This window comes from Lemur catta, chromosome 17, assembly GCF_020740605.2.
Source record: "Lemur catta isolate mLemCat1 chromosome 17, mLemCat1.pri, whole genome shotgun sequence".
Classification (NCBI taxonomy): Eukaryota; Metazoa; Chordata; class Mammalia; order Primates; family Lemuridae; genus Lemur; species Lemur catta.
In genome coordinates this window covers 46,633,012-46,684,820 of record NC_059144.1, presented here as the reverse complement: position 1 = coordinate 46,684,820, position 51,809 = coordinate 46,633,012, and the positions used below count along the sequence as shown (strand labels likewise).

General features: G+C 60.0%; 1 protein-coding gene and 1 long non-coding RNA gene across 3 annotated transcripts; one reads left to right on the top strand and one right to left on the bottom strand.

The window, feature by feature from the left end:
* The first annotated feature begins 12,887 nt into the window (after positions 1-12,887).
* Positions 12,888-17,689, top strand: LOC123622146. The gene is made up of 2 exons (XR_006729424.1): positions 12,888-12,927; positions 17,273-17,689. It is a non-coding gene; the product is annotated as an uncharacterized LOC123622146 (long non-coding RNA).
* Positions 17,690-37,755: 20,066 nt separating this feature from the next.
* On the bottom strand, positions 37,756-50,554 carry RBM38 (RNA binding motif protein 38). Of its 2 annotated transcripts, XM_045528446.1 has the most exons (5): positions 50,136-50,492; positions 49,471-49,575; positions 49,179-49,302; positions 48,676-48,730; positions 37,756-39,276 (listed from the first exon to the last, which is right to left on the bottom strand). In XM_045528446.1, the coding sequence occupies exons 1-5, from the start codon at positions 50,373-50,375 to the stop codon at positions 38,973-38,975; spliced, it is 828 nt and encodes a 275-aa protein (XP_045384402.1). In that variant the 5' UTR covers positions 50,376-50,492; the 3' UTR covers positions 37,756-38,972. The 2 variants fall into 2 exon arrangements, with proteins under 2 accessions (XP_045384402.1, XP_045384401.1); XM_045528445.1 differs by lacking the exon at positions 49,471-49,575 and having other exon boundaries at positions 50,136-50,554.
* Between the last annotated feature and the right edge of the window lie 1,255 nt (positions 50,555-51,809).

The window sequence follows — 51,809 nt, the reverse complement described above, 5'->3', positions numbered from 1 at the left end:
AAGCAAAGGCAAGTTCAAATCAATGCCAGGGAGGCCAAGAGGATCCGGGGAACACCTGCCAGGGGCTGGGCTGGGGCACTGAGGGCGAATCCTGAGATGGTCTGAGGAGCGAGAGAAGGGGGGGGCTGGGAAAGTCCAGGAAGACTTTCAGGCGGTGGCGCTTCAGACAAAAGGCTCGGGAAGGAACGGCAGAGGCAGCGGGACCCAGGTGACCATGTTCCTTGTGTTTGCCCATCAGCAGCTGAAGTCCCTTCTCACTGGGACAAGGAGTGGCGAGTGGGCACAGTCACCCAGCACCTCCCCACGTGCCACACCCCGAGCAAGCCAAGAGGGACTTTCCGAACGCAATCCCGGCTGCAGCTGACACCGTGCACCACTTTGGAGGTGAGGACGTGAGCGTCTGAGGGTCCCACCTTGAGGGAGAGGGACACAGGCCAGGGTGGCCTGGATGCAGGAAACCAACCAAGTCAAAGATATGAAGCGGTGGATCTGGTGACAGGCGCAGGGGAGACAAGGAGCCAGTGGGGGTCGACCTTGGAAATCTCCGTTTTTAGAACCAGAAGGACCCACGCAGCTTCTGGCGGGCAGCGGGCGGGGTCCGGCTCTGCCAGGTCACTCTCTGGGTCGGGCTGCAGGTCCTTGCAGGAGAGGTGGTGCCCCCAAACTTCCCCACAGGTGGTCCCAGGCGGCGTCCCCTGTGGTGCAGCGAGTCGCCCAGGGCTGGCTGGTGAACACCCCTCTTACGATGCCTTCCCTGTGTCCGGAGGGCGGGTCGCACAGCGCCGGCGCATGGGGAGGCTGCCAGCCCATGGTGGCCATAGTGTCGGCATCATCTCGCCTGCTGCCCCAGCAGCCCCACCTGTCCGTGCCGTCAGTGTCCCCTCTTGCAGGTGAGTGCAGTGTGGCTGGAGCGGTGCTGTGACTTGCTCAAGGTGAGCGAGCGCTCAGTGGAGGGGACTCTGCCCAGCTCTGCTGCCCGCAGGACGCAGGACGAGTTCCTCGCCCGCCTCCTCCCCACCGGCCTCTCCCCTGAGGACACACTTTTAGCCAAATTCCCCTGAAGAGATGCTAAACTTTCCCTTGTACCCTCCGGTTTCTCCTGCCCGTGCGAATGGGAGACTGTCCCCAGGGAAGTCCCCAGGACACTTAGTTCCCAGGACAGCCCCTGAGTCCTGCCTCCCCTCACCTGTTCTGGGGTGGAGTCCCCTCCGCTGAGCACTCACTGTTCACCTTGAGCAGGTCACAGCACCGCTCCGAGCCCCACTCCGCTCACCTGCAAGAGGGGACACTGATGGCACGGACAGGCGGGGTTGCTGGGGCAGCAGGTGAGATGATGCCGAACAGGTTCGGGGGGAAGGGCAGGTGGGGGAGGCACGGCCTCCGGGAAGCCAGGAGGCTGGGGTTCATTGTTTGTGGTGAGGTCTGATTTCAGCAAGGAAATTGGTCAAGTCCGATTGCAGGATGCCAGAAATGTTTCCTCAAAAATCATGTAGCAAAAGAGGGGATAGGCTGTTACTGGCGGGGACATGGCCCCAAGGGAGGACTCAGGCAGAGCAGGAGGCCCGTGAGTGCAGGAAGACGTTGTCACTGTGCTGCCCACAGTCACCAAGAATTTGCACACAACCCAGCCTCAACTTTCCCACCTGTCAAATGGGTGCACGATCGTTTCTATCTCGGGGGGTGTCGTGAGGACTCGGTGAGACACCACATGAAGACAGGGCAGCCACACCCGGCTCAGGTCACTGATGTCAGCTGGAGAAAGGTCGACATGGAAGGCAAAGCTCTGAGATAGGTTTGAGGGCAGCTCTGGGAGGGGTTCTGAATCGGAATGAAAAGCCCCCGCTCAAAAGAATTAATAATTTTGAGACAGTGACAGCAGGGTGTTAAACCAAGCAGGGGGCTCTGTGTGACTGCCCAGGTCACATGCCTGTGAAGCCAGCCTAGCTCTGGGGTCTCTCTGCCTTCAGAGAGGGCAATCTGGACACACTGCCGACAGATGCCTTTACCCCAGCAGCCTGGCTCCTCCACCCTCCCCCAGAGATCCCCTTTGGTCAGAGTGCAAATCGATCTAGAGGTCAGAGTGGCCCACACCATTACCAAGAGGGGTAGTGGGAAGGGCTCTGGGAAAAGTCAAATTGTCAGCAGGCAGCCTCAGGAGATAAACCCATCAGTGGCTGGAAGCCAGCAAGCTGCCAGATACTCACCCTGAGCCCACAAATGGCACTTCTCTGTTCCCTGTGGTCCTGGAAGAAAATGAGCTCACAAGCAGGGGATGTCCGCTCCATTCTGGGCAGCGGGTGGGCACCATGTGCATTCTACACTCCCCAGCCACACTGTGAGGGAGCCCAGCACTGAAGGGCACTGTGGCTCGCGGAGCGTTCCCAGGACAGCCCGGGGACGCCTCTGGCCCACGGCAGCCGGGGACGCACACTGGGGAGGCTCCTGCCGGTGCCCATTGGAGTTCTTCAGATGGGGTACAGGGGCAGGGGAGGAGGCAGGCCCCTCAGCACAAAGCACAGGGACCCCAGCGTGGTGACACTGGGGAGGCAGCCAGGGGCTGTGGTAGGAGGCGCGTGGCACGAGGGGCGGGGGATGCAGGGCAAGGGATCAGCCCCTCACCTCACACCTGAGCCAGCCGAGGTGGCCGCTGACAAAGGCCAGGCCCCGTCATGGGGTGTCCAGACTTTGGGGCCACTGCAAGGGACAGCACCTCCCATCAAGTATCCCCATGACGTGCAGTTTCTCCTGAGGCTCACGGTGGCCAGCCACACACCCATCTGCTACGCCACGAGGCTCCCGAACCTGGCAGCAGATCTGGGACCTGCCACCTCCGACACCTGCGTTCCACAGAAGGGGCGCCCGAGGGTCACAGACGATCCGGGTTCACGCTCTGAAATGCAGCCTCTGGGCCCTGCATGTCCGCGTCCCCGGGCCGGGTGGCGGGACTGGGTGTCTTAGCGCAGCCCTGGAGGGCGGGGGCTAGAAGTGCCTGTGGTAGCCAGGACACCACGGGCTGGGCCGGAGGCATCACTTGACTCTCTTTTTCTAGGATAAATGACATTTGGTTGCCCTCGGGCCACGCTCAGAAGCTCTGTCTGTTTCAACGCTCTGCTGCTGTGACCTCGAAATTCTCCGCAGTTTTGGACCAGGGGCTCTGCACTACGGGCCGGCAGCCAGCCCTGCCCACTGCCCCCAGGTAACGGGGAGACCCAGGGCTGTCCCAGGGGGAACATTCTGGGTGCCGGCTGCTCTTCAGTTCACACTGGTCACCTTGAAGTGCTCGTTGTCAGAGGCTGGTGGCCCCTGGACAGGCCAGACCTGAGGCTGAGCTGGGGTCCCCAGCCTGGGGTCAGGGGTACCAGTACCTGGGGGCCCAGTCCCCTCCCCCTCCATTTCATTCCTGCTGCCCCCTCCCTCTGCCCACCCCCTGCAAAGGGGCTACTGAGTCCTCTCCACCCTGACCCCGGCCCCGCCAGCCCCACTGGCTTTAGAAGTTGCCCTCAGTCCCCTCCTGTCCCTGAGTGGGGTGGGGGTGTCTACCCCACTCCGCTTCATCACGCCAAATGGGGCAGATGACTGTAGCTTTTGCCACCCCTACCCTAGTGTGCCTTCCCATGTCTTCTGGAAACAGCAGAACTTTCTGAGGGGGCCCCTACCCCACTCAAACCCCTGTGGTTTGGGCGAGGAAGGCCCCCAACCTCTAAGCCCCAGGGTAGGCATGTGCCTCAGCCTGCCCAATCAGCTTCTTTCATCCCCCAGGCCTCAGGGACTGGCTCGGGGGTGGGAACGTGACCCGTATTGATCTAATCGGAGTTCATTCTGTGAAACTATTGGGAAGAAGGAGGCTGACTTTCCATTGGAAGGGGAGGTGGGCAGAGGTAAACCCTGAGCTGCCAGGGGCCGGCTGAAGCAGAAGGCAGAGCCAGAGATGGAAGGACACAAATCAAGTCCCAGTGATGCATTGGAGCCCCTGGATCAAGCTGTGCCTGAAGCCAGCAGAACCCAGACCACTTGAGTTACATGAAATGTAACTTAAACCAGTTGAGCTAGACTTTGTGTCACTCAAGATAGAAAGGACCTTTAGCAATACGCTGTCTCCCTCTGCTGTGAAGGTTCCAGCCATACAGGAGCAGAATCCACACTCGGTTACCAAACACAGTCCTCAGGACTTGGAGAAATTCCCAAAGCTGGCTGAAGGAAGGCTCTGGAAAGCGGCCCAGGCCTCTCACTAGTTCTTCTTTCTGACAAAGTGCACCTGGGAATCGTTCCCGAGAGAGCACAGTCTGGTTCGGGGGTCAGAGAGGACTCCCCGAAGAAATGGCATTTGAGGTGAGACCCACAGGAGGGAGCTGCAGACACTATCACATCTAAGACTCACAGCAGGTTGGCAGATGAGGAAACTGAGGCTCAGATTGGGGAAGTGGCCTGCCCAAGGTCACCCCCACAAGTAACCAGGAGCCCCAGGTCTGAACCCTGCTCGGGCCTGACTGCAGAGCTCCCGCCCAGCTGCTCTGCTGCACGGCTCCCGGCGAGGGTGTGCCGTCACCCCACTGCACAGGTGAGGGACAGCGACGAGTGAGACTCAGAGTGCAGGGACGTCCTGGCACTCAGCTCCCTTCCTCCCCCTGCCTGTGCTGGGATCCGCCTTGCCTCAGGGCCCTGGCACCTTCTGTTCCTTCTGCTTCTGCCTTTGCCACATTCATGCCTGTCCATCCTGTGGGTCTCACCTCAAATGCCGTTTCTTCGGGGAGGCCTCCCTGACCCCCGAGCTAGACTGTGCTCTCCTTTTAGACACTTACCGTATGTTTCCTATTTGCTATAACATGTGACCCCAAACGTAGTGGCCTGAAACACCACCCCTCTGCAAGGGAGTCCAGTGGCCTCAGCTGACTCTGTCCGGGGCCTCAGGGAGCCAAAGCCCAGGTGCCAGTGACGGTGCTCCTTCGCGGGAACTCTGGGGAGCCCCTGTCTCCCGCTCACTTGGGGTGTTGCCGGGATTCGGCTCCCTGGTCCTTCACTCTGCAGTTCTCTCTCCTACTTTGGAGGGTTCCTGTGACGACAGCGCTGGGTACCGGAACAATCCAGGGCAGTCTCCCCATCTCAAGGTCAGCCCATAGGCAGGTCCCCTCCCGCTTTGCCAGGTAGCCTGACATCCTCGCGGCTTCTAGGCTTGGGGGTGGACATCTTCGGGGGCCATTATTCTGCCCACCACGCTGACTGTTGTTATTTCCCATCACATGTACTTATCGAATTTGTCCCTATATAATCCTTTATGAGACTATTTGTTTTCTATCTGTCTGCCTCCCTCAACCATCACCTCCATGACTGGGGTGGGGGACACAGTGCCTGACCAGAGGAGGCACTGAGTATAAGTCCCCTGAACAGACAGCAGGGGTGGGGTTTGAACCTGTACCTCTGTGTTGTTATTTATCAACAAAGGGGGTTGGATGCTCAGTTTTCCCCCTGCCCCCGTCAAGGCTGCTGTGTCCAGTCACGCAGGTCGTCAACTGCACAACCCCAGGGCACCACGAACACCTTAGTCGCTGGGATCCTTGCAGTTGGGCGAGCTCCCGCCTTCAGGCCCATAGGCTGAAGTTCTGCTCCTGAGCCTGAGCCTGGGGTCTGAATCTGGAGTCTGTGTTCTCAACTTTGGCTGCCCTTAGAATCACCCAGAGGGCTTAAAAAACATCCTTGTGCCCAGATCATGCCCCAGACCAACTGCTCCAGGATCCACAGGGCGGTGCCCGGCACCCCCAAGTGACTCAGAGGTGCAGCTGTGGTGCGAGCCTCCCTCGGCAGAGGCTCTGATAGAGCATTACGTAACGGAGGGGGCGGGGGCCACCCGGCCAGCTCTGCAAGGCCCAGCAGCTGCTGGTGACACTCACACCTTCCTCCCCACCCAGCCCGATTGGCTGCGGCCAGGCTCTCTGATTTCCTGTGGCCGATAGGCCGGCCTGTGTCAGGCAGCACCCCTCGTGGACGTGGGGCTCGTTCACCGTGACGAGCCAACAGCTGGCTGGAGTGTGGTCACCCCTGGCGAGCGAGAGGGCCGGTCATCTCTCCGGGTGATGGACCGGCTGCAGGGGGCAGAAAGGAGGGCTTGGGGGCTGGGAGAGGGAGCAGGGAGCCATGTCACAGAGTCACTGCCCTGCGAGTCACTGGGGGCTGCTGGAGCCTAAGCTTTCCTTGGCTTTGGTCAGTTTGCTGGCACGTTAGTTGGGACTATTTGGCTCCGAGGGTCCTGAGCACAGCTGCTGGGTCTGGGGTCGCACTCCGGGGGCAGGTGAGGAAATGCGCTGGGGGCTGGACACAGCCCAGGGGAGGTGAGGCGGTGGCCGTCTGGGGCAACATGCTGCCAACGCAATGGGTGTCCAGGACGGACCCTGCCTGGGGGAGGAAGGAGGAGGTGGCACGGGCGGGCTGGTTGGGGCGTGCACACTTCACTGTGAGAAAGACTCGGGACCACTCCGTCGAACCCCGGCTGCAAGGTGTGAGCCTGTGGCCCCTTGGGCATGTCCCGTGACTGGGAAGCCCCAGAGTCCCTCACCTCTCGGCCTCTGCCCTCCCCAGGAGCTGTCAGCGGTCGAGGGGTTCAGGGGTCTGCCTGCAGCACAGCCCCTGTAACTGCAATTCTGGGACGTTATCACACCAGTGGCCAAGGCCCAGATGGGGACAATCTACGCCCCACCTTGTCCCAAGAAAGTGGTGTAGGGTGTGGACGGAAGACCCGTCTCACCGCGCAGTGATCACAGGAGCTAACGCCCGCTCAGCGCTCACAGGCCTGTTCTCAGCCTGGACGTGTCTGAGTTCATTTAGTCATCACAGCAGCCTTGTAAGCCAGGGAAATGTGCGTTGTACCCATTTTGCAGGTAGGAACACCAAGGCTGGCAGAGGTCAGATAACAGGCCCAGGCCACACAGCCTGTGGGGGCAGTGATGACATTGGGACGTGGTGACCTCCCCACGCGCTGAGTCCTGCGCCTCATTGGAGAAGGTCGGCTGAGCCTTGTCATCGCAGGGGCTGTGAGAGGGGATGTCGCTGCCCCTGCCGCAGAGGTCACGGGGGCACTTCGGCTGCTCAAGAGGAACCGGAACTTTAGAAACCACATTCTTATCTGCTCCCCACAAGGGCTGCGACTTGGCAACACTCGTGCGTAACTGGAGTGGGGTGGGTCTTCACTCACCTACTTGTTGGTTGGATCATTCGCTCACCGGTATTGACTGAGGCCAGGGCTGGGCCCAGGGGCACAGCCGTGAGCACACACATAGGCCAAGACCCCTCCTGGAGTTCCAGGTCCCAAGAGGAGCCTGGTGAGGAATCCACAAGCACGCGGTGCCCAGGCCACAGCGGGGAAGGGCAGCAAAGACAGCTACCGTGGGCGATGGGCAGGGGGGCCACGGGACAGGACGCTGCTTTGGGTGAGGCGGTCAGGGAAGGTCTCTGGGGAGGTCACGTGTGAGCAGAGAGCTGAATGAAAGGAGCAATGAGCCCGGCTCTGGGGGAAATGTGTGCCAGGCAGAGGGAACAGCCAGTGCAAAGGCCCCGGGGCAGGGACAGCAGCAGGGTGGTCATTGTGGCTGGCGTGAACCAGGGGCAGAGTGGTGGGTGTGAGGTTGGAGGTGGCTGTCGTGGGGGAGGGTGATCAGGTGAGGCTGGGCCCGTGCCGTGCCAGAGTGGGACGTGTGTGCGAGAGCCTGTGTGAAATCGCGGACGTGGGCACGCGGGAGAAGCGTGCGTGTGCGAGTGCAACTGTGAGTGTGCACGGTTGTGGGCGTGTGTGAACAGGTCACCCGGGAAGGTCACCACGAGAGGTGGCTGCTCGCATGAGTCAGTGCGGCTCTCTGACAGCGGCTGGCCAGGCCGAGGAGAGGGGGCAGGTTTAGCTGGCCGATGCTGGACAGCTTGCACCAAATTAAATGCTAAAACAACACCCAGACTCTCCGATGTACGCACTGAAAGCTGTACTTGCTGTTGCAGATGATTTCGCTGGTTCCCAGTGGCCGTCTCTGCTGAGGATGAGACACCCCCACTTCGCCACCACCCTGGTGCAGAGGGAACCACCCGCAGATCCCAGGGCCTGCAGCCCAGGTGTGGAAGCCACCAGGTAAACCCCTGGAGGAGACCCTGGGGCCCGCGCCTACCATGGCTGCCCCACAGTGGAGGCCCGTCCCTGTCCCAGCAGACCTGGGCTCAAGGCTATGGCTCTACGTCCTGGGACACATGGGTCACCCTCCCAGCCTCCTGGGCTCCCTGACCACTTTCCTGGCATTGCTGTGAGGATAAAATCTGATATGAATAACAACCTACCCCAAGGCTGGTATTTAGTAACCATTCGATTGAGCTATTAATGAGGCTTGAATGGGTGTTTTTAGGAGCTAGACTATTAAGGCCAAGGTTAAGGTTCCCACTCAGCCTAATGGGTTAAGGCGCCATTCACAATTCTGTTGATAGAAAACTAAACTGATGCCATATTTATTGAATGTCTGCACCGTGTCCTGAGGTTCTGCCCTTGTTACGGGACGCAGGCCTGAAATGGCATGTGCTGCTGTCATTATGATAACTGCTGGCTCCGTGGGGGCAGGGACTGTATTGTCTTTTGTCACCACTGTATCCCCCACACCTAATGTGGCACCTGGCACGTAGTAGATGCTTGCTGTTGTTGAATGAAAGAGTGAAGACACCTGAATGGCCCGGAGGACAGACGGACAGCAGTCAGTGAGTCTGTACGCCTGACAAACTTCAGTCCTGCCTAATGGGGACTTTTTGTTTCTACCACTCAAGAAGCAAGTAGAAGAAATGTTTACAAAAAGGCTCCTGGTCCTGGTGGGTTTCTTGCAACTATAGGTTCTCATTTTAGACATAGTTTTTAAGCACGTACTCTGCTTGAGACACTATGCTGGTAACCTCACCTATCTCACCTTATTCAGTTCTCAAAACAGCCGTGTTATTCACATGTTGCAAATGAGGACACTGAGGGTTAGGAAGGTATATAGTAACCCAGTGTTTTTACCAATATTTTTAAATGACCCCAATTATTCATCCCTGCCTGTATCCGCAGCCCTCTGTAAAGTGACCTTGCAGCTCCTCTCACCAAGAGGTAGAGTTTACTTCAAATTATTGAATCTGGGTTGGCCACGTGACTTGCTTTGGCCAACAGGACAGCTGGAAGCAATGGTGTGTCAAACCTAAGACCCCAAACAGCCCCGCATGCTTCTCTCTCGGACCCCTGTCCCCATCAGGAGAACCAGTCTGCCAGAGAACGAGAGACCAGTTGTCCCCACCACTGTAGATGACGGTCAGAAACAGCCTCCAGCCCACCCCATAGTGACCACAGCTGCATGAGGGACCCCAGCTCAGACCAGAACCCTCCAGCTGGTGGTTCAGGCTAAGTTGTCAACTCACAGAATCATGTTGTTCTCAACAACTACGGTTTGGGATGATTTGTTATGTAGCAGTAGCTAACTGATACACCCGCAGTCACACAACAGTTAAAGGCTGAGTCAGGACTCAAGCCCTGGCTGGTGGGACTCCAGCAAACACGCTCTCAAACTTGTGTTCTGCCACCCCCACAGGGAGCTGAGCAGGACAGAGCCCAGGCCTGCTAAAGATGCCTGCTGGTCCCCCAGCGTCCACCTCCGTGTCCAGGGAACCAGCCTCACCCGGCCGTCTCCCACCCCATGGTCACCAGCCCTCCCCAGCCAGGGGCCGGTGGGGACAGAGCGCTGACTGCAGCCACGGGTCGCCCGGCTCCACTGTGACCAGCATCTTCCCTGCTCGTTCGAGAACTTTGCTCAGAATGTGGGCAGGATCCAAGGTTTCTGCATGTACCTATCAGCAGCTGCGACAAAAACCAGCTGTGAGGTTTAAATATAGCCTCCACCGGCTGCCAAAAATGCCAGGTCCCTGGCTCGACAGGAGAATGCAACCCCAAGGTGGGGCCGGCGCCGTCGGGGAAGAATAACAACTGCCACATGCCCGGGAGCCTTCTGCGCCAGCCCCAGAGGACCTGCCCTGGGAGCGAAACCCCCTCCAAGAAGCACGGGGAGGCAGGCTTTCCCGGGGGAAGACACGTCCCTCCAACAGCCCCAGGGGCCACCTCTGCTCCCCGCTTCCCGGCTCCCTTTGCAGCCCTCCTCCCCCGCCACCCTCTCCCGTTGCCTCTGGACTCAGAAGACCCAGCCATGGGGCAGACTGCCCAGGGCCTCCCTCCCGAGCTCTGTGATCTAAGGCGAGTGACTTCGTCCCTTGAGCCTCAGTTTCCTCACCTGTCACATGGGGACCCTGCCTCGCTGGGTGGTCCTAAGGGCCCACCAGACAGTGAGGGGAGAGCTCAGCTGAGCGGAGCCACCCAAAAACCCGCAAATGCCTGACACCCTCGTTTCTTCTCTGGAGAAGAAGGCTGATGAGGATGAGGGTCCCCTCCCTTCTCCCCAGTCCTTCTCCCTCCTTCCCGCCCCCCCCCCTGCCCCTGGCCCGGCCCCACCGGCTGAGGACAGATGATGGAATCGCGGAGCCAGGGACCTGTTCTGCCAAGTCCCACGTGCGCAGCCCTGTTGCCCTGTTTACCCCGAGCCTGGCTCGAAGGAGCGGGAGCCGACGCGGACACATCCCCCGTCAACTCCCACCGCAGCCCCAGGGGTGTCTGGGGAACCAGCATTCACTGTTCGCATTTACAGAAAGAAACTGAGGCTCCAGGAGGTTGGCTGGCATGTGACAGGGCACAGCCCCGGGGGTTGAGGGAAGCTTGCGGGTGGGGGTGAAAGGTCCCACCCAAGGTCTCAGAGGCAAGATTTGAACCCAGTTTTGCTGGCAAATGACAGACACCCCATTCTCTCATCTCCTCTAGCCAGCTTCTCCAGTCAGCATCCCTACAGTCCAAACGCTGTCACACACTTGCTGTGTGGCCTTAGGTAACTCACAGAACCTCTCTGAGCCTCGGTTCCTGTGTCTGTAAAATGGATCTAACTGCACTCAGGCAGAATTTACCCTCAGCTCATTTTTCCTCTGTTCCGAGCATCTAGCCCCGGCTCTGGCCTGAGGTCCATGCCAGATACCTCTCTGTTGATTAATTAATTAAAAGGACAAGTTTACTTCAAGAGTGTAGAAGTCTGCTCAGAAGCGCCCCGGTTGGTTGGCTCTGAGAACGTCTTTCTTCCCTCTGCACTTTAGAAAAGGAGAAACCGCAAAAGACGAAGATGCGTCCGGTTTGTACAAGAAAAATGAGGGACCCCCCTGCACCCAGAAAAGCCCTTGTTCCTGTACCAGACAGCAGGTGAGCGTGAGTCGCTGGCTTGGGCTCCGCGTCCCAGTGGGAGCGTCCCAGCCCGGCGCCGACTGTGACGAATGCCAGCCTGCGTTGGCTCCAGAGCAAGGTCACCCATGGCTTCCGTGCCAGCTGCGTCCCAGCTCTGGGAGACTCCGGCGACCAAGCCAAAGCCCATCCCGCCCTGACACAGCAGATGTCACGTGGGGCATCCGGAAGGTTCTGAGCGGAATCCCCGAGGTTTCAACAGAACAGCTGCGAATTCCCGGTTTCTGTGTGGGTGGTTTTTGGAGACCACAGAGAACTTTCTGGAATGGCAGGGCGGCCACTAGCAGTGTGTGCCCCTAGGGCTGGCGTCGAAGGTGGTGACCCTTTGGTAGCCCAGGGAGAGGCTCCAAGGGCTCTCAGGAGGTCCAGGCCCCCGGCCCTCCACCTCCAGGGCTGCCAGCTCTGCCCAGGCGCCCGTCCGGTGGAGCCAAGCCCAGCTATCCAGGGGTGTCCCGGTCTCGGCCGGCCTCACCCACGGCTTCCCGGCCAGCACCTGCCACTTGGCTAAAAACAGAAGCTGTCCAACCGTGATGGCCTCCAGTCCATGAGAGCAAACCTCCCCCAGCTTCACCAGAGTGGCCGGCAGAGCACTTTTATTAGGGACCTCCCGTCCTGACGTAGGGCCCCTGGCTGCTCCCGGACTGGGGTGGGGGACGCCATTTTACAGACGTCTACAGGCCCTTCTTGCCAAGCCTGTCACCACTGCCGCTGCACACTGGGGCCACGATGAGTCCAGGCCGACCGGCTGGTCTTGGCACCGCTCACCCAGAATCCAAGGCCAGGACTGGAGTGTCCTGTGGGCCCGGCCCAGGCCACACCCACCTGAGCTGTCAGGGAGAGGAGGGGACGAGGCCAGTTTCATGGGTGTGACTCAAGCGGTCACAGAGGGACCCCCACACTCAGAGGGGCCCCCTCGTAGTTTAATGCTCTACTCTTGCCGTCTTGAATGTCTTAATCCTTTTCCCGCAAGGGTACCCACATTTTCATTTTGCACTGGGTGCCCAATTCTGACAGAGGGGCTCTGAGGGCAGGTGGGCCCCGTCCCCCCAGATTCCCAGAACTCATGAAAGGGCTTCAGAAATGAGCGGAGTCCCACATCCCCCTGGCATCCTCGCACCCACACAGGGCCTGCATGTCACACTCCCCAGCGCCCAGCACTGGCTGTTGGGCCACACTGTCACGGGGATCCCTGGGGGACACACATGCACACACTCCGTCACACATGTGCCAGCTGGTCACCCCCACCCCTACACTTCCTGTGCTGGGAGTAGCTGGGGAGACCTCGGCATGCCCCCCTAGAACCCCCTGAGGCTGCAGGAGGGCAGGAAGAGTTGGGGAGGGGGTGTCAGGGACAGAGGTAGAGCCCTGCTCCCCCATCTCCCCTGAAAGGGGGGATCCGCGTCCTCCAGCAGCTCCCTGCAGAACCCTCCAACACCTGGTGCCCTTGAATTCCCACTGCCACCCTGACATAGGGCTGTGTCACACCCATTTTAAGGATGGCAAAACTGAGGCTCCAAGAAGTGGAGCCTGCTGGAACCAAGGCAGGCAGACGTGGGAGCTCCATGCCCCGCTGTGGCTCCTGAGCATGACCAGTCCCAGGACACCCCTTGGCCCAGGTAGGCCTGCCCCTCCCTGGTCCCATGTCCTGCCTGCCGGGCGTGTGTTCCCGCTGGTTTAAGGGGTGGGGCCACAGATGGGGGATGGGAGGCAGGTCACTGCCCAAGGGGCCCCCCAGAGTGTGTCTCCCCCTTGCCTTCTCTCAAGGTTCTGAAGGGACATTCCTCTCCAAGGGGACCCCGAAGAGCTGGGGTTATCTTTCAAGCCTCCAGATCTGCAGTTTGCAGGGCCGCTGGCTCGGCGCGGCAGCACAGGGGGGGTAGGGGGAGCAGCCGTGTTTGAGCCTGGCCAGACCCAGCTGCCCAGGCCTTATTTGGTAAGAGCCTGCACTGGCCGGACCACTCGGGCTGCCCGCCGAGGGACACCAGAGGCGCTGAGCTCTCCAGGCCTCCCCACCAGCCCCGGCCGGAGGGCGGCGGATTTGGAGAAGGGAGATCCCGGGGTCAGGCCAGGCCGCCCCCTCCACCGCGGCCGGGGGGAGAGGGATTCCCCGGCTTTTGCCTATATAAGGCCGAGGAGAGGCGGCGGGCGGACGGGCCCACAGGCCCAGAGGTATTGTCTTCAGAGGGTGTTTGGCACCTGGCACAGAGGCCTCGGATTCTTGTAAAAACCTGGCAGGGACATTGTTTGACAGCTTTGACAATGTGCTGAAGCCTCTGGGGGAGCCCGCCCCCTGCAGTGGCCCAGGGCACGTGAGGTGTCAGCTGCCTGCCCAGCCGGTGCTTTGGCACCAGGCCCCCCGCAGGGAGGGAGCCCAGTGAGCGCCAGCCACCCCCCCGGCTCAGCCTTCTGGTCTGCATGGGGTGTATGGAGGGGTGCCCACCCACGGGGGGGGTCCTGAGGACAGGGGGGCGGGGAATGGGTGTGGGGGGCACTCCCAGGGTCCCTTCAGCAGAGCTGCCCGTCCCCAGGTCCTGCCACATGCCAGGTGCGGTGAGCAGACTCCCTCTCTGTCACCTCACGCGTGCCTCACCAAGCCGGAGTAGGCGGCCGCTCCTGCCCTCCCTGCTGACAGAGGGGAGCGGGCTCAGGGAAGGAAAGGGATTGAAGCCTCCGGGCTCTTTCTCCAGCCAGGGTCCATTTGCTCACCCACTCAGCAAACAGGTCCTGAGCTGTGCTCTGCGCCAGGCACAGAGCACCACAGCGAACCAGCCAACAGACAGGCTGTCCCCGTGGAGACAGACCCTCCTGCGAATAGGGGAGACCGGGAGGGCCTCTCTGCGCAGGTGACCTTTAAGCTGAGGCCGAACGATGAGAAGGGGAGAAGGGGGTGGAGCTCCGGGAGAGGAAAGAGCCGTGCAAAGGCCCTGAGGCAGGGAGGCCGCGGGAGGAGACCGGGTCAGAGGTCACTGGAGCTTCCAGGGCCTGTCGGGTTTTAGTCTACAAGCCGTGTGCAGCTGGGTTTGAAGCAGGAGATCCGATGACATAACCATATGTGCCCTCCTGTACCAGACGCTACACTCGCTATAGGTTCGTTTCCCCTCCCTGCGAGGGCTGGAACCCTCGTGCTCGTTTCACTAAAGAGGTGAAATGACTGCCCCAAGTCACTCACAAGGGATGGGACAGGGACTCCGCACTCAGCCCTGTGTGGTGCCAAAGCCAGGCCTGGCGCGGAGCCTGCGGGTGGCTGCCCTGGGGGGGGGCACGTTGTCCTGGGTGGCAGATCCTGTCCCCTCACCACCTGCTGGCCCCACCACCCCTCGCTTGACCAACTCGCCCCGCTGTGCCCGGGACGTTCCCGTTTTAGCACTGAAAGTCACACTCCCCAGGAAAGCCCTCCGCTCTGGGCAAGGCAGGGCAGTTGGTCGCCAGCCCTGGCCAGCACCCGCAGGAGCCGGGGAGCAGGGAGAGGACAGCAGGTGCCCTCCCTGCTAGGTTCTCCCCACTGCTCCTGGCCCCACGCCCACCTCGGCCCAGACGCCAAGGGCTGTGGGGAGGAAGGCAAACAGCAAACAGCAAACAGCACCCTCGCCAGCGCCAGGACAACGCCTTCTGTGCTGGGGACAGCACAACACAGGGACGCGGTGGGGGCGGGGGAGGCCAGGGAAGCCGGGAGCAGCGGGAACAGGCCCGGGAACTGGCCCTGGTGGGAGGGCTCTTCCCCCAGGCAGAAACTCAGGGTCACACAGGCCTCCTTTGACCCCAGGGGCTCCGTGACCCCGAGCACCACGATGGGAGAGCAACAACAGGCCTGGCAGCGGGGCCGCATGCCAGGCTGCGTGCTGAGAGCTGAGCCCATCACCCCGAATCTCGGGCACCCTTGGCAGGAGGGGCTGTTTCTTTGTGCAGACAAGGAGCGAAGCCCAGAGAGGTAGACATGGCTGCCCTGGGTCACACAGGTAAACACAGAGCAAGGATTAGAAGCCACTGCTTCAGGGCCCCACTCAGCAGGGGGACAGTGTTCTGCAGGGCAGGGAGCGCGGCCTCAGCTCCAGGCTCCACCAACTGCAGATCTCTTGACTCCGGCAAGCGGCTGACCTTTCTGGGCCAGTTTCGCACCTATAAAGTAGGGGTAACGGTGGTGGCCACCTCACGGGGTTGGCCGTTTACCCAACAAATATTAATATTTATTAGGCATCTACACTGTGTCAGGCGCTGTTCTAGATGTTGAAGATACAGCAGAAAACCAGACAAACGTCCCCGCCCAGAGTTTAGAGTATAAAGATGGGGGATGCAGACAAAAACATACCTATCTATGTCAGGGAAGGACACAGATACTTATGGCCCCTTGTCACACTCACTCCAGGCAGCCCTCCCAAAGGCCATTCCCTATGTCTTTCTTTGCTACTGAAATATCAATTCTGTTGGGCCAGCAACATGCCTTGCCCAAAGGATGAGTCATAATTCGTCCACTCATAGCTGTCCTCTGCCAGAGACTTGCTTTCCCAGGCTCCTTTGCAGCTGGTGGTAGCCATGTGACCCAGTCCCAGCAATGAGATATTTCCCTGCTGTCCTGCTTGTGCTGCTATGAGGTCAGGAGCCCTGGAGCAGTGGCAGCCATTTTGTGACCATGAAGCAACTGGCAAAAGTACTAAAAGTCAACATACTGAGGGTGACTGGGCAGAAGTTCGGAAGGAAGCAAAGGGGCTGGTGAGACCCATACCATCCGGAGTGGTCTTGCCAGGGGCCAAGGAGGGGTTGAAGAGAAACAGCATTTCTCTGTGCCCCATGTGTGCCCACAAAGAGCAGGCTGTGTACTGTGGTGGCCTGTGTCCAGGCTGCCAACACACTCATCTATGTCAATCCCATTCTGTAGAGTAGGGGAGGCTGGAACCGCGAGAACAGGAGTCACATAAACACTACACCAGTCTCAGACCAGTGTCACCAGGGTGTGTGTCCACCTGTCCCCTTTTCAGGAGGCAGAAGATCCCCAAACTGTGCCCTGTGCCAAGAGCATTACCAACATTTCACAGTTATCTTTAAGCCGCAGGTGCCTGGAGCTTGGACTATCCCTCCAGCACCTACCTGTGACCTCGACACCCCTGGCATCTTCCCAGAGGGAAACACTAGAGTCCTGGGGCATCAGTTCAACTGTTTGACTCCCGTTAAGGCAGCGTGAAGGGTGTGACTCGCTTCCTTGGGCAGACACAGAGGGTGTGAGCTGACGGGCCCACGGGCTGGGCCTGGCCACCAACGCAGGTCTCCGAGGATGGCGGCTCGTCTGCATTCCAGAACCGCAAGCTGGGGCATGCCTCCCGGGCAGTGGCTCCTGCTGACTGCCAGGCATAAGGGGAAAGAAGTCCTTCTGCCGTCAGGACACATCCTGCTGTCAGCACACCCCAGCAGCAGCACGTCACTTCCCCTTCCCATAACTAACTCTGCCTCCGCATTGCCCAGGAACACTGGGAGGTCGGGCGCCAAGCTCCAGGCAGGGCTGCCTGGGTTCAAACCTCTGCTCTCTGTTTAGACTCTGTTTGTCACTTGGGTGTCTGTAAAACGGGGGCACAGAGTAGTGACAGGATCAGAGTTAGAACGTGTTCTGCACTTCAAATAGTGTGAGCACTCCCAAGTGTTAGGACGGGATGTCTGGGTTTTGTAATTTTTTCCACATCCCACTTTTAAATAATTCCACTACGAACACTTGTGTCCCGAAGTTATTTCTGTGGATACAGCACCCCACCTCAAGATGACAGGCTGGGTCAGAGGGTCGTACGCTTCGTGCTTGCTGGTTTCATGCAGACAGATGGATCTTCAGAATCTGAACCTGTTCACAGCAAAGTTGATGTGTCATTTTCTCCACATCCCTGCCAGCAATGGGCTTTGCCATTTTGTAATGTTTTTTCATTTGACCAGCAAAGGCTGTACATTCTTCCACGCAACAGTCAATAGTCTATATTCCCTCAGGGATAAATGGTTTGCTCACCTCCTGTGATGTTTCTCAAGTGTTGTCTGCAACCGTCACTCGAGCTGTCAGCTGGCAGGTCCGCAGTGGGAGCATCTGCTGAGCAGAAGGGAAGTGGGGGGAGCTTGAAGCTGGGAAGGGGGTGAGAACCTCCCACTCCGTCCACGTCATCCCTTCATCCTGAGCCTACAAGCTGAGGAAATCCTGCCCCAGGATCAGGATGGCAGGCACGTGACAAACTGAAGTGCACCGAGGCTGAGGACGAAGAAAGGACCAATTGATTGGATTCTTGGAGCAACAGGCCCAACAGTGAGGCATAAGTGTGGCAGGTGCCTTCCCTGAGTCCAGTCACTGTCCCCCACTCCCCCTCTCTCCTGAGAGCCCCTAACGAAGTCAGAATAAACCACTGCATTAACTTATGACACCAGTGACTATATCTCTGTGTTCCTGAATCACTCGGTGCCTAGATTCCAACTTAGCAGGAGGCCCGTAGCCTCCTCTCTCACTCTGAATCATACAAGGACCCCACAGTCTTCCTCGACCCACAGGACTGCTGAACTTCACTACTGCTATGGCATCTTGCCACCACACGAGGGCGCTGCCGAAGCCGCGTGTGCAACAGTCCTGTGGACACGTGTTCGCTCTGCACTGGGGGCTCCCATGCTGGCTGGACCCTTGCCTGGGTCTCGGAGGTCCCTCACACTTGGGACTGAGTTTACAGCTTTCATGGGTTGCTCTCTCTTTTTTTTTTTTTTTTTTTTTTTTTTGAGATAGTCTTGCTCTGTTGCCCTGGCCAGAGTGCTGTGGTGTCATCAAAGCTCACAGCAACCTCACACTCCTGGGCTCAAGCCATCCTCCTGCCTCAGCCTCCCGGGTAGCTGGGACCACAGGTGTGCACCACCACGCCTGGCTAATTTTTTCTACTTTGAGAGGAGGAAATTGGAGCCCTAAAAGAGTGATTTTTTCCAAAGTCACTAGCCGGTCAGAGGCCAGTTCAAGTCTGAAGCCCAGTCTCTGGGCTCCCGTTCCGGGGCTCACAGGGCCTTTGTGTTTAGAGGCTGCCAGCGACGCTCCTTCTCACAGCCCGCGAAGCCCTGCAGGATCTGACCCACCTGCTCCCCCTTGGTCTCCCTTTCTCACCCACCTGCCCGCCACCTGGCCCCTGTTCCAGGCTCAGATGCACAAACCGTCCCCGCCCCCCCCCTTTGAGCTCCCTGTCCTGCAATGTTCTCCTTGGATCTTCCCAGGGAGGACCCTCGACACTCAAGCCTCTGCTCAGTGTCACCTCCGCTCCAAGGCCTTTTGTGACCTCTCCCCATTATGCTCCTTGTCAAGGATGCACTTGTCACCACCCAAAGTCCTCTTGTCCCGTCAGCTCTGCCTTCAGAACACACCCCCTGTCCCCTCCCTCTCCTCTCCCCTGCTTGGTCCCCACCACCCCCTCCCACTAGACCAGGCTGTCTGGACCTCAGCACCTTTGACACTTGGGGCTGGATCATTCTCTGTGGTGGGGGCGTTTGCCAGCGTCCCTGGACTCCACCTGCCGGATGCCATTTGTGACAACAAAAAGTGTCTCTGGACATTGCCCAGTGTCCCCTGGGAAGCAGAATCACCCCCGTGGAGACCCACTGCTCTGAACTGTTGCAAAACGCCTCCCAGCGGGCCCAGGCTCCCCCCACCCGACCAGGGGTGAGCTTTAGAAAACCACTCGGCTCCTGTCACTGTAGGTTCACAAGTGTCTGGCGGTTTCTCTCGACGTTTGGCATCCACACCCATCTCTGCGACCCACGGGGACCCTGCAGGGCCGCGCCCACCGTCTCCAGCTCGCTCAGCTCTGCGGGGCACACGCCGGGCACATGGCCCACCTGCGACACTGGCACCGCCGTGCTCTCTGCCCAGCTCTCCTGGGTCTTTTCCTATTCCAGGCCCTTCCACACCCTCAGGGCTGGCAGAAGCGCCCCCTGCACCCTGGAGCTGCCCCCACTCCGACAGCCCTCCCAGTCCATCTCCCGGACTCAACGTCCTCACTGCCTTTTCTTAAATTATCCTGTTTCTGTTGTTTTAATTTTTTATGTGTTTACTTCCATCTCCCTCATTAGACTGAAAGCCCCAGGAGGCCAGGGCCTTGTCTTGTTCCCTGTCGTGTCCCCAGAGTCAGGAATAGCACCTGGCCACGCAAGACGCTCGGGAAACACCAGGTCCCTAAGTGAACAAGTGACATGAGCGTGGGTTTCCCTTGCGTCCTAATCCCTGCGGGCCGGGGCCAGGGCAGGCTGGAGGAGTCCCCGGCCCGTGGCCTCCGTGGGCCTCGAGGGCACCACACTCAGCCCGAGACTTGCAGGCTCCTTGGCCTCGGCTTCTTGGGAAACAGGTGGAAATTTCCCTGCCCAGGTTGGAAGCAGCCGCAGGCCCAGCCGCGCCCCAGCGGGGCCCCGGGTCTAAATATAGAAGGTGGAGTGTGAGAGGCTGAGCCGCTTCTCTGGTGAGAGGAAGTGGCTGCTCTGATTAAAGCCCCGGGGTTTGTGCAGCCCCGAGTTGCGACAGTCCTCCCCACACCCACCCCCCCGGGAAAGGAAATGTGGTGAAATGAACAGGCCTTTCGAAAAGGCCAAGAGGCAGCACCCACGAGGCAGGTGGCCTCTGGCTCCTGCCTGGGGGACAGCTGGGAACCTGGCTCTGCACCCCAGGGGCCGTGTCCCCTTGAGTGAACCCTAACCTCCCCGGGTCTCAGCTTTAAAAGAAAGGGGGTTGGGCCAGATTCAATCTTCAAAGCCGGGGTTGCCAGGAGTTGCCTGGGTCGGGCGCTCCCTGGTCTCAGTTTCCCATCTGCAGAATGGGTTGGTAAGAACCACGCCGTGACAGGATCGCTGGGCGGTTTGAGGGAGTCTGTGTGGCTGCTGGCCTAGGACAGGGTTGGCACGTGACGAGGACTCAGTAGGTATTCACCGTCATCGGTGGCGCGGGGTCCTGTGCGAAATGAACGCAGAGCGACTGGTTGAAAAATTATCAAGAATTTCAAAGTGGTGACAGCAGAGCAGGAAACCCAGTGTGGGCCCTTCGAGGCCTGCTGTGGCTGTCGCCACTGGACGACTCCTATCAGAGGAGCCCACGGGGCAGGGTGCGGGTCCTGCAGGGGGGTTTCACCGAGCGCACCCCCTCCCCTGTGCGGCTCGGTGGACGGCTCCATTGACCAAGGTGGGGAAAACGGCAAAAAGGTAAAGATCCCAACGCCACTCAGCGGGGGATGGGCGCCACAGGGCTGAGCCTTGGGGGGGTGTTGCTGCTCCTTCCAAGAACGGACCCCTCCCCACGACCCTCCTCCATGGACCTCAACGTGTCACCAAGTGGGAAACAGAAAATGACAGCACTGCACACAATACGAGTTGTCTCAACAGTGCACACAAAACAACGGTCCCCCGGTTGGCTGTCACCACACATGCACAGGGGGACCCCAGCGGGAGGAGGCAGCTCCACTCCCGGTATCTTTTTGTTTTAAAAAGATTGCACTGCTTTAAAGAAGCATGAAAGCAGGTGGAAGAGAAAATAATAGCTCTTCTCCTGCTAACATCCTGTGAGTAAGCAGCCCAGGAAACATACAGCATTCATTGAGCACCTACTGTGTGCCTGACAGGGAGGTGGGTTCCAGGCCAATGCATTCTCCCTCCAGGAGGCCCTGGCCCAGCAAGGGGAGGAGGCAGAGGGCTCTCATGTCCCATGTCCCGTGCTGGGACCCTGCAAAGGTGATGTCCTCTGGTGTGGGGCTGCCACTTTCCTGTTCTTCAAGGACAGCCGAGTCTGGGGTATGTTTTTCCTCCTGTAGGAGGACTACTGAGGTCTGCCGGAATTTGCCTGCAGGCACTGAGGGCTGCCATGCAGGGTGGCACCTGGCAGGTGCATTCAGGCACAGTCATGGGTGGAGGGGGAGCCCGCCAGGCTGCCCCAACTGCAGCTGAGCCCCTTCGCTGCTAGGGTGCAGGTATGTGTGCCCTTGGGCAGGGAAGCAGCCTGAGCTGGAGCTGCCACCCTCCCTGGGGACCTCAGCAGTCTCTGGCATATGATGGAGAGGACAGGATGGCACCAGGCAGGGCCAACCAGCCCCTTCCCCGGGCCCAGGGCTTATCTGGAAGGGGCCGAGTATGCGCTCGTGGAGGGACAAGCATGACAAGCAGTTCCTCTACCCTAGAGCAGCTTTCTCCTAATTTCTGTCTCCTTCGTTTGCTGAAATTTTTATTTCGAAGTAATTTTAACTGACAGAAAATGTGCAAAGATAGTACAGAGAGTCCCATACACCCTTCATCAGCTTCCTTAATTAGTTTTTTAGAGACAGGGTCTCGCTCTGTCACCCAGGCTAGAGTGCCGTGGCACGATCACAGCTCACTGCAGCCTCAAACTCCTGAGCTCAAGTGATCCTCCTGCCTCAGCCTCCCAAATAGCTGGGACTACAGGCATGAGCCACCACACCCAGCTAGATTTTGTTGTTCTTCTTCATTTTTCGTAGAGACGGGGTCTTGTATGTTGCCCAGGCTGGTCTCAAAGCTTCCTTAATATTAACATCATACAGAACCACAGGACAATTAGCAAAACTAAGAAATTCACATGGACTCGATCCTACTAACTAGACTAACTAGATCCTACTAACTAGACAGTGGACATCATTCTGTCCCCGCAGCTGCCCCTGTGTCCCCGGGCCCCACGTCGCCCTGCAGCCAGGGTGGTCCTGACGCATCGGAAGGGAGTTAGGCGTTTACAGGTCCTGCCTCAATTCGGGCTTGTCCGATGTCCTCTCGCGTTGTAAGATGAGATATAATTCATGTCCATAATAGGCACCCTTTTAAAGGGTACAATTCTGCGGCTTTTATTTTATTTTTTTTTTTTTGAGACAGAGTCTCACTTTGTTACCCGGGCTAGAGTGAGTGCCGTGGCATCAGCCTAGCTCACAGCAACCTCAAACTCCTGGGCTTAAGCGATCCTACTGCCTCAGCCTCCCGAGTAGCTGGGACTACAGGCATGCGCCACCATGCCCGGCTAATTTTTTTGTATATATATTTTTAGTTGGCCATATAATTTCTTTCTATTTTTAGTAGAGACGGGGTCTCGCTCTTGCTCAGGCTGGTCTCGAACTCCTGACCTCGAGCGATCCACCCGCCTCGGCCTCCCAGAGCTAGGATTACAGGCGTGAGCCACCGCGCCCGGCCTTCTGCGGCTTTTAGAACATTCACACAGTTGTGCCACTGCCACCACGTCTAGTTCCAAGACGATTCCACCACCCAGAAGGGGACGCAGCGCCCGGCCCCCTCCGTGCTCACCGCCGGCTCTGTCTGTGTCCCCGAATCTGTCTCCCTTTCCGTGTGCTCGTGTCTGAGCCTCCGAGTCCCTCTGATGTCCCCGCTTCTGCGTGTCTCGTGCGATGCCTTCCCGCCATTCTCCCTCCTGCCCTGTCTCGCTGCGCGGGGCTCTCTCCCTCGTGGCTCTGAGGGCGGCACAGGCCGCCACGACATCACATGGACGGAGGACACGCCGGGCTCAGTGCTGTGAGGAGACATTCAGGCTCGGGGCGGTGGCAGGAGAATGCGGACTCTGCACCAGATGCGCCGTCTCGGGGCCTCGCGACGTGAAAGCCAAACCCGAAGGCAGGGGACAGCAGCTCTGGAGGCCCCGCTGGGAGACGTCCAGGGTGGGGCCGGAGATGGCAGGAGCAAAGGCCCTGGGGCAGGAGGGAAGCCCAGAGGGAGGCTGGGAGGAGGCCGCCCTGTGAGCGGGACCCCTGAATGCCACCCCAGGCCAGGCTCGCTGGCTCTGAGGCAAGAGCCCCTGCCAGTTCACCAGGCCTGTGGTGAGCGAGAAGCTGTGAATTTCAGAGAACTTTCCAGCACCCCAGTGGGGCCAGGCCATGTGCTCAGCGCTGGGGACCCTAAGCTGGGCACAGCCCCACCCCTGCCTTGGAAGAAGCCTGCAGCAGGAAAACACAACCTAGGCTCAAAACAGTTCGTGTATTTCCTTCCTGTATTCCGCTGTCTACTCCAGCAGCACTTATGGAGTGCCTGCTGCATACCGGGCAACACACAGGAAACCAGAACCACGAATGGGCATGGGCAGCGCCTGGGCCCTGCAGGGCTCAGAATGTGGAAGGAGAACCAGCCTTCCCGCTTGGCCGCCACGCCCGGCTCCCATTGCGTGCCCAGGGCAAGCACAGATGGCCCTCGAGGGGACAGTGTGTGTTCACAGTGCAGTTTCTATAGCGAAATGGCATAGATTCAAGCCCCAGCTCCGCCGGGTATTAGCTGAGGCACCGTGGACGTGTCACTCACCCTCTCTGAGCCTCAGTTTCCTCCTCTGTAAAGTGGGCCACCGTGAGCACTAAAGGAGAGAGCGTCTGTCAAGCGCCGAGCTCCTGCAGAGCCTCCTTGCCCGGCGCTGTGTTTATTGGCCAGACGATGGTGGTTCTCCCGGGCTGGTGGGGACAGCGCCCAGGCCAGGGGATCCCAGGCAGGCTGGGCACCAGGGCATCCTTCCCCAGGGACACAGTCTAGGCGGCTGGGGGAGGGCAGCTTGTTCAGCGGCTGGATTCTGGCCTGTGTCCTTAAGTCACCGTGGGCAGCCCCAGGCTGGCTGGCGGGTGCCCAGAGCCTGAGGAGCCTCATTTGTGATGCAAATGGCTGGCAGAGGCTGCCGGGCGGCACAGTCCCAGCCAGGACCCCCTGGGAGCTTTTACTCTGAGCAGAGCTCCAGGGGAGGAGGAGGAGGAGGAAGGTGGCTCCCCGGCCAGCCCCAGAGACCTTTCTGGGTGGGCTGAGGGGAGAAAGGACCCCAGAGCGGGCGTGACACGCTCCTGGCAGCCGACAGGGAGGGCTGGGGCCACTGGCATGAGTGGGAAAGCGTCAGCTGGCAGAGCGCTGGGTCCTGCTGGAACCCGGAGGTCATCTCACCGGGCTCCGCTCTGATCCCTGGGAAAGCCGGGCCGTCACACCGCCACCTCCTGACCCCGCCCCGCTGGGTCTGCAGCCCCTCCACCCACGCCTGCCAAGCTGCTGCCGCACAGACCTTCTCCCCCGGCTCTTCCCACGGCCGTTCCCACTGCCCAGATGCCGTTCCTGCCGTCAGCGCCAGCCACGCGTCGGTCTCGGCGCACGGGGTTTACTCTGAGGCTACTGAAGCTTTAGCTCAGGAGCAAGGCCCTGGGCCTGATTTGATGCATGTAACTGTATCTTCTTTTACTTAAAGACCGTGCCCAAAACTGTCTAAACCTTCAGGCCCTGCAAAATCTGGGTCTGCCCTCAGTGGCAGGAAAACGTCCCCTGACATCTTCCTCCCCAGCTGCCCAGTAGCTGGATAGGTCACTTCCCCGGTAGGTGATCCATTATTCGACAGACGTTTACTGAGCACCTAATACGTGTGGGGCAGTTTTCTAGGTACTGGGGTTGGAGCAGCAAGAGAGACAGACAGAAAGCCTGCCACAGGGACTTACACCCTCGGGAGCACAGGCAAGCGACACACAAGCAACCTGCAGGCGCCCAAGGCACGTGCAGGTTGGGAGCTGCGGGAAGAGCTATGGAGAAAATAAAGCAAACACGTGGGGGGCTGCGATTCTGAATGCCACGGTCAGGAGGCCTTCGGGGAGAAGGTGAGGCCCGGAGGAGGTGAGGGGAGCGCTGCGGGCCACCTGGCGGCAGAGGGAACAGGACCTGAGGCAGGAGCACGCCTTGGAGGGCTCAGCACTTCACGGTGGCATTTATCAGACTGAAATTAGATAATTATTCCAGCGATGACTTACATTTTCTGTTTTCTCACTAGGACCTTGTATTTGGTGAGTGTGCAATATGGAAATGGGGACAGATTGGATGAATGAATGAATGGACGTATGAATGAATTTGGAGGGAAGGCTGGGGCTGGCGAAGTGGTAATGGAGGGCCCCGCCCGCAGCAGGGCTGGCTCCTGCGGGAAGGGATGACATCTGCTCAACCCCACCCACCCCACCGGCTGCTGCATCCATCAGTGCCCGGAGGCCTGGGGGCTGGGGGGGAGGAAGGAGGGCGGCGACGCTGAGAGGCGGGTGGAGTGGTGGTCAGTAGGAGGCGCGGGACTGCCCATGGGGAAGGGGCCCCCTCCCAGCCTCCCCAGGGGCAGGGGCTCTGTGGGCACCTGCAGGAGAGACCTTGACCTGGTGCCGTGTCCGGGCGGGGCGGCAGGCTTGAGCAAGTGAGAGCAGAGCAGGAAAAGAGCAGGGAAGACCCACAGTCACCCCCAGGTGGGTTTGGGGCCTATGTCGGCCCCCACTGGGGACCCCAGAAATAACAGCGAGACCATTTCAGGAGGCCAAGGTCCTGCTGGGTCACTGAATTTGGGAAAAGATCCCAGAAAGTGTGGCCTGAGACCCTGCGCCCGCACCCCTCCTGTCCCTGGCGGCAGTGGTGTGTGAGGACCAAGGGCAGGTGCTCACAGCAGGTGCTCGCTGCCGAGGCAGGCAGGGGAGCCTGACCACGCAGCAGACTGGAACCGAGGCCGCCTCCATCCCAGACACCGGTGGTGACGCGCACCCCACCCATGCCGTGGACTCCCACGCAGCTGGCACCAGGAAAGAGCTCTGCACATGCGGAGGGGCGTGGTCACGATGTATTTAAGGGAAAAGGGACAGGTGTCTTGCAGGGTGAAGGGCCTGTGTTTGGTTTGGGGAGAATAAACACACAGTTGTGCAAAATGCAGTGTGTCCCAACCGGGGGCACCGGGTGTGTCAGGGGAAGAGAGAGGGAAGGGGCCAGGCTGGGAGGGAGACTTCCCGCTATAACCCCTGCCACCTAGCCAGCACCTAGGCAGGGGGAAGCTAAGTGTCCGTGTAAAAACGCCATCGCCGTTAGCAGCAGGACACTGCCAGCTGGAGCCCGGAGAGCCAGGGACGGGGTGCACAGGGGGACTGGGGCTCCCCCTGCATGGGGCCTGTCTGTCCTCCCCCTCTCTAAGCCAACTGTCCCCGCAACTGCATCTCCACCAAAGAACGATGATGCTGCCCCTCCCCCGGGCCAGGAAGGGCTCAGTGGACACAGCTCGCAGGGCCCCGGGTGCCAGGTGGAAACCTCAGGGAGGCGTCAAACACGATTCCGGAAGTGAGAGGGGAAGTGAGAGCGGAAGTCCTGCTGGCGATGTCCCTGGTGTCTGGCTCAGCCACTGAGGATGCAGCGGTGGGGGGGGAGGGAGAAGGCAGCCAGGGGGTGCTCCCAGTCGGGGCACGAGCTCCCAGTGCCCGGGAAGTTGCTATTCCAGAGCCTCTGCTGGCGTCCGTTTTGAAGGGGAAGGGGGATAAGAATTCATCCCCACCCAGGCCCTGCCCACCTCGCAGCTCAACATCCTCTGTCTCGCCACAGTTCTGCCCTCCCTGCAGTTCCCCAGCCCGGTGGAGCACGTCCAACCACAGGGCACTCGCACGTGCTGTCCCCTCCCTGTACAGCTGCTTCCCTGCGAGGCTTCCCTGGACCCGCCTCTCACCTGGACGCTCCCGATTCCCTCCATCCTTGCACCTGACCGCTCCCTTCACCCTCCTCCCGATCTGTAACTCAGTAGTGAGCAGTGAGCTCCCCTGAGGGCAGGAAACACACCCCCTTTCACTGCTGCACCTCCAGTGACGGGCACAGAGGAGAAGGTTGGGCACTGTGTGTGCAAGGAACGAAAGGAGAATCGTTGGGGCTCAATGTGCTGTCACTTAGGGGGAAAATATTCAGTGGTTCTGAAGCTTGTCAAAGGAAGAGCCAGAGTCCAACACAGGGTGGGGAATTTAGAGGAAAAAAAATGAAAGAAAAAACCAGTTTCCTGAAAGGAGATTAAATTTGTTTTAGGGACCAATGGAAGGGAGGCACATCTTCTAACCCAGAGGGTGGGAGCCAGGGGCTACCCATTAAGCCTGGGCATGAAACCAACATAGGCTGAGAAATAGGGAGAATAAGAATCCCTGTAACAATGTTTGAATTGCTGGATCCAGCCATTCCTGAAGCCAGAGTTTTCAGCTGCATGAGCTAATCAAGTTCATTCTCCTGAAAGAAGGCAAATCAATCAAGATTCTTTCCATTGCAAATGACAGAAAACCCAAGTCTAACTGCTGTGGTGGGCAGAATAATGCCGCCCACCCAAGAGATCTATGTCCTAATCTCTAGAACTCATGAATATGTTGTTACCTGACAAAAGGGATTTTGCAAATGTAATTAAGGTTATGGACCTTAAGATAGGGAGAGTATTCTGGATTATCCACGTGGGCTCAATCTAATCATTTAAACCCATAGAAGCAGAGAACTTTCTCCAGCTGGAAGCAGAGAGGGGCAGGCAGGAAAAGGAAGTTGAAGAGATTCAAAGTGTGGGCGGAACGACCCGCTGGTGCTGGAGGGGCTGCAGGGAAGGAGGGGGACACAGGCGGCTGTCGGCAGCTAAGACCAGCCCCAGCCAACACCCAGCAAGGAGTGGGGACCTCAGTCCTACAACACGGAACTGAATGCAGCCAGCGCCTGGATGAGCCTGGACGTGGGCTCTTCCCCAGAGACTCAGCCTTGTGAGACCCCGAGCTGAGGCCCCAGCTGGGTCATGCCGTCCCTGGAGTTCGGACCTACAAAATCGTGACATAACAGGTGAGTACTATCTTAACCTACCAAGTTGGTGATGGTTTGGTAACAGAAAACCAGTTCACTGGTTTAATGAGATAAGAGAATCGACCGGCTCTCTCCCTGCTCTGCCTTCAGGAAGCTGGACTGGGCAGCTTAAACATTTTCATCAGGGCTTGATTTCCCTGTTTCCTCCACCCTGCTACCTCCTAAACCGGTTTCATGGTCGGGCTCCGTGAAAGGTCAGGGTCCTGGCAGGCTCTAACCCCCCACAGGTTAAAGTTCACAGAAAAGGGGCCCTGCTTCTCTCCCGGCCTCCCTAGCATAAGCCTCATTGTATCTCACTGGCTGTAACTGAGCCCTGTGCCCATTCCGGAACCAATCACCGAGGCCAGTGGCATGCAATGCTCTTACTAGCCAGGTCTGAGCCAAATCCCCCAGCCCCATCCCGTGGGGCAGGGGTGGATGTGGACCCACCCGAGCCCCAGGGACTGGGATCAGGGCAAGGATGGCCCCCCGACCTGCACACATCACAGGGAGTCTGGTGAGCGGCCCCACAGGCCACCTGCACAGAGGGGCTTGCGGCAGGTCCATTCTGGAAGAGATTTGCCTTGCTTTACTTTCTGCAGGGTGACCTGGGTGGAGGAGCGCCCCCAGCCCCCAGCCTCCAGCCCCTCAAGCGGCCCCAGCAAATGACTCAGAACCTCCAGACAACCCCAGCCTGAGAGCCCTTGGCCGTGGTCCCCTGTCCCGGGCGGCTAAGGAGCAGGGAAGCCTTCTGTTGCTCAGAGGCGGCTTTATTGGGACACAGAGTAAATAAACTGGTATTTATACCACGGCCCCACAGGGGGGCCACTTGGTTCTGAGGCAAATATGGTCAAAACTGAATTCTGCAGCCCTCGGAGGAGAGCGAGGCTGTCCCAAGAGGAACCCGGAGGGAGCCCTCACCTCCCGCCCTCCCCTGTCTTTGAACTCTCCCGACGGCTCCTGAGGGCAGGGTCTGGGCAGGGGCTCTGGTCTGTCATCCACACGCAGCCAGCAAGGCCTCTCAACACCCGAGGCAGTTCACATGTCCTCTGCTCGAAACCCTCCAATGGCTTCTCCTTTTGTGCAGGAAATTAAACCCACACTTCCTCCCCTGACCGCAAGGCCCTGTGTGATCTCCTCCGGCTTCCCTCTGACCTCTCCCACCACCCTCCCCTCCAGCCACCGTGGACGCCTCTCTGTCCCTCCAACATGCCAAGCAGGGCCCTGCCCCCGGGCCTCTGCACCTGCCGTTCCCCTGGCTTCATTCTCTCACCCCACACATCACATCCTCTCCCCTCGCCTCCTTCCGGATGTCATTCTAGTGCCACTACCCCAGCGAGGCCTTCCCTGAACCCTCTGTAAATTAGAAACCTCCTCCGCTCTCTGTCCCATCCACTCCACCTTGCCTCCCTGCCAGCTCTGGTCACCGTCTGATGTACAGTTCTGAGTTTCTTGTTCAGGAGAACAGTATGCTGCTTGAGGACGAGGATGGTGTCTGTTTTGTCCTGGCCGCATCCCCAGCCCCTAGAATGGCACATGCTCAATAGACATCAGTTATGTTCCTTCCTAACAGTTTCCAAGACGGTGGCCCCTCTGGGTGACTCCTGGGAGGGAGTCCTGGGGCTGACCAGGGCATCACTGACACTCAGTGGTTTAAAAAGGAGCCATTGCTGTCCCCAGTCCAGTCCCCTGCCTTTCATGCCCACTGTCCCCTAGGCCAGCTCTGAGATGTGAGGGGACAGTGATGCCACCATCCCAAGAATAACTGTGCAAACCCTGTCTGCAGGAAGTGGCCCCAAACCACCTGTCCCTCTGAGACACCAGCCAAGGTGGGAAATTTTTCCAAAAATTTCTCTCTGTTCACTGACTACATGCCGGGTCTGCATGGGGGCTGGGAGTTCCTAGGGGAGCCCAGCACTCAGGGAGCAGAAGGTGGCAAAAGACCAGAGAGACAGGGTCAGCAGATCATGCCAGAAGCCCAGGAGAGGGAAGAATTAATTCTGAAAACAAAGTTTCAGGAACATTTTCTGGAGATGGTGCATTTGAGCCAGGTCCCCAAAGGTAGACTTTTAAGACATTATACAACCTTTGTGTATTATTTACTCAATGGAAAGGTTCTTCTCTATGTCTCACTGTCATCTGTTTCAGTTATCTATTGCTACATAACAAACTGCTACAAAATTTAATGGCTTAAAACAACCACCATTTTATTTATCGCTCATGATTCTGTGGGATGGCTGGGCTCAGCAGGCGGCTCTTCTTCTCATGTTGTTGGCAGTTGTCTGGGGCTCAGCTGAGCTGGGGTATACGAAACAGTGCACTCCCAGGGCTGGTGCCTTGGCAGGCAGGGAGGGAAGCCTGTGTCCTGCTCTCATTCCAGGTAGGCTTGGGGCCTAGTTCCTCTCTGCATGGCCTCTCCAGGTGGTCTGTCTACGGGATCTCTCCATAGGGTAGCTGGACTTCTCCTAAGGTGGTTTAGGGCTCTCAACAGGTAGAAGCAGAAGCTGCCAGGCCTTCTTAAGGGTCAGGCCGAGAATGGGCACACTATTTCCACTGTAAATAGCAGTCACAGGCCAGCCAGGTCCAGGACAGAGGACGTAGACTTCTCCTTTCAACGGGTGGAGTGACAAAGAATTTATAGCCATCTTCAGTCTAACACACCATGCTCATGTCTCAGCCTGAGGGCACCTCCTCAGGGAAGCCTTCCCTGGCCCTCCGGGTCCAGGAGAGTGTCTCTGCCATGGACACTCGAGTTCCTTTTCTTCAGAGCGTGTCTTCCTTGGTAAGGATTCAGCCACCAGTAAGATTATTGGTGGACTGCGCCTTGCACAACTCAGGGGCCCCATTCACTCTGTCTTTCATGTGAATTTTGCCCCCAGAACACCCACCAGCCACTCAAATGCTGCCCCCAGAGTTGTGCCAGGTTGCACCCCAGTTGTCACTATTGTCTGTCTCCTGACCAGCCTGTGTGCTCCATGAAAGCAGAAACCCTGGCTACTGCCCATGGGGTCCCCAAGTCTAGCAGGTGCCTGCCACAGCATCAGGGCCTGCCTCCCCTTTCTCAGATGAGTCACCCCTCCTGTAGTATCGCACAACTTGCATGAAGCTTTACAGTTTGTAAATCAACCCTGTAGCAGGCAGAGCCAGTGTCATCGACCCTCACTTTACAGATGCACAACCTGAGGCTGAAAGAGGAAGCCTGCTGCCTCACAGGCTGGCACGGGGGGACTACGCAGGAAGCTTCTGGCTGCAAATAACAAAAATCCCAGCCAGAAGCGATGCAATGAGCCAAATACATCATTTTCCTTAGTGCAAACACAGGGTGGAGGTGGCAGTTCCAGGGCAGGTGGATTCCAGGGCTAGGAGACGTCATCACAGACCCAGACTCACTGCTCTGCTCTGCCTTCTCCATGAGTCACCTTTGTCCTCTGGCTTGTCCCCTCATGGTCACAAAGTGGCTGCTGTTGCCTCAGAGGCCACAGCTGACCTGACAATGTCCAGGGGAGGAAGAGAGGCCTGTGTCCACTTTTCCCCAGTGGGGAGGCCTATCACAGAGTCCAGCAGCCTTTCCCTGCATCTCGGGGCCCAGCACTGTCACATGTCCTCCCAGCCCAATCCCATGCAAGGGAAGGAGTAATTGGCTTAGGCCCCCCAGGCCTCCACCCCCTACCCTGCAGTCTGTGGAGGTGGCCCACCCTCTGGTTCCTGAGCAAAACTGGGGTTCTCTGGCAGGCAAGGAGGAGATGGAACGGTCGCAGGTGAGCACCTGTGCAGTGGCTGACGTCGAAGTCACAGCCAGGCCACCAGAATCTGAGTCTGGTGGTCTCTACCTTCTAAGGCCCCTGCAAATGAGGGGTTGGCAAAGAAGGTGTGTTCTGCAGGGTGATCAGAACTCTCCCCGGGTCAGCAGACCAGGTGCTAAACGGCCCCCAGAGCCTGGCTGAGTTTTGGGTCGAGTTTGGAGGCTCATCCTAACAGGCAAACAGGTGAGAGCAGAGGTGAGTTGAGCCCTACGGCGACAGCTCGGCACAAACTAGAAGAGGCGGCTCATTGCCCTCCTTCCGTTCACTGGTGCTTTCCTGTATTCAGCAAACAGATGTTAGGAGCCTTTTATGTGCAAAGCGCTGTACTAGGTTCACACAGTTGGGAGCAAGACCCACCAGTCCTGCCCGAGACACTGTCCTCAAAGTCACGCTGGCTTTGGTGTCCCCATCAGGAGAGGAGTAACACCCCCTGGCACCCCCCAGAGCACGAGCGAAGGAAGCACCTGGGGCCCGCTTTGAGGGACAGGCTGAAGGCTGCCAGCCCTTTGCCAGCATCAGGGCTGCTGTGCTATTGTCCGGGCCTGCCCTGTCCTGAGCAAGTGCCCTCTCCTGCTCCCGGGCCCTTTGTGTTGGGCAGGTACCCATGTGTCCCCCACCCCCCAGTTCTGAGGATCTCGGGGACCCCCTAGACCAGCGTCAACACCAGGAACATCCCTTGCTGGTTGGCTCTAACCCCAGCCAGACTTGGCAACCCGTCCAAACAGACACGCCTACAGTGACCTCGAGAAGGGACCACGTGGCCCCACCCCAGAGCAATCCCTGTTATCGGGGCTCCCAGAGCTGCTGAGAACCACCTTGCCCAGCCCCACCTGGGACCAGTCTCTGGGGAGGGCCTGGCATTTCTTGATGATTCTCACGTGAAACCTGGCCTAAAGCCAACGTGCTTAGTTTAATTTTTATATGTTTCCACCTGTGTGTTTTTCTGTTGTTTTTCTATTTAGTTTCTTCAGCACAGGGATTCTGCGGTTGCGTGGAGAGTTCACCTTTGTCTTCCTTTTAGGGTTTCGGTGGGTCGGTGTAGAAAACGCTTTTCCTTAGTCCTCTGGTTAGAGTAGGGCCGGGCTCTAAAATCCTCCCCCAGCAGAGCACGGGGCTGACTTTTAGGATGATTTAAACCTATTTAAAGGAATAACACTAGACGTAAATCAAAGGAAAACAATGAGACGCCGCTTCGCACGGCTAGGACGCCGTTGGGAGGAGGGAGAACAAGGATGGGGGGGGGCACCTCAGGCAGGAGGTCCCAGGAGCCAACTCCAAGGGCGACATGTGAGCTGGGGTTAAAGGGCAACTGGGGAGAGTGGCGCTCCCTGTCTCTGTCACTCTGTCTCCGACTCTCAGGATCCGGTTCACCTGGCAGTGGAGGTTGCGGCAAAGAACTGGGATTTTACTCCAGGGCAGCAGGGACACACAGAGGGCTTTTTTTTTTCTTTTTTTTTTTTGCCAGGAAGCGTCACGTTCTGAGTTCCATTCGCAAAGATGGAGTGGGCTCCCCAGACAGCCTGGGGACACAACGGCAGCCGGCCCCCCAGGCTCAGGCGGTGGGGGGCTCGGGCCGAGCCGGCGAGCGGAGCGTGTGCGCGGAAGGTAAGGTCAAAGCCCCCAGCGCCGAACCTCGCGCTCGGGTTCCCTGTCCCGGCTGAGAGCGGCACAGAGCCGCGGCGGTAAGAGGAAAAGCCCCCTGTAGTCCCGCTGTTGCTGACCCCGGCCTGTTTCCTGCCACCCTTTTCATACACATACGTAGATTGTTTTAATTAACTGTCTTTAAATAGTACTGGTTTTATAATTTAGACAAAAAACATTTATTTTTAATTTCTCTAAACATGCCCCCGTCCCTGGGGCAGGGAGGCCGGCAGGAGGCGCCCGGGGACCTTCCGAGCTGTTTCCGATGTGCCCGGGGGCCCTGGCAGGGGGGCTGGGCCCATCTTGGGGCTGTGCACACGCCTGTGCGCACCAAGGCTGGGGCGGGGGCCGGGCAGGCAGGGCCCAGGGCTGATAAGCAGAGACCAGCACTTATCAGCCACGCGGGAGGCCCAGGAGGTATCTGGAAGGCCAGGTGCCCGCCCCAGCCTGTGCCCGTGCGACACCCCGCCTGGGGCACACTGGGCAGCTGCCCTGGTGTCCTTGCTGCGTCTGGATGGTCCCCAGCCTGTGGCCCGGGGGAGTCCTGGTTCCGTGTTTATGGTGTTTACATGTGACTCAGCAGCCAGGGCAGGGACGCAGGAAGGACATGCCTGGCTGGCTTTGGGGTGAGGGAGGTGGAGGATGGGGTGGTGGCCCGAGCCCGGTCCTCAGACAGAGGCTCCACATTCAGGGGGTGTGAGTGCTGACCCCGGGTCTCCCATTCCCCAGCTCTCCGGCCATGGGCGGCTAAATCTTCTCAGCCTTGGTTTTCCCATCTGTGAACTGGGCACAGTCAACCTCCCACAGGTTGCTGGGAGGGTTTAGGGAGAGAATAGTCTTACAGCCATGGAAAATTCCAGTGAACGTTAGTTGTCATGCGTTCTGGGAGCCTGAGGACAACCTTAGCTCCAGAGGTGAGAGGCTGAGCATCCTCCCTGGGCCTGTCCACCTGCCAGCTCCGAGGGTAACAGCTCGGAGGCCCCTGGCCCTGAGCAAGCCCTGCTGGTGGGCTCCCTGGCCACGCTGCTGCCCTGCCTCTCTGGGCCTCGTCACCTTGAAAGGGAAGAGAGCAGGAGCTGCCTCCAGGGCTCAGAGGACGCGGGAGTAGCAAGTGCCTGGCCCTCCCTGCACTGTGACGCTCACGGCTGTCTCGGCTGGGTGTGCAAACCCCAAGCTGCGGTTTATTTTGGAGGTGGCCCCAGGAGGCACGTCCCAGGATTGTGAGGGCATGAGATGAAGAGAAGGGTGTGTTATGGAGTCAGTCATCGCCGTGGGGACTCAGGGTGCCAGTGCAGGACACGCCCACAGAGCGATCCCGCTGAGGGCCAGGGAGGCAGGCATTTGCCCCCCAGCTCCCCGCCAGGGGCCCAGGCAACGGGGCTCCACCCCTCAGTGTGTGTTAATGGGGATACCCACGGGTGACTGAGACCATCCCTGAAAAGCACTTGACCCACAGTCAGCTGCCGCGGATGTGAGCAGCCACCGGCCTCTTCGCTCTGATTCCTGCTGCCGTGACTCGTGGCTGTGGCCCAAGTCCCTGCGCCCTCAGCCCGGCCCTGCTGCCCACTCAGCTCGGGTGACTTGGAAGTGCTCTCTCAACCCTGGGACCCAGGAAGATGTTTTCCAGGCCCCGCGGCCTTCCCCAAGGCCTGTCCCAGAGGCTGCCAGCGGCCGATAGCAACAGGAACTCGCTGGCCACAAGTGGCCTTCCCGATAACCCTGGCAGCGCCCACACCCCCTCTCCTTGCCCCCAGGCCCTTATCGGTGGCAGCAAATGTCTCCTCCGGGGGCACGCCCCTCCCTGACCCTCTCCAGGCATTGCGAGCAGACCCAGGGCCCTGGGAAGAGCGAACTGGCAGAGACGGCCTCACCTGGCACCCGGCATGCCTGACACTGCCCTGCGCAGAGGCCATTTGCAAATCTCAAGTCAAACTGGAAAAAGCCAGAGAAGACCCCTTGGGTAATCCCCAGGGGCAGAGCAAGGAAGGTAGCCCCAGGTCCACTCCACACCCCCTCCCCCATCAAGGTGACCCCATCTGTCTTCAAAGTCAAGGCTGACCATATGGAGTTGTCCCTACACTCTGGGGTCAGACCCAGCTGCAGCAGAACTGGCCCCAGGTCTTCCTGGCTATGCGGCCTCCAGCGAGTCGCTTGACCTCTCTGCACAGCTACTTCCTCCTCTGTGGGACGGGGAGGCCACACTTGGTCGTGGGAGGTGGTGGCAGGATCTGCCCCATGACCCTCCTGCCCTTGCACTGGGAGGCCGCTCTTCTCTCCATGTGTCCCTCTGCTGCCTGTCCCATGTGGGCATGACGGTGACTGTGGTCTCTGTCCCCTGAGCCCAGCCTCTGCCAGCTCAGACCTGCCCAGCACACTCCAACCTGGGTGGATGGGCCTGAAGCTGTGCCGGTGGGTCCTGGGGCTCATCCTTTGCCAGAAATCTCTGACACCCACTCACTGGTGGCTGGATCAAGTTCAGACTGCTTGCAGTGGGCCTCAGTTTCCCAGCTGTGCACCTGACACAGCACCGGTGGGAGCTCAGCAGGAAACAAGGCAGACAGCCCCTGCCCTCCCGGAGTTGATGTTCCAATGGGGGTGGGACAGGGACAGATGAGGATGAAGAGGAAGGGAAGTTGCAGGAGGTGATAAGCTAGAGGTTCCCGACACTGGGAACAGCAAGTGCAAAGACCCTGAGGTGGCTGTGCCCAGGGGACGCTGGGGTGGCTGTGCCCAGGGGACGCTGGGGTGGCTGGAGCCAAGTGGGTGAGGAGGTAGGTAGGAGGCCCAGGGGACCACTGACAACTTTGGCTTTATCTTTAAGGACAATGAGAAGCCACGGAAGGCGCTGAGCTGGGGAAGGTGTGACCTCCCCAGGTGAACAGGGAGCCCTGGCTGCGCGTGGTCGTGGACTGCGGGAGAAAGTCGGCAGAAGCAGCGAGGCCGCGGCAAGGAGCAGGTGAGAGGGTGGGTGGTGCCAGGGCCAAGGCTGGGGCAGAGCGGGGAGAACGGGGTGGATTCCAGACGGGCTTAGGACGCAAATCTTCTGGACCTGCCGAGTCCAGTGTGGGGTGAGGGAGGGAGTGGAGTTCGGGGCAACTTCGAGTCCCTGGAGTGGCTGCTGTGTGGGTCAGTGAGGGCGGCGGGGACTGACCACCTCTGTCCGTGGGCCAAGCTCTGCCCTGCGGGGTCAGGGGAGGACAGGCCTGGCACCTGCGGCTGGCCCAAGGGAGCCAAGGCCACAGCCTCTTCACCAGGATCCCCCGCTCCGTTCCCCGCCACACCAGCAGCCCTTTCACCCTCAAGCCCGCTGCCCCTCGTGGTCTTCCCCACCTGTGACATCCTCCCTGCCCCTCCCCCAGGCCCAGGGCTTCCTCTGGGCCCCACAGCTCCCTGGGCCACCCCCTCAACAGCCTCGACCACACCATGCAGGGCTTGCCGGGTGGCGTCCCCGTGAACTGCTGTCCCCCCGCAGACCACGTGCTCCACACTGTTGTCCCCACGGACCTGTCTCCCCAGCTCCAGCCCCGTCACCTCCCTAAGCGCATCCCTTGCCACTTTCCCCTCACTGCCCCCTCCCCAGCCACACTGGCCTTCTTGTCCTGGGGCTCCGTCCCTGCCTCCAGGCGGGTGCGCCTGCCGTTCCCCCGCTGCCCTGCACGGTCTCCCCACAGGGCTGATCTGCGACGGAGACCGTCCCACGGGCTTGTCCGTCATTGTCCCCGCTCGATCATAAACCCTAAAGGGCGGGCTGGGGGTGTTGGTGACCAGCTCCAGGGCTTTGCACGGGACCCAGCACACGTTTCTTGAAATGAATGAATGAACTTACGCGAGCAATGAAGGTAGGAGTGGCCCATCGGCGCCGCATCCCCGCCTCGTGCGAGGCCCGTCACTTCCCCAGCCCTGGGTTCTGGGGGATGCTGGGACTGTCTCTGTGTGGGGGGCCCATCCAACCCCAGGCCAAGAATCCCTTTTTGACTTTGCTACTTCTGCCCACCTGTCCTGGCTGCCAGCACCCTGGGGCAGCTGTCCTGGATGCCTGCCATTCTACCTGCTCAGCTGCCCTTGCTCAGGGGCTTCTGGGGCACCCCTTTCTCTTGGGGAACCGCCCCCTACTCTATGGACTCCTGGTAGAGCTGCCAATCACTATCCCCCTGCCTGCCCGGTGTCCCCAGCCAAGGCTGCAAGGGCCGAGCTCTGAGAAGTACCTACGTGTAGCACACGGCTGCCTGGGGACAAACGCGGTGGGGACGCCTGTCCTCCCCCCACGGCAGTGGGTGGTAACGGGGCTGCCGCTCTAGCTGCCACCGCGGTGCTCGGTGGCCGGCCAAGGCCAGCGCAGGGTGTTTGATGACTGTCCGTGAAACCCGGCTCCCCAGCCAGGGGGCCCACGGCGGGAGGCCCAAGGCTCCCATTCGAAAGAAAACTATAGACCATCTATTTCTTTAAAGAAAACAAGTTTTATTTTTTTAATCAGAACAATTCTAATAAAAATATTATTATAATATTAGCTACCTTTATTTTCTGGGCCTCGACTCTACCAGGCGTGCCAAGGAGCGCCGCCCGCTCCGCCCCCGAGCCTCCTGCTCCCTGAGGTAGGTCTGAAGGGACCCCCGGCGGCCCCGCCTCCCGCCTGCTCCGCGGCCCCCAGCGCCCCCACAGCAGCCACCACGGCTGTTAGACCTTGTCGCCCCCCCCCCCCACTCCCACGGAAGGCAGGGGCACGTCTTGGGCCTGTATTCAGCAGGTGGCAACAGGAGGAAGAGGGTGGGGGTGGCCGATCCTGCGCTGTGGAGCCCCCCGAGCGCAGGCCAGGAGCCCTTGTGGTCTAGACCCTGAGCAGCCTGAACGCCTGGGGCCCAACCCCGCCGATCCTGAGACAACTCACGGTGCCTGCCAGCCGGCAGATGCTTCGTTACAGAGACACGGCGTCGTCCCCACGGGTGGAACCCACAAAAGCAAATTGCTCAAAGTCAAAAACAGGTTTTGGATTCTTGGTGGCGGCAGTCCCCACTGAAAAAATAGACTGAACCTGTGAAATCATCTTAGTAGCAAAACAATTAGAATAAGAAAAAAGTCGCAGTGCTTCGACTGAAGGAGAGCTCTGGGCAGAGCCGGTGGCCCTCCTGCACCTGGCGCTCCGGGGGCCTCGAGGAAGCCACCGCGTGCAACAAGGTAGAAAATGAGAATTCAACGAGGAGGTGTTTGCCCCACACCCCCGACTGTGGCTGACAGCTTGTGCGGATCGAGTGACAATAAACAGTCTATCTGCTTCTCTCGCGGGTTTCCCTGCGGTTAGGCATCCCCGCGTGGGACAAGGTTTCTGCACAGGCCGAAGGGCAGCGGGGGTCTGTGGAGGATCTGTGACGACCCGCCTGGACGCTGCCGTGGGGATAAGCCCGAGGGCACCTGGAGTGTGACAAGGGGCAGGAAAAGGTGCGGGAAGAAGGCTGCGCCGTGTGCGAGGAGGAATTTCTTCTTACAGTCCTCCCTGGTGACACAGGACCCAGATCTGAAAAGAAGGTCTCTCCCGGCTGTCCCAGGGCACAGGCGCTGGTCGCACCCAAAGCTCAGCCGGGCTGGCGGCGGCCCGTCGTGGCCTGCTGGGTCTGCCTGTTGTGGGTGATGCTGCCACGGTCCCCGGGGCGGGACGCCCCTCACTGCATCCTGTCGGGCTGCAGCTGTGGCGCCTGGTACTGCACGAAGGCGGTGCCCGCGGGGGCCGCAGCCGACAGGGCCTGGGGCACGGTGGCCGGGTAGCCGTAGCCCACGAAGCTGGCGGCCGTGGCAGGTGAGGCGGCATACGGGTACTGGTCGTAGGTGGCCGGCGGGTACTGGGCGTAGGCCGGGCTGGCTGGCGTGTACTCAATGTAGGGCGAGGACAGTGACGGGACGGGGGCGGCCGGGATCACCACGCTGGGCTGGACGATGGCTTGCGGGTAGATGTAGTGCGGAGTCAACCTGCGGGGCCAGGCAGAGAAGTCAGGGGCAGGCGGCAGACAGTGGGGGACACACAGCTGGGACCCACCTGAGTCCCTGCTTCCTCCCTGTGCAGCGGGAGCTGCCACCCTGTGCAGCCGACACGCCCCAGCCCGGGGCCTCTGCATGGGCTGCTCCTGCTACCGGGGCTCCCCGCCCGTCTCCTGCTCAGCGAGGCCTCCCGGCCCTGCACCCTGCCCACCTGTCCCCCAGGACGGCCACAGGATCTGGGCTGCCCAGTGAAAAAATAAAAACATGGAACTTTTGTTTAAAAACGATTAAAAATTTCAAGACAGTGACAGCAGGACATGAAACCAAGTGTGGGGGCCCTGGCCAAGTGCCAGGTCGCTCGTCTGTGAAGCCAGCCCCGTCCCCCAACACTGGCTTACCTCCCTAACGCCTGCACTAAGTGACACCTGCACAGTTTACGCATTTACCACAGCCATCTCTTTAACTCACATGCCGCTTCTCAGGGGACGTTCGTTCACCTTTCACCGCCCAGACTCTGGCCCGCAGTCGGAGCTGTTTTTGCCGAGAGAACACACCGATGCCGCCAGCCTGTGCCCGAGTGAAAGGCACCTCCCGCGGGGTGGCTGGTCTCGTCCACCCCACCGGTGGGTCCTCACGTCATTACGCTCATTTTACACGCGCGTCCCGTGACTTGCCCAGGGTCCCACAGCAGATGGGGTGGACCTGGCTCTCACCCCACCCACAGGCAGCGGGGGCACGTGTCACAGACGCAGCACTTACTGCAGGCCTGCCGCGGGCTGCCCACCGTGCACGCAGCACACCCAACATAGGTAAGAACTCCTCCATGCCTCAGGGGGGGAAACTGAGGCTCAGGGAGGCAGGTGCCCTGGTGTGTGCCTGCTCTGCCAGCCACTGAGCAGCCCTGGGCAAGCAGCTGAGCCTCTCTGAGCCTCACAGCGCGTCTGCAACAGGAGCACCCACCTGGCGGCCTCAGAAGACGCTGGGGAGCGTCAGGCAGAGGGACTGTCAGGCAGAGGGACCGTGTCCACACGAGACACTGCTCCCCGGGCATCAGGCCTGCATGAGCTACACAGGACAGGGCCACCTATGGGGCGACTTGGGACCTCAGCTTCCTTCCACATCTGTAAGACGGCCGGGACCCCTGCCCTGCCCCTAGTCGCAGGAAGCTGCCCCCAAAAGAAAGGTACAACATCCCTCCCTGGCTCTCCACCTGTGGCAAGGACAGAAACGGGGCAGCCTTTTGTAGAGCATTCTGGTAACACAAGGGCCACTGAACACACGTGTGCCCTCCCTGCAGCTGGCCCCGCTCAGGATCGAAGAGGACCCCTCGCTCCCAACCAGCACCCACAGGACCTGACACCCCTTCAGGAAGGGAGGAGGCCCCCGCTCAGCCCCCGCCTCCCCCTCCACGCCACTGGCAGGGAAGGCACGCAGCAGACTGCGAGGCTGGGGGTGCAGCCCTGCAACACTGCCGCTAACGATGACACTGTTTGCACATGATATTGTCGATGCCAGAAAAATAAAAACCAAATGTCCCTTTATACCCAGGCCAAGGACAGGTGAGGCTGAATGGCATGAAACTACCGTTTTCACTGGTCCAAGAGATGCCGCCGCTTTCTACGGAGCCATGGCACGAATGCTCCGGAAAGGGTTGGAGAGAGTGGCACGTGCAGGTCTGAACATCTCCACGAGGGGAACAGGTTCACACGCGTTGTTAAAAACACAGAACATTACTGGCCCTGACTCTGCCACGGAGACCCAGGGATTCAGCGGCAAGAACCTGAGTCCAGGTCCTGGCCGTGCCTGTCACAGGGACAATCACCTGGCCTCTCTGGCCTCAGTTTCCCCATATGTGAACTAAGGATGTCACTGAGCCTGCCAGGCTGCCCTAAGAAACAGGGGGCTCGGGACGCTGGAACTACAGTGCTCACGAGTCAGAATGACCACTGACTGACGAATGGATACACAACATGTGGTCTATCCATGAAGGGCATCCTATTCAGCCATGAAAAGGAACGAGGCACCTGAGTGCCACAACATGGATGAACCCTGAAAACATTACACTAAGTGAAAGAAGCCGCTCGAAAGGCTACACGCTGTTTTGAGTCTGCTTAAATGAACTGCCCATAAGAGGCACATCTATTAGAGGCTGCCAGGGGCTGGAGAAAGGAGAGTAAGTGCCAAGAGGTTTCTTTTCAGGACAATCAAAAACTTCTGAAATTAGATAATGCTGATGGTTGTGTAACTTTGAGAAGATACTTAAGGCCACCGAATTGTACACATTAAAATGGTGGATTTTATGCCGTGTGTATTTTACCACTCTAAAAAATGTAAGGAACAAATCCTGACCCATTAGGATGACAGGTCATCAGTGACCCACCACAGTGAGGGTACCGTGTGCAGCAGACAGGTGCGGGCAGAGCTAGGCAGTGACGGGACGCAGGGGCGCTGCTGTCCCCACGGGTCTGGCCACAAGCACCCAGGGAGCCCAACTGGGCTGTGCTGCCGGGAAGCTCCTGCACCCTCTCCACTACTGTGCCCTTCCCAGGTGGCGGCCACCCCAGCACAGCGCCCTGCAGCCCACAGGGCCCAGAGACCCAGGCGGTGCCATCAGGACCCCTCCCGCCCAGCCCCACCTCTGCCATGGGAACGAGACCTTGAACAGAGCCAGGCCTGGGTTCGAGTCCTGCCTCTCGAGCTGTGCAGCGCCCTTCTCACACGGCTGCTGGGATTCAGCAGGGAGCAGACCACATGGCCCGTGCCCTCGAGTGCACGGGGGGGATCCCGGCCCCCTTACAGATGTAGAAGAAGCTGAGGTCCCAAGTCACCCCACAGGCGGCCCTGTCCTGTGCCTGGGCAGAGGGAGAGCAGAAACCACGGGGGTGGGCAGGGCAGACCCCCCCCCCACCTGACACAAGTGCCTGGCTGGGGGGCGGGGCCATTTGGGGGAGGAAGACACAGGGGTTTCTTGGTTTCCCTTTCCCTGCAGTGCCGGGGCCTGGGCAACACCAAAGCCCCAAATCGCGGTGGCGCTGCAAGAGGCCACCATTATGGCTGAAAATAGCCTGCCACAGGCTCCAGGGCTCACCACAGCCCAGGACAGAACAGGGGCCCCAGAAGCCTAGTCCAGACCGGAAACCCAAGAGGTGCCCACCTCCCCTGCTGTGCACACGTGCCCTGGCAGCATCTGCACCCTCCACTGCGGCCCGACACACCCAGGGCCACCCCAGCTCACTCTGCCACACAGACCCAGGGATCCAGGGGCAAGAACCTGAGTTCAGGTCCTGGCCGTGCCTGTCACAGGGACAATCACCTGGCCTCTCTGGCCTCAGTTTCCCCATATGTGAACTAAGGATGTCGCAGGGCCTGCCAGGCTGCCCTGAGAACATGGGGACGTTGGGATGCTGACAACCACCCAGCGCTCAGCGAGTTGCCAGGAGTCAGACGGATGGCGCCAGGCAGACGAACACGCTGCCGGACACTCAAAGCAAAACTCTCGGTGAGAAATGACTGGCCACAGCCCAGGAGGACTCATTTTCTGAACACAAAGGCACTTCTGAAAATAACAACGAAAAAGGCAAATGAGCCCATTTCACTTTTTCTGCTCTCCAGGGGCCTGGCCCGCCATGCTGGAGGCAGATGTGCAGCTGCCGGCAGCCGCGCCTGCAGCCTGCCTGGGTGTGGGGGCCCCGTGCACGGGGGCCCTGGCCCCTCGGGGGGGAGTGCCGGGTCCTGGGGGGACATTCAGGTTTTCTGGGGCCCTCCAGACAAGCCAGGCGAGGCTGGGGGCAGCTGGTCACACGAAAAGGTGAGGGCTCTGTCTGTGGATGCTGCCAGGCCCCGGGACAGCATCTCCACCTGAACTTGTCCCAACCCCAACTCCTGCCCTTCTCCCCAGAACTGTACTCCACAACAGTCAAGGCTGATCCAACCCTCCATGTCCTCGGGCCCAAAACTCTGGAATCTTCTTGAACTCCTCTTTTCTTCACAAATTCTTTACAATACGTATCCCGAATCCCCCGTGTGCCCAGGGCTGCTGGCCCAGGCAGCACCATCATCTCGCGCCTGGATTACTGGGCAGCCCGCAAGGCCGCCACCCTCCATGCCAGCCCTCGGCGGGCCAGGTCACCTGCAGCCAGAAACAGAGATGCTCTGAGAACAGCGATGCGAGTCCACCCGTTCCTCCTCCGCTCAGAGCCTGCCAAGGCCCATCGCCAGAGCAAGGCCCCAGCCAGCGCTCCCCTGGCACCAGGGTCTTCCCCAAGGCGCTGGGCCCACCCCCCCACCTCCCTCTCCCTGGTCTCCTGCCTCTTCCCACCTCCCGTGGCCAGCTGAGGCACGATTATTCCCTTTCTGGTCTGTCCCCCTCGTCCCCACCGCACTACGGGAGGCGCTGGGATTATGAGGCGGAACGGGGTCTCCTCTCACCCCCGCGGCATCCCTAGCCTGGCACAAAGGAAGTGTGTGTCGGATGAAGTGACACCTACCCCCTTCCACCCACACGGGAGGGGCTGGGAGAAAGCTCCGGATGCCCCAGCACCCTGCAGAGCACCCACCACGTCCACAGGCAGGTAGGGAGACTGACGCTGGATGAGGACAGGTCAGACCTGGGCTTTGGCCCCTGTCTGTGGTCAGGCCCTGGCCTCTTGGCCTGAGGCTTCCAAAAGAGGCCGCCCAGGCCCAGCAGCAGGGGATCCTGCCAGGGCGCGTGGGGCCTGGGCGAGGGACTCGTCCTCGGAGAGGAACCCAACAACCGCCCAAGGCTGGTTTCTGTTACGGCGCCGCGGACAAACAACAGGTGCAGCACGGCTGCCCGCCCCACAGGAGGGCCACGGCGCCAGCCCACGCCTCGCTCCAGACAAGCTGCCAAACAGGAAGCCACGGTGAGGGGTGCAGGGCCACCGCAAGAGACACCCCAAGGGCGAAAGAAAACGCAACACTACCACGGCGGGGGGGGGGGGGGCACCGGCCTCCCCTAACCCCCATGGCCTCTGACCTCACTCTGTGCCTGCCATCACCTGCTGCTAGACCACTCTCCCCTGGGGTGCCCACAGGGCCAACTTCCTCACTCCTCAGAGGGGCCCTCCCCCAACACACACGTGCACACAGACACACGGATGCACACCACCACCTGCAAGCCCCTTCCCTGGCTTTATTTTCCCACTTTGAATCATAAAATAACAATGGACTCCCAAGAAGTTGCAAAAACATCACAGAGAGGTCCCCTGTGCCCTTCCCCCACCGTCCCCAAAGGGCGACGTCTCCCGTGACCACCCACATTATCAAAACCAGAAACCAGACGTGGCCACGGTGCTATGAATGACACTCCAGGCCTCCGTCGGATCCCACCATTTTCTGCATGCACTTTGTCATATGTCGTGTGCAGTTCTATGACACTTTGCCACGCACGCGGACACATCCACCCACCGCCGCACTCAGGACTGTTCCGTCTCCACAGAGGCGCCCCTCACAGCCAGCTTCCTGTTCAACTGCACTCGCCACGCCCGGCCCCCGGGGCACAGACAGACGTGCACGGCCTGAGGACTGTGTCTTATGCAAAGTATCCCAGGCACGGGGCCTGGCATACAGCAGGCGCTCAACAGACACTGGAGGAAGGAACGTTTCTGGAGGCAGCTCTGTACATTCTCCCAGCTTGGTGTGTTCCACATTCCCAGGGACACACACGGCTCCCAACACCTCCTTCCCTCACCCTGGGGACCAGGGCACCCTGGTCGGGCCTCTCGACACGCACACACCCATGGCCTGGTGGTGTCGAGGGCAGCGTGTCTCAGCGTGGGCACCAGGGACCTTCACGCGGAGGATGCAGGTGTCCCTGGAACTACATACTGAGCGGGCCGTGCGCGTGCCTGCGAGGGTCCTGCCGCTGTCAATCTCCAGGGCTCCCATGCCCTGATTCATCCAAGAGCTGCCACGTGGCCAGAGGGAGGCACTGGATCCTCAAGGAAGGGACAAGGGTCTCAGATCCCCCCCACTCAGGCCGAGCTGCTCCATTGCTCTGGCTTTGGTTTTGCAGACGGACAGTCACCAGCCCTGCAGCGGGAGACGCCTCACTGAGAAACAGAGAGCCTTCCGGGCCCACGGGCTCCGCACTCGGAGCTCCCTCAGTCCTCAGGTCCGGCCTGTGGAGGAGGCACTGTCACCGTCCCTGTGACACGGATGGGCGTGAGCCCTTGCTCCAGCACACAGCATGCCTGACATGCAGCCCCGAGACCCCGTCCTGCTGTCTCGGACCCCAGGGCCTGATCCCATGCCTGGCATGGAGTGAAGCTGTCCGTGAATGGGCATTAGGCCCACAGTAGGCACCTTAAGAACAAGGAGAGGGACCTGCACACACAGGAACAGCTGACCCGAGGACAGGACCAAGTGCAGCCAGGTCCAAGAGTGGACAGACAGCCCCAACACCAGGAGGCCCTTCCAGGCCAGACCAACACTGCCTGGACCCGAATCCTTTCCAAAACCCCGCGCCCTCCCTCCTGCGAGCCCCACTCCCTGGCAGAGACGCTCGGCTGGCAGTCTATGGCCACACAGGTCTGCTTCCACCGTTATCTCGCACTCGCCATGGGGCGACGAAGGCTTCCCCAAACCCTGGGTCCTGCCCCACCCCTCAGACAGTTAGGTGACAGAAATGTCAGGCTGAGTTAGGTCCTGAAAGAGCCTGTCCAACTTAAGAAAAGCACAAAGACACCGGCAGGGAAATCCAAGCAGATGTCAAAGTGTAGCAGCTCCTTGGTGAATCTTTCTAAGCTGACGTTCACGACCCAGCCAGGCAAAGCTTCTGCCGTGGTCTTGCCTGAAACCTGTGGAATCTTTAGAACTGTCCAAGGCCTGTGACTGGGCCAGTCTGGACAGAGTTCAGCCAGGCGGGAGAGGGGTTAACTGGTGGACAATCCTCAGCTGCCCGGCTCCCACCACGCCCTCACCCAACGGCAGGCCTGGCCTCGCTGCCAGCCCGAGGCTGACAAAACTGACCGCTGAGTCAGGCCCGGCTGCGCTCCCAGGGCCTGATTGTTTGCAAAGACAAAAGGGACGCTGACGGCCCAACTCTGCAGCCTGGCCAGGCAGGAGCTAGAGGCAGACAGCTGACCCAGGCAGCCGGGCCCCCGTCGCCTCTCCAGGGCTACACCCAGGGGCCCTCCAGCCACCCCGGACCTCAGCAAGGCCCGAGCAGGGGTGGGAGGTGGCACGATTCTCAGAGGCTTCAGTTCAACACTCACAGGAGACGAAGAGTGGACCGTCCCTCTGACCCCTTGCCCCTGTTTGTGTCTCCACCCCTTGGCAACCAACAAATAGAGTTTGTGGCCTCTTCCTCGTCACAGGTATTAAATGGCCAGCCAGTGGATTTAGTTACAAAGCAATGTCGCCTGAAGTCAGGGACACACAGCAGCAGTATCTGTGACCGGCCCCTGACTCCTCTCGGCCAGGCGGCGCTCATGGGACTCCGGAACGACCAGGGGAAAGGTCGGGCCCTTCCTACCCTCCTTGCCAAGGGCGCAGCGCAAATCTTCTCCTGGATGCTTCCTGCCTCGCCCCCCAGACAGGTTGTTCACCTTTCTTTGCCTGTTTCCCCACCTATAAAGTGAGAGTATCAATCTCAGCCTCAGAGGCCTGTTGGGAGGACAGAAGGAGGCGCATGGGGAGCACGGAGCACTCAGCCCACCTGCCCTGTGCTGTTCTAAGCAGTTATTCTCATTCTCAGGGAAACTATGGAAGACGCCACTTGCCAGGAGGGACCTCACTGGTAAGTGGCAAAGTCCAGATTTGAACCCAGGGCTGCAGGCTCCGATGGCCAAGCACTGGTGGTTGCTAGAGCCCCAGAGGCAGCTGAAATGGATCAGAGCAAGCCCAGACACTGGTCGGGATGGTGGGGACGCCTTGTCACACTGTAGGAGGGAGAGAGCTGCACGCACTTGAAACTCTTCCCACGTCTCCAGGCAGCGACAGACCCCAGCCCTTGCCCCTGGGCACCTGGCGTGGAGCTGAGGAACAGAGCCAGGACAGTGGAAAATGAGGAACATCCTTCTCATGTGCCCTGAACCCCAGAGAAAGAACCTGTGGTGAAGGCATGAAGGCTGGGGTGTTCCCAAACCCCTTCTGAGGCATTTATGAAACAGATCCCAAGCTGAGAAGGAGGCTCAGAGCCAACCGCCCGCCGCCAACGCCCTCCACGCTCCCTCCCAGGACAGAGATGCCTAGATGGGAGCACAGGCCAGGAGGGCCCAGGCCACATCCCAACCCCACGGCCAGCGGCCCCTTCTGCTGCTGAGCACACGCACGTCCACCAAACCACAAGGGAGCCACTGTGGATTCCTGAGCCACCCCTTAGGGCAAGTGCACCCAAACAGCAGGCATGCCAGTTCCTCCCAGGTGACTTGACTAATCTGCTCATCAGCCCGTGAGCCGGGTGCAACCCTGTTCCACGGGAGCCTGTGTCCACACTGCCCCAGGGGGGGCATGTCACTCCTCAAGCTGTGTAGCCCTCTGCAGTTAGCGTCTGCACGTGCACACACACTCAATTTGAGGCACAAAATCTGGAGGCCGGGATTTGGACTCCAAGAGCTCAAGAGATGATAACGTTCTGAAAGGGTGGCCCGTCTTAGACCTGCCCTCCCCACCAACCCACTCCCGGCACTGGGGCAAACAGCCCACATTGCTGCGAAAGCAGACTGTGCAGTAGGGTCCCTTGTGTCCCTGAATTATGCGTGTCCTCTAAGCAGCTGCCAGGCCCTCTTAGATGTTTATAAAAACAGGCAGGGAGGTGGGAGGTTTTCAGGACAGAGAATGACGGCACATGCCGCTCCAAAGTGAGTCAGACAAAAGCCCACAGGCTAGGCCACTCAGACCCACGACATCTGGCCCTGATCACATCTTACCTGCAGCAGTTCACAAACATCGGACACTGGCTGGCAGTGACCTACTGCCACCATCTGCCCCAGCACTGGAGCAGGTCAGGGGTGCCCAGGGAAGAGCCTAGCCCGCCAATTCTAAGAACATCAGCACATGCTTCGAGAGTGCCTACCTGCTCTAGGCCCATCCTGAGGCCCAGACTCATGGAACTCAGATGTGCTACCACCCCCATCTCAGAAGTGAAGAAACTGAGGCACAGATGCCTGTGTCAGCTGCCCAAGGCCACACAACTCGTAAGGGGGCCAGGGTCTGCACCTGGGCAGGCAGGCCCCGAGGCTTGGTTCCCCTCTCTGTGGTATGCCCTCTGTGAGGGATGAGAAATGCACGCTGCCTTCTTCTTCCACCATAAACACAAGCCCGTTTCTGAACACTGTCCTCCCCCAGCCGCTGAGACCCAGCAGCCCCAAGGCACCCTTCACCTCAGCTCCAAGAACCCCCCACCCCGAGCCAGCCACGGCCACTCACCCGTAAGTCCGCTGAATCAAGGTGGGGTGTAGCTGCTGCACACCGATGGCAAAGCCTAAAATGAGAGAATGGTCAGGGACCTGGCCTCGCTGCAGGGACGATGTCCAAAGGCCACACATCTCCAGTCAAAAGGGATAATCAGCTTTCTCTCCCCTCCTAGGCCACCCCCCTGGTGGATCCCAAAGGACCCAGCCGAACTGGGCCAAGGGACCCAGGTGGCAGCTCCTCCTGGTGTCGAAGCTCCCAACTTCCAGGCCTGAGGTGATGTCCTTCCTCCCCTCCTCCAGGACAGCTGACATATCCTCTCCACGTCCCACGGGCCACATGCTGCTGGGAAGAGGTCTAGCACCCACTCTGGGGGGTGACTGCCTTGTGAAGGCTCTGCAGGCCCATGATAGCTGACTGCCACTCCTGGGGGTGGTGGGGCCTTTTTCCACCCAACAGATACTGAGGCTGAATATAGAAACCGAGGAGAGCCAGGGGAGGAAAACACAAGCTCTCACCAGTCTGGAGGCTCCGAGGCTTGGCGCCCAAATACGCGAGGTTCACATTGGCCTTGCGGCCGTCAATGATGGGGTTGGGGTCCTTGCACGCCCTCTCAGCCGCTGCCCGGTCGGCCATGGTCACCTGCAGAAGCACAGACACTTCAGGGGCTTCCGTAGGGGGACCAGGGGGGAGAGAGAGGCAGAGAACTCTGCCCTGGCACTGGACCTTCCCTTCCCCCACCAAGGGTGCCTGTTACCCAGGGTCCTTGGGCTGAGGCCCCTCTGACCCCAGCCCAGAGACCTCCCACACAGACGCCTCCCCCAGATTCGGATTCCAGCTCCTACCCTCGAAGTTCAAGCTGGGAAACAAGTTCAAGTGCTGGGAAACGTTGCTTTCAAAAACAAAAACAATCCCCTGGGGAAACGGGGGGAAAAAAAAACGAACCCCAAACAATGGTGGGGGCCCAGCTTGGCCTGCCCACCAGGGAGGACCCAGAAATTCCTTCTAGAAGCAGTACAGCACATTGTTCTTGGAAGAAAAGTAGAAAATGTATCTTCAAGCGAATTTTACATAAGTCGATATTTATTCGGGTTGGCTGACGGGATTGTTGAAAACACGAGAGAAGGGCCAACGGGCCCCAAAGCACCCCTGGGTGGAGCCTTTGCCCCTCGCCCGCTGGCTTGCTGTTCCCGGAAATCCCAAGCGTGGCCTTCTGGCCCCAAACCCTCCCCACAAACTTAGGAGTCCCCACTGCGCACAGCGGGTCTCCCTCCTACACCGCTGGGGGCGGGGAGCCGCGGGGCGGCGGAGGCGGGACGGCCGCGCGGGCCGAAGACGCGGCAGGTGCGCGCGCCCGGCGGGAGGCGTCGGCGGGGGGCGGCTGCGGGCCCGCGGGGCGGGTGCCCGCGTTGACTCGGGGCCCCGGGCCGCGATAAGGCGGGGGCGGGGTGCGGACCCGGGCGCAGATCACTTACGAAGCCGTAGCCGCGGGACTTGCCCGTCTGGCGGTCGGTGATGACCACGGCCTCCTCAATGTCCCCGAAGCCCTCGAAGTACTTCCTGAGCGAGGCGTCGGTGGTGTGGTAGGGCAAGCCGCCCACGAAGATCTTCGTGAACGTGGTGTCCTTCTGCGAGCCGTGCATGGCGCCGCCGGGGGCGGCCGGGGGCCGCGGGAAGCCCGCGCTGGGGGCGCAGGGCGCGGGCTGCAGCAGCATGGGGGGCGCCCCGCCGCCTGCGGACCCGGGCCGCGCAGGGCTGCGCGCGCGGGGGGCGGCGGGGAGCGCGCGGCGCGACGAGGGGCGCCCGTCCAGCCGCCAGGCCCGTCCGCTCGCGCGCCGCTTTCGCCGTGCGCCGAGCTGCGCCGCTCAGCGCTGCGCTCCCGACCGGCGCCGCGGGGACTCTGCGCCCAGGCACCGCCCCCGGGCTTTGTAGCCCGCCCCGCCCCGCCGCCCCGCCCCCATCCGGCCCCGCCCCGGCCCGGGCGCGCGGGGGCTGCCGGGAAGCGTAGTCCCGGCCCCGCCCAACCACGCGCCGCCGGGGAGCACGGGCCCCGGGCCGGGGTCGCACCTGGCGAGCGTTCCCGCCTGGGCGGCTGCAGCACGCGCGCCCGACCCCAGACACGGGCACAGCCTGAACCGGACAGGCCAGCCCTGCCCTCCTGGGGCGCCGTCTGGCGAACAGACGAAACGGTTGAGTCAGTATTTAACCCAGGGTTACTTGGGGAGCAGCGACGGGCCCTGTTAGAAAGGCGAGATGACTACTGTGTACCAATATGTGAATATAATTAATTCGAAAGATGTATATCAGGGCCCCCACGGGCGGGGCACGAAGGCTGCGGCGGCACGTACCACCCTCCTGGCCCACGAGACGCCTATGCATAAGACCAATAATCCGTCAAGTGAACGTACAACGTGGGATCAGGAAGGAACTAAGTCAGGGTGCTGCGATCGAGGGGTCCGTCGTGGGGTGTCGCGCTCGGCTGGTGCCGGGGATCCCTGTCCAAGAATTACTGGGCCGGTGCAAAGTGCAAACGTGAGGCCCTTGTTCAAGCGTTAGGGATTTCAATTGGCAACAGTTGAGCGTTAAACCAAACAGGGGGCCTTTCTGAGCTTCCCGCCCAGGGAGCCGCCACGTGGCAGCATCCCGCCCCTCCCCTACCCGTTTATCGCCCATCCCCAACCCGTGTCTCACACCCCCTCTAGAGGAATAGAGTCTGGGGCCTCGACCCCGCCCCATCTCCATACACCAGTGTTGTGATCGTCGGTGCGGGCGGGGGCGGTCCTGGCCCCAACCCTGTGCCCTTCTCTGGCACAGTGGGACACAGGAGGGGGCGGCGAGGACTGGGAGGGCACCCCGCGGGTTGAGGGGGCGGCGAGGCAGGCGGAGAGTTAGTTCACCAACTGCTCAGCTCCATCTTTCCGGCGTTTATCCAGCACCTTCTCTGCCCCAGCCGCTTAGCTCCAGGCAGAGAGGAACTTTCTAGAAGCCCCTACCCCACCCCGGAGCCATTCGCCGCCGCAGCTGGTTAAGTGTGCCCTTCCCTACCGCCCTGCGCCAGCCCCTGCACACGGGGAATGAAACCCCAAGTCCGGAAAGCCCCAGAGCGCCGCGCACACGCCCCTGCTAGTCGGGCTCCAAGACAACGGGGA

Bases quoted from the DNA above. Each gene is read 5' to 3' on its own strand.
- RBM38 (XM_045528446.1), bottom strand. From the start codon at position 50,375: ATGCTGCTGCAGCCCGCGCCCTGCGCCCCCAGCGCGGGCTTCCCGCGG. The intron at 48,731-49,178 runs GTGAGAGCTTGT...CTCTCATTTTAG, and splicing joins GCCTCGGAGCCTCCAGACTG to GCTTTGCCATCGGTGTGCAG. The intron at 39,277-48,675 runs GTGAGTGGCCGT...CTGGCCCCGCAG, and splicing joins TTGATTCAGCGGACTTACGG to GTTGACTCCGCACTACATCT.